The sequence below is a fragment of the Phodopus roborovskii genome, unplaced genomic scaffold, assembly GCF_943737965.1.
Source record: "Phodopus roborovskii unplaced genomic scaffold, PHOROB, whole genome shotgun sequence".
In the NCBI taxonomy this organism is placed as follows: Eukaryota; Metazoa; Chordata; class Mammalia; order Rodentia; family Cricetidae; genus Phodopus; species Phodopus roborovskii.
In genome coordinates this window covers 15,381-87,469 of record NW_026125707.1, presented here as the reverse complement: position 1 = coordinate 87,469, position 72,089 = coordinate 15,381, and the positions used below count along the sequence as shown (strand labels likewise).

General features: G+C 39.9%; 1 protein-coding gene across 1 annotated transcript; it reads left to right on the top strand.

The window, feature by feature from the left end:
- The first annotated feature begins 64,063 nt into the window (after positions 1-64,063).
- Positions 64,064-65,268, top strand: LOC127217492 (probable bifunctional dTTP/UTP pyrophosphatase/methyltransferase protein). Its single transcript, XM_051178489.1, has 3 exons — positions 64,064-64,078; positions 64,121-64,440; positions 64,577-65,268. The coding sequence occupies exons 1-3, from the start codon at positions 64,064-64,066 to the stop codon at positions 64,755-64,757; spliced, it is 516 nt and encodes a 171-aa protein (XP_051034446.1). The 3' UTR covers positions 64,758-65,268.
- Positions 65,269-72,089: the final 6,821 nt, after the last annotated feature.

Here is a 72,089-nt window from a genome sequence, read left to right as displayed (position 1 = left end):
ATCAACTTGATTTGGTGTCGATAAAAAAAAATTGATGGATGCTTCTGACTGTTCCATCCCAACAATACACAGATTATTACCACCATAATTATCATAAATGACAAAACATGGGCAAGTGTGATTACATGTCTAATTCTATCTTGAGACTTTAATGGCATAAAGTACTCAAGCTTCGCATTCATGATTTACTGCATGGGCACACCCCTGACAAGGGGCTTTGGTCCAACATAGAACAAATACTCAAGACAGAGTTCCTAGAAAAGCCAGCTCATTACCATCTACAGATCTCCAGTTTAGGAAGGAGACATGTGCCTGCCTGTAGCCTCCTTTCCATTCTGGGATATGAGAGTTGTATTTCATTCTGCCATGCACAGAGGCTGAGAGTCTGTAAACGATGGCCAAGTAAAGCTGTGCCAAAGCCTGAAGATGCAGTCATGATCCTAGTTGCTGTCAACCTAGCACTCTGAGTGCCATCAGCTGGGAGGAGAGATAAAGGTCTACACATCTTAGATGTCCCACTTGGTTGGGACATTCTTCAGAATGTCCTTGTTTAGGAAGATAGAGACAGGTAGGAGGGTAAAGTCTGGTGCTGTGGCTCCGAGTAAGCCTGTTTGGAGACACTGAAGCATTGTGCTAGCAGAAAGCGTGAAGGTACACAGCTTGCCACAGGGGCAGAACTAGAGAGTGTCTCTGGACAGTCACTGCGGAGCACAATGCCCCAAAGTCAGTCAACCAGAGGGTAAGGCAAGTCTGTGTGAGGGTAGAGGCCATGGAGCAAGAGACATCCTTTAAAATGGGAAGCCACCCTTCTTGCCAAGCAATTGTGGCTGGGTAGAAGGCAACCTCACCTGCTCTTTGTGCTTACTAAGCCAGAAGTCTATTTTCATGTAGAACATTCAATTTTTACAAATCCCTAGACTGCGTGAGTAACTCTACTAACATCATTACATCCAAGCCTGTTTTCACATACAGGAAGTGGGAACTATAACTGCCTCCTACCTCCAGGGATGTTTTGAGAATTACACAAAAGCATAAATTCAGATGCAATAGCAATAACCTAGGAACTGCTCAAGAGATGGAGCTGCCAGCCAAAGCCAGGCTTCTGTTCCATACAGAAACCTGTTCAAATGAAATTTACACATGCACAAGGCTAAAGGGGGAGGGTCCCCAGTTTGCCTTAGAGTATAGTTCTTTGCCTCTAGGACAGTACACTTCATGGAAGGCCTCGGGGATTTTTGTAAGCCAGAGCACATATGTGACCAGCAAAGACAAATGTCTTTTCCATGAAATACTGGAGTGCTAGAGAGAATGCTGGTCACACCAGAAGCACCAACAGGCACAAGGTGACCAAAGTGGACAGATTCTAAGTCACCACAGGTTCTCTATCACGTACATATAACCTTCAAATACCATTTTGGCACATATGAAATCTTTCCTGGAACTGGACATAAATTAATTTTGTTTTCTCTTGGATTCATTGTGCATCCTTTAAATATTCAAAGAATTTATGCTCATGATGACACCCTCAATTACTCCAATGTCACTACCTTAGTGGATGCTCAGGAGCAGAGGCGGGTGAGATGGAAGTGTGTGGGGGGGTTCTCTTTGGAAACAGTCCGGTAAGCAGCCATCTCCTGTTCCCTTCCCCTCCTTGCCCAGGACCTGCAGTTTCAAAATGCCCAAATCCAAGAAGACATATCACTTACTGTCGGAGATGCACATACCAGAGGAAGTGCTGGGGATAAAGGAAATCTGTGAATCAGAGAAAGATGTCGGTATGCAAGATTGAAGATGTACCAGCTGCCCACTGCTTCAGCTGCCTTCCAGGGGTCAGGAAGAAATTTGTCTCACAGTCCAGTTGAAAGAACACCTGGACACTCACCCAGGGGCACAAATTCACTGTCGAACAAGGTTATCTTTGTTTCCATTCAAAAATCACCTAGGAATTCAGCTATTTAAAATTCTGTGATTTGCATTGTCTTGAGTCACTTGCCTTCATAAAAATCAGGAGGCAGAGAATAGTGAAGAGGAATTGGCTGTAAAAATGCTGTTGTCAACAGACTGACATCAACAGCCAGGTTTGTCTTCTTACTACTGCAACTGAGTTGGAGCTTGCTGTGTTGCTTCCCAGTGTGTTTCACTGATGATTTACAAACACATAGGGTGAAGGGCAAGGACCTGTATTAATGCCAAAGAATCAGCACTCTGCCACAACTAAAAAGACAGTAGAGGCTAAATGGGTTGGTTATAGGAATTCAAGGATCTCTAACTTGGGGAAGGGGGCAGTGTTTACCAGGACAGTAAAAATCAGGCTTATGTCCCCACTGGCATGTGGGAAACATCCTTTTATAGCTCAGTTTTTTTCCTAAGACAGTGGGCTGTGTTAAGACAAAAGCAACATGAAAGCTGAGGAGATGATGAGGCCAAAGCAGAGCACAATGCCAGAAGCAGATTTTGAAGGCAGCTGAGAAAGGATTGTGATGAGGAGCCAGCATCTTGTGCTGGCAGATCCTGTTGTCACAAGTTCAGGGAGAGACCTGGGTAAACTCAGGCTGGGAACTAGACCCTTAGGATACATCATCTTAGAAATAGTGCATCTACCTTTTGCAAGCCTCAATCTGTTCATCTTGTTGTTCATATGTTGCCTTTCCTACTACACTCAAATCCTTTTAACCTATCTCTTAGCTTACTTATTAAATATATTGCAAATATATAATACCTAGTTATAATTTATACATATTTAATTGAGATATATTTATACAACCTAAGAGTACAATTTGATGAACTGAAAACAAAAAAAAAAAACATTTTTTTTTTTCAAAATCATTTTAAGTACAGAAAAGTCAGAAAACATTTATACTGCTTCCAGTCAAATTCATCTCCCGTTGACATGTCCTGCAGCATGTTTTTGCTGGGGTCCATCTCCACTTGGTTAAACCACCATAATCGCAACAGTAATAGAAGAAGCCAGGCACAGACTCCTACCCATAGTATAAGGGCCCAGGGCTCAGTGCTATGCAGGGTCTAGGATGGTAGCCTTTTTCTCACAGGGCCTCCAAACTGGTTGGCAAGCTCCAGTGGTTTTGTCGTTATCACACTCTGGATGATAGATATTTGAAAAATAAAATCCAAGCCTTTGGAAATAACTGCATAGTGGGACGAGAAAAAAATGACAACTCCTAGAAGGAACAAAAAGCTGGCAATGTAGCACTTCCTTCAAACAGGTCAAGTGGTACTGGTAACTTTGCGCATCAGAGCATATTAAGTGACAGTGAAAGATGAGGGTTTTCTTTGATCAAAATTTTTTGGGAAACCTTTTTTAGATAGTGCTCATGAACTGTAGTTTTCTACACTCCAGTGTTTCCTTGTGGCCTCTGACAAACTTTGCTGGAGGGTTGTGTGAATTTCCAAATGACACTGGACTAGCTCATAGGACCACTGAACATCTTTTCAAATGATAAAGGAAAGTCATACTATCAAAGAAACAAACCACAAAAGTCCACGAAATAACAGGAAAACATCAGAGCTCAAGTCTATGAGCCCTGGACAGTGATAAAGAGTCAAGAAATCAGTGAGAGAAAAATCAGACTCCTTAGAGTGAAGGACAGCTGAACAGGACATGTCTACACTCCTTCTTAACAGCATCACACCGCGCATGTCTCAGGAAACGAATGGAGCTCTCAAACACTCTCTGCAGCAAGTCTAGACTTAGATTACAGAATGAGCTGAGGGCTTATATTTGTTAGAGTTCTATTCAGGGCCAGACTTCAAGTACCTTGCAACTTGAGTAGAGAAGCAATAGCTAACTCACATCAGAACTCTTCCCAACCATGGTCTTTGCTAAGGCCGTATCCAAGACAATGGGAGTTATGTACAAGGCTCCAGTCCCCTAAGACTACAGTGGCCTCAAGGAATGAGACTGATCCTCTTTCCTCTGTATGTTACCAAGCAGATTCCTCAGTACCTTTTTCATTTATTTGGTTGGGAGCATCTCTGTAAGTCAATACATTTTGCAAGCCTCCTGGTCACTAGGAAGTGAGCTGAAGTCTGGCTTCCTGACAGCAAACCCAATATTGACCAAAGCTTCCTTGGCCAGGGAGCCCCACAGCTGAGGACAGCAAGCTGCCTTCACGTTACTCACAGTGGCAACCATGATGGCTTGCATTACACAAGCTCAAGGCTGGTGACTGGAATACACACGGATTGGGTTTCATCAGTCCCCACTGTGGTTCAGGGTGGGTTCATAGAACAGCTTGCGAGGAGCCCACCCTTTCACTTCAATTAGTTCTCCCCTCGATGGTCTGGATTTACTGACAAAGCACTCACTTTATCTGCTAGTGGCATTTGATTTCTGTCTAGACAGAGTGTGGCTGGTACATCGGGGCCAGTTGGGTCACTTAGCCATTTCCCTGTAGGCCACTGACTAGAGAAAGACATTTGAGTTCCCAATTAGTCCACACCAAATTTATATTATTTCCATTATTTCCTTGTTGTGAATTCTGATTTGTAAAATATCTTAGGGAAAACACATTTTACGTTACTGAGTCTTTGATTTAGTGGGGAAACTAATAAATAATCAACAAAAATATGATTAAAGACTGGCTGCACTACCATCCTGAGAAGGGACTCTCCCCAGCAAAGCCTCTTTCTGATCCAAATCTTTTTATTCCTAGGAACAGAATTCTTACTTAGCCTTTCAAAAGCCCAAATGAAGGCTTCAGCTAAGTTTTGACATAAGATTTTCATATTCAAAATATCTGTTGAAATAAGGGGAGAAAGGATATGGATCTTGGAACCGTATTAGTCTGAAATAAAGCTTAGTGAGCTAGAAATGGAAATTACTTCTCTGTAATTGGAATTCTGTCCTAAAAAATCCCTTTGAAATCCCTTTCAGCTATTTCTCCATTATGTGTCCCAGAGAAGCTCATACTAACCCATTTGAGGATGATCCATTAGAAAAATTATTTGATGTTTATAAACTTCCCTGAGAAGAAATTTCTGAGAAATGGTGTGGTCTATGTCATCAAAGACCCTAATAATTAATGAGTACTCGCAGAGAATGCTAGACTCATCCTTTAAAAGTTCTTCTCTGGGACACCTCTCATAAGTACATTCTTGTTCATATATATATATATATATATATATATATATATATATATATATTGTTTGCCTATAGTCCTAAGCAAACAATTGCCACACCTCCCCAGTCTGGGTGCCTTCACATCTGAAATGTTGTATTTGATCCTTTCTGTATCTTTAATGCCAGTATTCAGTTGATTAACAAACACTACATATCACTACTGCATGCAAGAGAGCTGGCTGGGTAAGCCTGGAACAGGGTTTCACTTCTATTCTCTTTATGTTTCCTCATCGGTAAATGCAGCAATAACATCTCCTCATGAGGGTTAAAGCAAACTATAGGATCATGTGTATATTAGCATGGTATTTGGGACATAGATATATTTCATGGTTATTATTATGTTAATACAGTTAATAATATGAAGTTATATACGGTGTGTATATAGTCTAGGAATGCTCTATCACACTGGAGTTGATGGCCAGCAGCACAACCAAAATGGCTGTCATGTGCATCTGTCAAGTGTCCCACTTTGAAATCAGTCCTCTCCTTGAATGGCTATCAACATATTAAGTGGTGTGTGTTGTCTGATGTTGATCATACTCACTCCATGGTCATGTTCCACTTCCATGACAGCTTAGCCCAGGGTTAGGATGAACAAATACCAAGCCTGATGTGCAAGATAGTTAGGTTCATAGAATAACCCAGCATGGACAAGTCTGGTGCTTTCCATGCTACATTTGGAGGGGGAAGGCTGGGAACAAGGGCTTTGCACATGTGAGGTAGGCACTCCACCAATGAGCTACATCATCAGCCCTTGACTGTAAGACAGGGTCTTACTACGTAGGCCTGGCTGGCCTTTAACATATGACCCTCTTGTTTTTACCTCCCATGTTTTGGGATCACAGCCATTTGTCACTGTGCCCAGCCTACTTTTCATCTTTTAGTAATGTTTCCCCCTAACATTATAGCATTCTAAGTAAAGATAAACAAATATTTTTGCAAGCTTATTTTAAAAAGCTATAATGAACAACAGTGTATTATTCAAAACTAAAAGTAAAATCAGTGTTGGTATGTTTTAGCAAAAACTTTGTAGGGAAAATTTTTGGAAAAAAATGTGATGTATACAAATGTATCAGTTATATATGATCATATTTTATCCCATTATGAATGATCACAGCCAGCAACTATCATTTCTACTCCAGTGTAGCCTCCTTAATGTACAAACATTAAACGTGGCACCCTGAAGGCCACATCTCCCTATGTTTTAAAAGAGGAAAAGAGTATTATATGACAAGATTATTTTTTTTAACAGCAAGATTGTTGCCCATAATTTGAGTGACATAGGATGACAAGTAACATAAATTGCTTCAGCACAGTAACTGATGTCAGTTAAAATCTCTCTCCTTCCCAGAATCCCCACCTAGGAATTCATGAACTGACCCAGTGATCACAGAAACACCTTCTTTTTCACTAATGTTTCATCTCTGGTACCAATGTGTGCTAAGTTGTAGCACCTCAGAGCAGCTGGTTCTGAGACCACAAAAGGGTAACATCTTTTGCTGTTGGTTTTGTTTTTCCCTCAAAATCCAAAAAGCAAACCCTCCTGAAAAGCAGAGGTGTTGATCCCAGCAAAAGGAAAAGCTCTGTTCCAGAGTTTCCCTCCTTCCACCCATGGTTTCCTGTGGGACTACAGTGCCGGTGCCTTTGCACACCAGAGACAAAAGAGACACCCTGCTAAGGTGGGGGAGGTCAGTAGAGCCTGCACTGCTTGTTCTTAGGGCTCTCCACTTCTCGTGTGGGAGGGAGGGTGCTAGGAAGCTGGCATCTAGTATGCTTCCCAGAATTCCTGAGAGTTGTAAGAAGGGTTTTCTCTATCGAGGCTGGCACAGAAGCATCAAACTTCCAGGAAGTGGCTTCTGAAACCCAATTTGACACCTTAGAGGCTATGGGACTTGAATTGAGAACTGACAGGTGTGTGTCTGTTGTATGCTTATGAGAACAAATTCACACACAGGGCTGCCAATGATGCTACAGAACAAAGGAAAAATCAAAGACAACAAAACTAGAGTCTGTAACTTTAAAACTATAAATTAAAAAATTATGTCAGAGACATAACAGATATGAGTAAATCAAAGTGTAGCATATTTTGCAAATTTATAATTAGATTACATTTTCAAAGTTACTTTCCCCTCATGCATCTGGGCCTCCTTTAGGATTAAGGTCAACACATTTCAGTTTCTTCTGTATCACTAGAAACATGAGAAACAGGAAATGAAGGCTCTCAGGCAAAAGCTGTTAGCCTTTCCCAATACTGGAACTCCTGGAACAGAAGTAGACATCCATCCCAAGCTAATAAACATAGCTCACTCATCCTCCCAATACATAGGAAAAGGATACACACATACCCAGAACTGAGGTGGGCCCAGGGCCTGTAAGAGTTGATAAAACAGTTACCTCAGTTGGGAGACACAGGATAAGTAAGTGAGGTAAAAGGCCTTTCAGATAGCGTTGAGTGTGTTGAGTTGAAATGGGCAGAATGATCTGGCTGTGCATGGGATGGGCATGTCCCTTCACTGAGAACAGTCACCTAAGGAGGTGACTTTCCAACAGTAAAACATGAAAGTTATGTAACGTCAACACTGAGGAGGCCGAGGCAGGAGGCTAATGAGTATGTCAACCTAGACTTTACAGTAAAAAACAACAACACACACACACTCAGGGAGGGACAGAGCCCAGTGTGGGAGCTGAAGAAGGGATGATCTACAGGGTGACTCTTCTAGGTATAGCACAGGGTCTTAACTGGGTTCATAGGTTTTAGTTTTAACAGCTCTAATGCAATGTAAATTCATATGCCATATGATTCTCATTTTAAGATTATATACACGTCAGTGGTTTTAAGTGTCCAGTTTTGTTCAGCCTAGCACCAGAAACCACCATATACTTCATTTCTAGACACATTATAGACGATGATGGCAGCTTGTGCCTGGTGCCTTCTGCAGTCCACTGGTATCAGAATCTGTCAGGTTGTGTGCTTGGGGACTTTGTTACTTTACCTGCTAAACTGGATATATTTGCCACAGATTATTCACGGGTTGAAGTGTGGAGTGCTTCCATGTTTTAGACATTACCAACAATGCTGCTCTGAACACTTGCATAAAAGTTCTACATGGAGAGAACCTTTCCTAGGAACAAAGAGTGGTAGTGTTGCTAGGTCACGTGCTTTGTTGTAGCCTTCTTATCTCCTGTATTAGTTGCACATTTTACATTTTTAGCAGCAGTGTATAAAAGTTGCAATTATTCTTTCTTCATCAATATCTGTTAATATCTATTTGATGAAATAAATTTTAGAAGAGCATTTACATACTCCTAACAGTATCACTACTTAAGAAAACTAACAACAAAAGCTGACTGGATATTGAGTACTCTGACCAGCTGAAGTCATTCTAGAATTCTACAGGGTAGCATGGCATCAAGACAACCTAACACCATGATAACCAGAGGAACACGTGGAATATATCTTTGCTCAAAATTTGATTAAAAAAATGCATTCAAGGGACTGGAGGGATGGCCCAGCAGTTAAGAGCCTTGACTGCTCTTCCAAAGCACCCAAATTCCCAGCACCCAAATGGCGGCTATTCCAGTTCCTCAGGGATCTGACACCTTCTCCTGGCCTCCTCAGGCACCAGACATGCATGTGGTACACAAATATGTACACAGGCAAAACACCCATACACATAAAATGAAAATAAAATATAAAAATCTTCAAAACTAATTCTAAGACAGGAAAAACAAAACCAACCAACCAACCAACCAAACAACCAAACAAACAAACAAAAAACCCCAAAACCAAAAACCAACCAACCAACCAAACAAACAAAAACCCCAAGCCGTTGGAATGGTCAAACTCAGAAGTGGAAGACTTCCTAGCTTAAATTCCTCATTTTATAGCTGAGTAAAGTGGGAGCCAAAGAAAATGACTTTTCCAAGGGGGAAAGCTCAGCTCATCTCAGAATGCCTATTGGCTCCTATTTTGTGTTCTTAGAAATTCCGGCAAAGCTGTGTATGATAGTACAAGCCTGTTATTCTAGAAGGCTGAGACAGGAGGATAGTGAGTTTGAGGCTAGACTTTGCTACACTGTGTGATTCTGGCTTAAAATAAAACTCTGATGAATCAAAGAAAATAGCTGTAAGGTTAAAAAAAAGTACAGCCAGTAGCTCCAATTCCTCACACCAGCACACACTACAGCAATTAAAACATAGCACACGGTGACTGTTGCTTCGCTTTAATCATGTGCTGCCCGGGACATGTTGATGGACATGTGCTTTGGAAAGTCAAATAAAACCACAGAGTTGGTTGTCACTGGCTCAACTTCTTTAATTTACATAGTCTCAGCTTGCCTTTGGGGAATTTACAGACCAAAGCAAACCTGTCCCCTAGAGACACTGTGGCAACAGTTCTCAGAGCAGAGTTATTCTCTTTGTTGTTACAGTCACTTATAATCAAAGAATCAGAGTGTTAGCACAAGTCCACAGGATTTCCAGGAGATAGCAGTGGGACCAGAATCTCCCCACAAGTCTCAGGAGCTACCCTTACCTGAGCAAAACACCCACATCTAGCATCTCACTGAGACCCAAATGCCAAGAAATCCCCTCCCTCCCCATGAACATATCTGTTCCCCATTCTCCACCCTAAGTCTGCTCCCCCGCTTTTCTTTGAAATCTGAGTAGGACATCTGTGACCTGTCGGAATACACTTGCTTGTTTGCTTTCTCCTAGGTTTTCCTTAATGCAATAACGTGACATGTCAACATGGGGTGACAAGTAAATCCTCAATCAAAATAAGTTCACAACCAAACACAGGAGGGAAAAGAAAAGCCTTAGAAAAAGTGGCTGCAGAGGTCCTGACTGGAGGCCAAGGGCCAGGAAAGCATTAACGGGACACAGCCAGTTTCTCACAAAAACAAAGCAGGGCTCTTTCTTTTGACTTACACATGTTTACTGGTCTTTCAAGCTACAACATGCCTATTGTGACATAAGCATGACAACAAAAGCATCTTATGACATTCAAGTACAATGATGTGTATTTTAAACCTGTTTTCTATGCTTCAATTTTCTAATTTCTAGAATGGAAACAATACATCTATTCGCCTCTACCATAAACCTATTCTCTTTATTGTAAATAAAATAAGCTCCTCTTCATTCTCTGACCTTTATAGGAGCTTGATGCTATGGTTTTTCAGTGTTGTTTAGATTTCCATTGGGATGATAACTAAGGATTTTAAGCAGTGTCTTCTGTTTCTTTTAGTCATTTTGATTCCTCAATTGACAGTTCTCTATTAAGTCCTGTACACTGCTTTCTATTATTGTTATTTAGAGTTATTTATTGTTGGTGGTATGTCATGTAAGCCCGACAGAGTTCATTAGATGAGATTCCCTGATCAGGAGATTATTCTGTTATTGCATTTTTAAAATCGGTGTTCATTGTGTCCTTCATGGGTCAGTTCTGTTGCAACCTCTCAGAAACTGATGATGCGAAACAGTACAGTTTTTTAAAAATCGTGTAATCATTCGATTGTTAAAAATCTACTATTGCATAATCAGTAGTCACTGTATAAGGCAGTGTCCCCCATTCTCTGGGCACTGCTTCTGGTTCCGATCTCCTGCTGTGTCAGTCCCACAGCAGCCAAATGACGGATGACACCATCATTACTTACGCAAACAAATACGTTAATAAATTGATAGCCCTGCTTACTTAACGTTCATAAGATGGAAACAAACTCCAGTGATTATCAAGGAAGTAGTACTTAGATAATTAAATAATGCTACACGATTAACTCCGTGGAAGAATGGTCAGACCCCAGTCAAGAATAACAACTTCTTCATCGATTTAAATAATTAATGTAAAAATGAAAAATGATTAAATAATGACATGGTGGGGCATACGTAAATCCCACATGGAATAGTCAGACTGATCTCTTCCTGGAATAATGATGTGTTTAAAAAATTAAATTGATAGTTACTTAGTGTGCATTTTATATTGACACTGACAAAGTGACACCAAAGTCCTAAACCTATCGCTGATGTAGAGATCTATTTATATAGCTAAATGATGAAGTAATGAGATGATGTTACATCAACTCCCAAAATCTGACTCCAAAAGGGACTTATGGTCCATAACATCACCTGTATTTTAAATTCGTTAATTAAATGATGAATTATCATTCAATTTCCTAGTTTAACAGCTAAGGAAGTGCAAGGAGGCCCAAACTCCAGGGATCACTGAATACATAATGACAGATGTTCATAATTAAATGAATAAACATTAAACAAGTGGGTGGTGTTTTATCCGTGAAGCCTAAATGATTGCTCCATACTGAAGGGTCATTGAGACCTTAATCATAGAGCAGAACAAAAAAAATGAATGAAGAAAGAGATAATTTCTCATAATTCACCCCTAGAGAGATTACAATTTGATATCAACATTGATTTAAAGAAAGAAATTGAGAAAGAAAGAAAGGAAGAAAGGAAGGAAGGAAGAAAGAAGGCAATCACAAGAGTCAATTTAACACCAACATGGTGGATCCAGACTCCACTCTTCCTGGAGTAGAAAAAGACAGATTTGAATAATGAAATAATCAGATAGTTAGATCATCTGTCACACTTTAGTCAGCTCCTCCACGGAAGCTCAGATTGTTAGTTGGGAGCAGTCTTGTAGTTCTCTAGACCATTCTTTGTGTTCAATTTTATCTTCAAACCAATATTGGCTCCTTCTTTTATGTTCTCTCTCTCTGTCTCTCTCTCCGTCTCTCTCTTTCCTCTTTGATCTTCCTTTGAAAGGCTATTATAATTGCCCTTAACGGAGAGTGAGATCAACAACTAACTTCTCCCTGGAGCCCTCAACTAATGCCTGTTGAAAACAGGATCAAACACCCATACATAAACACTGAGTCAAACTCGAACCCAGATGCAGATGGAGAGAACAAGACCATGCAGCAGAAACACATACAGAGAGCTTACCTGAACAAGGATAAGCTAAAGGAAATTAGACTGACAGCTGGGATGCCAGCATGGGACTGACTCAGGCCCCCCCTGAATATGGGTCTCAGCCAGAAGGACTGAGCAGTCTAAGGAACCTCAGACAGTGGAGCCAGGATGTATCTCTGGTGCACAAAAGGACTTTGCGAACATACCCCCCATGGAGGGATAACTGCCTTAATCTAGAGACAGGAGAGAATCCCTAATCCCTACTTCACATGACCTGTCAGATCTACATGACCCCAACTGTGTGGGATTCCCCTACATATGGAATTGGAGTGGAGGGATAGGAGGAGAGGGTGGTTAGAGTGCATGTGAGAGGGCAGAGAGGGTAAAAGATAGGGGAGGAGGGAGGGAGGGATGGAAGGAGGGAGGGAGAGGGAACTGGGATCGACATGTAAAATAATAAATTAAATTAAAAAAAAAATGCTTTGACTCCAAAATTTAATTTGAAGGACAAGTTACTGGGGAAAAGGATTTCTATTTTTGTTTCCACAGAAAATGAAAAGATGTGGATTTCTTCCAGACTAATGTCGTTTAATCACGCCAGACTGCCTGAATCAGAGTACAAGTTGATCCTACATTCAAAATGGCTGGACAAAGCAGCCTTACAGACTACAGCCAGGATTTCTGAATCTTCTTCTAATCCCCTTGACAGCGCCCCTTACCAGCCAGAAGTAGTTTGGAACGAATGACGCCCAAATTCCCAAATATTGTGTATAAATGTTTGTTTTAATTTAATTGGACTTTGTTATATAAAATAAAATAATAAAATAAAAAAAATTTAGGACTATCCTCTAAAATTAATAAAGCAATGCAAATGTTCTTTTCAATGCTGTTAACAGTTCACTGATCAGAGACAATGACTTTTATCTAAACTCAGTAAACCAAATCTCTGGTGCACTGACCACAGGCAGGTCAAAATAAGTGTTTTTTTTAATCTCATGCTTCAAAAGAATTACTGGCATTTTATAATATGTCTGTAAATTGTGACCAAAATGTGTTCCTTGTAATTTCTGTCTAAAAAACCTAATACTCTAAATGAAAAATCGCAGCAGGTGCAAACCTCCTCCAGTGTGTTTGTGTCTGTCTGTCAGGCCATAGCCACTCCTGACCTGGTCATCGGGTTTTGGTACCCATGGGGACCCATCACCCACTGAGCAGTGTGCAGCATGAGGTGTTATTGGCCTGGTTGTACAGGAACTTCCAACTATCAGGAAATAAAAGCAGGAACCACTTCCAAAAGATGATAATTTGACTTTCTCTCATAAGAAAGCTTGATTATTGCTCTATAACTGTAGGACTTTTATTCATGAACCTCAGAAAAACCGCTTGACAAATGCAAAATTATAAAAAGAGCATTCTTCATGGAAAGTTGAAAATTTAGAGAGGAATGGAGCTAGGAAGATTTTTGTTTATGAACACTACTGTTAGCCAGCACATTTTACTCAGTGAGCAGTTTTAAACAATCTGCATTATTCAAGGATTCAAGCTTCTCTACATATACAGGACTGGTAGGATTAATCTCTCCATGTATGTAGAAAGCAGACATTCTAGAATATCTCAAAAGTTGTTTCTCAAGTAGTCCAGCAATGCCTGCCTACAATGTGAAATCTTAAGAGTACAGTAATTGTCTCAACTTGTCTTCAATATATACTAAATTTTGCAAAGAATCTGGCTATAATGCTAGGATAGGAATGAATTTGTTAGCCAGAATTAGGGGAAGTAGCCAAAGAGAGAGCTTCCTCCTTTACATATGCAGTCTAACACCAGATGATGTGATGCATATTAAAGGTGCATCTGATTCTTTCTTGATTTGTGTAAATTTGCATTGCTGTTTTCAAGAAAGGGTTTATCTGTGTAGCCCGGGGAACTCATTCAGTAGACCTGGCTGTCCTCAAATTATGAAAATCAGACAGCCTCAGCCTCATGAGTTTTGGGCTTAAACGTGTGCACTGCCACCAAGCAGCTAAAGGTGGATCTCATCACCTTTTCCACAACAGGGTTCCTCTCTGCACTTACTCTGCAAGTCAAACTTGAAGCTTATAGAGTTCTGCCTTCCTCTGCAGGTGCTGCAGCTCTTTGGTTGGTCTGCCATGTTGAAATGCTGGATATTTGTCAAGCAGCAATGGCACCAATGTACTACACACCATTATTTCACAACACTGATTCATGTGCTATTAATATGTACATAAGTAATTATTATTTGAAATTCCATGTTCTTCATGTCCCCATGATTTTTCCATGGGCCCCTTCATCTTGAAGTACTTCCTTCAAATGAGGATCACAAACAGATTCTATATAATGTAAGGGTAAAGGAATATAATGATTGAGTCAGTAGAGGAATAGAAGACAGAAAGAGAGGGAGAGAGAGAACATAAAATAGGGAGCCATTATAGTATTGACGAGAAAATTGAACTTAAAGAATTATCCAGAGAACTACAAGACTAACCCCAACTAACAATTTGATCAACAGTTTAAAGGCTACCATAAATGCCCTTGCCTGATAGAGAAATTGATGACTAACTTATCCACCATCATAGCGCCCTCATCTAGTAACTTATGGAAACATAAGCAAACACCCACAACTAAACAATGCAGATGCAAAGAGACAGGACAAGACCAGTTTGCAGAAACAATAGAGACAGCTGACCTTAACAAGGAGGAACTAACAGGCCCCCCAGACTGTTAGCTGGGAATACAGCATGGGACTGACTCAGAACCCCCTGAATATAGGTCCCAGCTAGAAGGCCTGAGCAGTCTAAGGAATTTCAGGCAGTGGATCCAGGATGTATTCCTGGTCACAAAATGACCTTGTGGGCACATGCCCCATGGAGGGATACTCCTTTAACCTAGAAACAGGAGAGAAGACCTTTTCCCCCACTTCAAATGACTTGACAGATTTAGATGACCCCTCATAGATGGCATCACCCTGTAGTGAGATAGTCCTTCTGTGGCACTGACCACGCCCATTGGGGGGTGGAGCCATGGGCAGAAGGGACCTGTGGAAGGAGGTCGGAGGGGGCCAGGAAGGTGCTCTCTTTCTGGCATGACTCAGACAGGAGAGGATCGGGTTGAATTTCCTGGTGTTCATCTGTCTAGGTTGTAAGTTATTTCTCCCTGAATAAACATCTATTCGCCCTATTTGTTTATCCTGATCCTTATTTACCGCAATATCACCCTACATGTGGACTGAGGGGTATGGGAGGGGAGGTTGATTTGGGTGCATGTAAAGGGGGAAAGAGGTAAAGATGGAGGGAGAGAGGGCGGGAGGGAGGGAGGAAGTAAGGGAAAGAAAAGTTGGATTGACATGTAAAATAAAAATTAAAAAAAGAAAAAGCTCATGTGGAGGTTTTTGTTTGTTTGTTTGTTTGTTTTTGTTTTTAATTAGGGGAAAGGGAATGGGAAATGACAGAAGGGATGGGGAGAGACTGGCCTCTCGGACAGGCGCAATAGTACAGAAAGGTGGATGAAGGAGGGTGGACAGAGGGACAGGCAGAGAAACAGAAAGAGAGAGAGGAACAGAGTGAGAAAGAGATAGGTGGGCAGGACCCTTTAAAAATGGAACATAGTGAATGTGCACATGTGGTGCTCTTAGTGGCTGTAGCTGTGCACATAGCCTGTCAGAACCCGAAGGACAAGTCAGTAAAGATGCCCAAACACTAACAGTTACAGCAAAAGTACTTAAAAGCTAAAAATTAAAACTGGAATATGAACCTAGGCAGACAGATCAGTCAGTAAATGTCTTGTTGTAGAAGCATGTGGATCTAAGTACAATCCCTTTTATGCAGTCACAATGAAACGCAGTGACAGTATTGCACATGTGTAATCCTACACTTGGTAGGTAGAGATGTTTGGGGCCTGTTGGCCAGCCAGCCAGTGCTTCTAGGCTGGTTGTTTCTTTTTGAGGCTATGTGTCTAGTGAGTTAGATGATAGACGTTAGATGATTGATTGATAGATAAATAGATACATACATACATGCATGCATAGGTACATAGATAGATAATTGATGATTATAGACAGATAAATGATAGGAGATGATAGATAGATAGATAGATAGATAGATAGATAGATAGATGAAAAATAATTAAGGGGCAGACAAGACATCTCCATGAGTAAAAATGCTTGACATAGATTCCTGACAGCTTGAGTTAGATTTCCAGAACTCCTGTAAAGATGAGAGGAGAGACTAACTCCTCATAGCTCTCCCCTCACTTCCACATGTACCCCCTTCCCTACACACACCTCAATCACAGGGTAGCATGTTTTAGGAAAACAAGATAATAGTCCTAGCCTAAACACACGCACATACACACACACACACACACACACACAGAGAGAGAGAGAGAGAGAGAGAGAGAGAGAGAGAGAGAGAGAGAGATGTCCACTACATATGGATACACAGAGAGGAAGACACAGAATACATTTAGGCCAGCAGAATGGAGGAAGGGGCTGCCTTGGCTTTTAAAATCAGAAAAGGAACATGGATCATCACATATTAAGATTAAAAGTAACCACTCCAAGCAATTAATGTTTAACAGTGGTACTTGTACAAGTAGGGTGAAAGACACAAAAGAGGACACTTGATCAGTCATTACTTGGAGAGGGTGCTATAAATGCTCAGAAAGCTGAGTTGGTATAAACTTTGCCTACTATAAAATTTCAGCTTGCAGGTGTATGTATTTAGACACATCTATGCCTGTGTTTCTCTGTCTCAGGAAAAAGGCTTCAGCCAGTTACCCAGTAAGCTAAAAAGTGTTGGAGTCAGTTACTTAGAGTTGATCCAGAGTTCTAGAATTTTCAGTTCCTCAGTTCACTAAAATCCAGCTGGTGAAAGAAATGAACAACTCCCATTGTTCTAAGGCAGAATTTGCTTCTCTCCAAATAATACAACATGAAGTCACAGTCTCTATAGACAACACCTGCTCTTCCAGTATGGCCAGTATAATTTGTTACTTTTAAAGAAGTAAAATTTTCTTCTATTGTTTAAAGTTTTATTGAGGGGGAGGTAATAAGTTATAAAAAATAGAAACAAGGACATTTGCACTATGAATCACCATTGCTACAGTATATAGCCATAGTTTGTTCATCAACAGACACAGAATAAAAACAAAACATTTAATGAGTTTGATTTTTATTCATTGAAGAAAGATGAACTGCAGGAAAAAAGTTTAGATCATTCCAAACAAAGTATGATTGACAATAACATTCATTGTAAATCAATTTGTTAACTCAAGTTAGAAATGATCATTATTACAAATATATCCAACAATTTCTCTTAAGTTATCTAGTACAGAAAGATTTATTCAATTTTAAGAGGAATTTTGGGGGGTTAATGTATTGTCTTATCCATAGTGTAATGAATTTTTTAATTCAAACTTTAAAGGAATTTTAAATGAAAATAGCATTGTTCAGTGATTTGACTTGGCTCAAACCCTATTAAAAACAATTCAAATTTAATAAAGATGTCTCTTGCACTTTAAACGTGTTTTTTCTAGTGCCTCACACCCTGCATTTATAGAGAACAGAATATGTACTTTACTTATCCTGAATTACCATAGACTGTTAGTTAGCCAGCAGGTGAAGCCATCACATGCCTAAAACAGAAATCATAATGTAAATGTCATTTGTCCTCAGAGCCCAAGTTTATTTTACTTTCTTCACTAAAGTCTATAAATAAAGGAAATAAAAACTTCAAAAAATAAAAAAAGAAAAAGAAATTTACTGAAATCAAAGCAAAAATATCTGTTATATATGTGTGTCTGTAATGTAACTGCAGGTTTTCAGACAATGGCATTTGTCTGTAGACTGGATATCAACTTTATGGGATCTATTTTGGTCTGCAACTTGTGAAACACGGGAAATATGAAATTCTAATTTCCTCAGGAACCTCATTGTGTAAAAGACTCAAGACTCAGGAACTGACAATGTGGGAGGGTTTTAAATATGGGAATATTCACTATTTGGCTTATTTATATTATTTAGTTTTGCATATATTTGCCTTCTTTCAAAGTCTGTTTGGACCTCTTAGGTGCATTATTAAACATATATTTTCTTTATTTTTCCAATTTAGTCAAACAAAATAAATATGATTTAAGATTTTATTATTTTGTCATTTTCCTTTTTGTATTATTTTTCTCTTCTTTTTAAGAATAATGTTACTATGACTCCCTACCTGGCCCAGAACACACCAATATAGATGAAGATTTCCTAGGATATCAGAGAGATCTGTCAATCATGACAACAGAATGCCTGTCACTAGATAAGTTGATTCAATTAATTGGCTTACTGAGGATGAGAGACTGACCCTTGCCAGTTCGGGTATCCAGGACACAGTGCCTGGTGGTCAGCCAAGAAACAGAAGAAATTTCTCATCAAATATATCTTTTTGCATCAAAGTCAACTGATTTTCAAATATGAGAAATATTATCTTCCTCACCATTGAGTCTGTTTTAACTGATCAAAGATCCAGGGAAAAATACTGCCTTATTCTTCACATGGTGAAACCCAGGCTGACAGATATAAATGAATGTATCACTATGGAAAGCTGAATCCACCTTATCCACGCATGGTGGCAGTGGCCTGTGATAATTGTACTTAGAAAGTGTAGGTGTGTGTTTCAGGATTTCAAAGTCATCGAAGATAAAAATTGTCCATGGGGTATGGTGGGAAGACCAAAGAACAAATAGGGGATATTCTTCTGTTCAGAACAGTGTCCATAATCTTCCCCAAACCTCTAGGAATTCAGGGCATTGTCACCAGCAATTGTTAGCTAGGATATTTACCACCCATCTACTTATTCTTGTTAATGTTTCCTGACTAAGGTAGCCCAGATCATTTTTGTATCCAGATGCATAGTGCTCAGAGAGAGGAATTTCCCTGAATTTGGAAGAATTATCCACAGGCAAAACTGAGCTCCCTAATTGCATATGCAAAACCACATGTTCAGTCCTAAAATGATATATACATATCCAAGAGAAGTGGACTGTGTTGGTTTTATTTGTATGTTTGGGCATCCATATTCAGAAGTGCTTAACAAGAAAGGAATTTAAAGGGAAGCATATGGGAAGGGTTGGAGAAAAGTCGGGAAGCTGTAAATTGTTATAATACATTTTAAATAAAAGTTATGAGAATACATTTTAAATAATGAAGATGACTAGAAATATAGCTTAGTACTCAAGAGCACTCATTGTTATTCCAAAGGACACAAGTACCATTTCCAGAATCCATAACATATAGCCATCTTCTGTAACTTGAGTTTCAAGGGAGATGCTGCCCTATCCCAGCCTTTGCAGGTACTGTGCCCAGGTGGCTGGAGGAAAACAGCCATATACATTAAATAAAAAAAAATTAAAAATGGAATTCTCTACAATCGTGTCACAGCCCTGTCATAGACATCAGGTAGACCTAGTAAAGATTAACTCCTGGTCCTGCATGGAAGCAAACGTGACCTTCCTGTGAGGCATCATGTTCAGAGGTTAAACTTAGCCATATTCTGAGGTTGAAATAGCTCACAAGGACTGGTTGTCTAAGAACAGAGTCCAGGGTGCAGATGTGTGAATTGTCCTTGATGTTTTCTGTATTTGTGTCTTCTGTCCTTTGTATGTGTGAGATTCATAGACTCTGATACATCTTTAAAAAATATTGAGAAATTTTATACTGTATGTTATAATTTATGGTCCAAGAGATAGATTTTTCTGTGTAAGTCTTCATCTGTCTTAGTGGCTGCACTTGCATTCTGCTGTCCCTATTTAAATTGCTTGAAGTATGTGCTTGGGCCTGTTCCTAAAAGAGACTTAAGTATAGTATCATGCATGGGATGGAAAATCTGTTCTAGATTGTCTTCTTCTTGTAGATATTTTCAACTTGGTCTTTTGGGCATCTTCCCCACCCTGCTGCCAAATAAATCACACACAGAGGCATATTCTTATTTGTGAATACCTGCCCTTCCTTAACGTGGCTTGTTTCTAGCTAGTTTTTCTTATCTTTAAATTTCCCCATCTACCTTTAGCCTCTGGTATTTTTCCATTCCTTACTTCTGTGTATCTTACTTTCACTCTTGCTCTGTTTTAGACTATGTGGATGTGTCTTGCTTTTCTTACTTCTTCATGTCCCCTGCTGTACTTCTCATATTTATTCCCTCTGCCTTCCAGCCCTGCCTATCCTTTCCTCTTCCTTGCTATTGGTCAGTCAGTACTTTATTAGACCATCAGGTGCTATACACATGCAAATTACCACAGCTTCACAGAGCTAAACTAACTCCACAGTAAAGAATGTAAATCATCTTTCCCATCATCATTTAATATATGTTCCATGGCATAAGAAAATTAATATAACTTAAATAAATTTCCACAACATCACATCTTTGAGATTAGCTCGTTCTTAAAGATACTTGGGTTCATTAATCATTTAAATATGTGGAGTGAATTCTTCCTGGGAAGACATATTAAGGCTATAACAGTTATATCTCTACAATTACAGAAAATGTTTCTGAGACAGTACTCTTTTGTTGATGCAGATGTCTTTGGTTCCTAGCTTTATGTTTTTTAGGTCAATGAAGTTACTTAGTCTTAATTTGCAAATTTAAACTTTAAATTAATTGGCTGTACCACCTCTGAGTTTTCAAATTACAATTTTGAGTCCTGTAGTCAACTAGCAATTGCAGTTACCAGTAAAGGAATTCTTGTGGAGCATGTCTCCTGCATTCAAATCCAAATAGGAGGAATACTTTCTTGTGTACACTATAGCAGGAAATGGTAGGCAATCAGTTGCTGGATTTACCATGCAACTGGAAATTATCCAGAAGGTGGTAGCTTTAGTAATTTCATGAATTTCCAAGATTGGGATTGTGGTTGTCAGTCCTAAATGCCCTGTTGATTTTGTTCACTAAGTTCTTGAGTTACACTGTATTCCTCTTGTGGATTATTTTTCTGATTAGCCTCCTTCATCATTTTTATAATTCCTTTAATTACCAAATCCATTGGTCACATTATCAAGGGACTTGCTCTTGGATGTGGCACAATTCTGCAATCAATCTTGGATAAATCTCTTTTCACATGAAAGACAGGACTTTGAAACATGCTATCTTGTACTTTCTACTCACCATATCCTGTCACTCATGTCTACTTAGCCAATCAGAGACTCAGGAAGATCTGTTTAACTGAAGGGAGGATTCTTCTAGGAGCCAGAGTTCTGCTTTAGTTCCACTTGTGAGAAATTCTAATGTTTTGTGTGCACTTTTCTTTGGGCTCTACTGTGGGTTGAGTGCTTGAAAGCCCACAACCTCCTATGGTAATATAGGACCCACTGTCCCAGAAGGGAAGGAGTGGCTTGGAAAGGTGTGTGTGATTCCAATGTTCCTAGATTGAGAATTGCAGCAGCTGATGCTGAGCCCCGGGGAGCTGTTCCTTCCCCAACTGGGTAGAAACCAGCAGCCAGAAACTGGTTGTGCTTGCTTCTTGCCTAGTGATGTGCCTATATCTGCTTGTCCTTTTTCTTCCTTGCAATTCCATTGGGCAGGGGAACAGACTTTGATCACATCACACTGTGGAATTTGCCTGTTCATAGTGTAATGGCAGAGCATCTTGATCCAGACTGTGAATAGAATATGCCTGATTTTGACATTCCTTTGAATTGCTGATAACTGTTGTGCTGGATTGTCAGCATGGAAGACATATGTGCCCAATTCAGAGAGAGCTCATCTCTCTAGTATGTTCCAGAAGTTCTGAACTTTTAATATTTAACATTTAGGTTCAGGATTTATCTGGAGTTAATTGTATTGAGCTTGTAAATTGTATCTCATATGGACAGCAGTAATCCACTACTAAAGTGTTTTGTAGAGAGTATAACAGATGACATAAAAACATACCATATCTTAGGAGAGAGACATTAAGTCACATAAAGTATAATTTAGATAATTTAGGGCTGCTTCCTGAATAGCCCAGAATTATTTGACCTATATGCTAACCACACCTGTTAGAAATTGATATCTTAAGATGTAAATGTTTTTTCATCAAGATTAAAAGCATTTGAGCTGCATTTCCATAATGAAAGAGAAAATCCTGATTTTACAACCAGTGAAATGCCAACTGAACATCAAAGAACAGTCCTCTAAAGTGCTGTTCAAGGTTCATAACAGGGTTGAACCAAACAATAAATCCTGTTGTAAGTTAAAGTTTAATTTATTCTAGAACAGTATATCTCCAGGTTTTCTGAAAAACGGATGTGAGGAAAGGCCAGGTTTGTTGATTGATGTCACTTGAACCCTGTCTGTAGCATAACAAGTCATTGCCCTCATTATCTTCTTGACTAAACAACCTTAATTCTTGGATTGCTAGTCTGTAGCATCGCAGAGTTCTAAAATTACCAGTCTATACAACATAAGGCTGTGTCCAAGGCCCTGACCAAAAAAAAAAAAAAATCATAAAGGATTTTCATGTGGAGCATGGCTTCTTTTTTCAGAACCTAAGAAGAAAAACAGTGCACTGTATACACTTCAGGGAAAAACACTCTAGGCAATGGTGAGATCACAACTTGCAGCTTAAGGCAGTGAGATTCATGGGTCTCCATTAAAAGAAGGGCATGATGGTGTAGGTTGAGTGGCTTTCTGGGTTATTTTCCCACATGTATTCATTCCTTCCATGTGAATGACAACACAGAATTGCTGTGTGTGCAATGTAGGGAGGGAAGCTTTCCCTACTCGGTGTTCAGTTTCCAATTAGGGTGATCTCCTGTATTGATGTTTAGAGTCAGAAAACACAGATGTTTATGATTCATAATAGTAACAAAATTATAGTAATGAGGTAATAGTGACAGCTATTTTATAGTTGTTAGGTTGCCAGAACAGGAAGAACTAACTGTGTTACAGTGACACAGCATTAGGAAACTTGGGAACCATTTGTTTAGATTAATGAGTCCTAGGGCTCAGGCTTGCCTCACACTATTTAATTGAGGAGTTGTTTGTAATTTTATACAGCTGCTTAATCCTGGGAAGACAGTTTGCATTGCGTCCAGGCAGGACATTGAGTATTGTGTGAAAAGAAAAAATACCACAGTGAACCTGCTACTTCCAATCCCTCCAGCATTTATGGTGGACTTACCCATGAAGATGGACCTGTGTATGAATGGTGTTCACTTACCAACTGTAAGGCAGTGGTGGTAATAAAACAAAAAGGGAGGGGTAAGGAGGAGTTCAGATTCCCTGCTTTTGTGGTAGTTGACATTAGCACTGAGAAATGAGGCAATCATTTTTTTTTTTAATGCCAGAGCTTTTACAGTTGAGTATATATCATATTGTGTAAATGTACCCCATTTCTTTTAAAATCAGTTCTCCAGTTAAGGGAATACTTGGTTCTTTCCAGTTTATCGTTATAATGGATAAAACCTTGGTGTTCATTGTGGTAGAAGGGAACAACTTTTGGGTTTATGACTAAGGGTGGTACAGCTGGACATTGACATAAATATACTCTCAGTTTTCTGAAGAATGATGATACTTATTTCCTTAAAGGCTGTATTAAATTGCACTTTTAAAAGGAGTGGAGGCTTGTTGTCCTTGCTTACCTTCCTTACCAGCATGAGCTGTCACTTACATGTTTAATATTTACCATTCTCAAAGTTGTAAGATGGAATCAAAAAGTAGTTTTCATTTGGAATTCTCTGATAGCTAATTGTGTCAAACATTCCTTTAACTGTTTCTTAGCTACTTGTCATATATCTGCTCAGAAATCTTGGCTTACATACATATGCCATTTTTTATTTGGATTATTTAGATTTTTAAATGTAGGCAGGTGTTTTGTTCTACCTGCAGCTCTCCAATAAAGACACTGAGGCTTATATCAATTATACATGGCTCTAGCTTATTACCAACTAGCTCTTCTAACTTAAATTAACCCATTTCTATTAGTTTATGTGATGCTCAGGGTTCATGACATTAGCCTGTTCATCTTCTCTTGCTACCTTTTTGTCTGGTCCATGACTTCACTGACTCCACCCTTTTTTCATGAATTATCCTAGTTTGGTCCCGCCACCAATCTCTTCATGCCCTGCAATAGTATTTTGAGCTCGGTTTTAACGACTGAGAGTAAAACAAATTCATATTATACAGAAAACATTTTTCACAGCATACAATGTTTAGAATTTTTTAGTTCTTTATTTCACCTCTACTGGATGTGGAGTTGTTAAAAATTTTCCCCCATTTCTTAAGCTGACCTTTTGCTTGATAGAGTGTCCTTGGTCTTACACGATCCTTGCAGTTTCATGGTGTCCCATTTATTAATTGTTTTTCTATTCAGAAAGTTGTCCCCTGTGCCAATGTATTCAAGGCTTTTCCCCACTTGGTCTTGTTTCTGCTTCAGTGTGTCTGATTTTATGTTGGGGACTTTCACACGCTTGACTTGAGTGTTGTGCAGGGGGATCTATATGAATCTGTTTCAATTCTTCATGCAAAAATTCAGTTTCACTGGTACAATTTGTTGAAGGTGCTGTGTTTTTTTCCCATTTTGTATTTCTTAATTTCCTTATCAGAAATCAAGTGTGCACCTGGGTTTTGATTGATGCTAGAGTCTTTAATTCCATTCCATTGTTGAACATGTCTGTTTCCCTGGCAGTGCCATGGTATTCCTTAACTGTTGTTTTACCTATATTTTTTTTTGTTATTCATATGAAGTTTCAAACTCTACTTTATAAGTCTTTGATGAAGTGTGCTGTAATTTTTATGGGTATTGTGGTGAATTGTAAATTGTTGTTAGTGTGATGTCCTTTTGACTGGCTTAATGCTATTGATCATGAGTATTGGAAATCTTTCCATCTGCTCATATCTTCTTCAAACTCTTCCTATACATAAATCTTTTTATCATACATTGTCTCACTTGTTTGTTAAGAATTTCTCTTTTTGTGTGTGTCTTTTGTCTTATTTTTTATTTATTTTATATAACCAAGTCCATTTAAACGAAAACAACCATTTATAGGCAATGTTTGTGAATTTGGGCGTTGTTCTTTCCAAACTACTTCCTGCTGGTAAGGGGCGCTGTCATGGGGGATTCGAAGAAGATTCAGAAATCCTGGCTGCAGACTGTAAGGCTGCTTTATCCAGCTGTTTTGAAAGTAGGGTCACCTAAGTACTCTTTTTAGGTGGTCTGGCTTGATCAAACCACATTACTCTGGAAGGAATCCACATCTTTTCATTTTTTGTGGAAACAAAAATAGAAATCCTTTTCCCCAGTAACTTGTTCTTCAACTTAAATTTTGGAGTCAAAGCATTTTTTTTTTTTTTTTGGTAATTTAATTTATTATTTTACATGTTGATCCCAGTTCCCTCTCCCTCCCTCCCTCCCTCCATTCCTCGCTCCCTACTTTTTTCCCTTTTACACCCTCTGCCCTATCACATGCTCTCTAACCACCCTCCCCTCCCATCCCTCACCCCAATTACATATATAGGGGAATGCCATCCAGTTGGGGTCATGTAGATCTGACAGGTCATTTGAAGTAGGGACTAGGGCTCCTCTCTTGTCTCTAGGTTAAGGCAGTTATCTGTCCATGGGGGATGTGTTCCCTTTTGTGCACCAGGGATACATCCTGGCTCCATTTTCTGAGGTCACTTAGACTGCTCCGTCCTTCTGGTTGAGACCCATATTCAGGGGGGCCTGTGTCAGTCCCATACTGGCTTCCCAGTTTTCAGTCTGGGTGCCCATTAGATCCAGAAAGAGGAGTTTTTAAAGCAAAGCTGGGAGGTATTGGGGAAGGGCAACTGTTCCGAATCTGGGGCTCTGGTAATCATCCCAGGTTATAAATATCAGACCATAAACGTCTGCTTATCTCAGTTCCTGTAGTCTGGTTCATCTCAGTTCCTGGGGTGAGTGGAACAGACTGCTTGTTAAGCAATTTTCTGTTTTACCAAGATAAGGCTCAAATAGAGTTTTAAGGTGTAAGTAATTCTACAAGAGTATGTGACTCAAGGCTGGCTGTGACTCGAGTGCAGCTCCCAACATCTCCCCTATTTTATTATTTTTTCTGGAGGGTCTGTCTTAAGCTATGTGGTGGGCTCCCACAATCGATACCCTGGGGATGTGCTTGTCACTATGTGACGAATGGGTAGGACCTCTGACTTAGGCTACATAGGGTGGATGCACCTTCAGGACTCAAGGACATGGTCAAAAATCAGGCAAGAAACTCAGGCAAGAGGAGTGGGATCCTGAGAGAGGGCCCTTTGCTACTCCCTTCATTGAGGGACCTACAGCCAAATAGGAGGGCCTGCATCTGATTTGTGACACCATGATATTTCTGTCATTGACATCTCCATATTTGAGGGAACCAGGTCCTCTGTTGTTCGAGTCCTGTGAAATCAAGTCCTTGTCTAGGGGGATCAGAAGTGGCATTGTCACCATCCTCAAAAGGTTCCTCAGCGGAGTTCTATTCCTTTACCAAAAGCTGATGGTAGTATAAAGAAATAGGTTTTTCAATCATGGATACAATTTGAGTTTTGATCAATCAAGTTAATTTCTGGAATGCACTAGGCCAAAATGTCAGCAATAATCCTACAAATTGTCCCAGGAAAGAAGGAAGCAAGGGAGAAAGCCAAGGGGAGGTGGAAAACCAATTTTTATACCAGGACTCGGTCTGTCCCCACTGTCCTTTACATTCCTCAAGACTTTTCTGTACTATATCTAAGCTGTCTTCCACTAAGCCACTCTTACCAGCATAAAAGAAACATTCCTCTTTGAGTGCTGCACAAATTCCTCCTTGTTGTAAATACAATAGGTTTAAGCCTTGCCTGTTCTAGAGAATGACCCCTGAAAGAGAGCCAGAAGGGGGGTAGTTATGCTTCCAAGGTCTCAGGGCTGGTTTTCCTCTGTTCCACACATCTCACCAAATAGTCTGGCAGTCACTGGGCCTCATCTTCTTCCTGCCAGAAAACACAAATTTGCCAAGCCCCCTCAACCCCATATTAGGACAGGGTTGGGTTCTTTCCATAATCTCGTGCATGGATCTTTCCATTTGACTTGCGTAAATGTCTCTTGAGTTCCATCATATTAGAATCTGTCTGCCACAGATTGCTCATAGGTATCCATATTCCAAAAATTTAAAATGAAGAGTGCATGATTTAGAATCATGTGGAGACTGGGGACATGAATCCCTTCTCCTAATAAGTTGCATTTTTGAGGAGCTATGAGGATGCTCCACAATTCTTTGCTCTTGAGTATTATAAGAAATGCCTGTTATATGATTTATTTTTTATTGGGCACAAAACATTGAAATGCTTTATTAGTATATCCAGGACCATTGTCTGTCTTTATAATTTTTTGGAACTCCCATGTAAGCAAAACATTTTAAACAGTGACTTATCACATGCTTAATGGCTTCTCAAGTTTTTGCAGTGGCCATTAAGAAGCCTGAATATGTATCAACTGTCAAATGAACATACTTTAATCTGCCAAATTTTGCAATATGAGTAACATCCATTTGGCATAAATGATTAGGAAGCAGGGGTGAGGATTCACTCCTGTATTAGTTACTGGTAAATATTGTGGGCACACATCACTTGCATGTTCCTGAAGCCTTTTCAATCACAAATATAGGGGAATTTCAGGGAGAGGTGGAGGGGATCACATGTCTTGCCTCCAGTAGTTCTTTAACTAGATGGGAAGCCACAAGAAGTTTTTCTGCGGTTCAGAGTCATTGTTCCATCCACATTGGATGTCAGAAATCCATGCAATGGGAACGGGGGCTGGCAATGCAAAAGCAACCCTCCTTAAAATGGCTAAATCATTTTCTATCTCCTTGAGTGTCTAATGGGAGTGTGGCCACAGAGCAAACTTTTCCTTGCTCCAGCTTACCTGTCACTTGTTGTTTGTCCCAGCCCATTTTACATATCTTTTGGAGAGCTTTGTCTCTTGGCAGAGTGCCTTGGGTGAGGGTTTGGGTAATAAGGACAACTCCCATCTCTTGTAAGAGGCCCCATGCCCACAATTTAGGGGAGAGGCCAGCCAGGATATAGGCCTGGAAGTAACCTGAATGGCCTTCAGCATCTTTCTACTTAAACCAAACTGTTTCCTTATACTATTACTATTTTGATGATGAAAGCTATGTGACTGCTGAGCTAATTCTACCTGAGATAAAGGGACTGTCATCTGACTCATTACTTTTACCAGTAGAACGGGAAGGTTTGAATGAGCTCTTATATGACCCACAAAGCAATATGCCTTTATTTGATGAATGACACTATGCTCAAACAGTAATTTAACCTGATTATTACTTTCAATGTATGGAACCATCTCTATAAATTGAAGAGCTCTGAAAATATAATGACTAACAGTATATAAGTTAGATGAATCTTTCATTAGAAGCTGAAAAAAGATTGCAATAGCTTGTAACTCAACTATCTGAGCTTAAGCTGGATCTGTCTGTACTACATATTCTATTCCCATCAATAAATAACATAAGCTGCTTTTCCTTCAGAACAACCATCAGGAGAAACTAACATAGCATTTTTTTTAAACAGGATTACTCTTTGCAATTTTAGGGAATACAAAAGGATGTATTAGTACAAATTGTAATGTCTATGAACTGATTATCAAATTTTTCCAAAAACTGAGCAAACTTGATGGACCAAAAATTATAAATAATAAAAGCTTGAAAACTTAGGCCCTAAATATATATATAGAGACATAAAACTTATAATGATAAAAGAAAATTAAATCCTTAAATCAGGAGTGCCAGGGCTGGCCCCTGAGCCCACTCTCAGAAAAGGGGAGGTAACTACTCACCATCTAAGTAAACATTCTTTGCCTGTTAATTGCTGGTTGTAACGATTTAGAAATAACTATTAACTTAATATTTGGTATAGGGAACATGTATTATGCTTAGTTATCTGGCAAAATATCTCTTAGTCTAAATACAGCATTTTGTACCATACAAGCTACTGCTTTAAAATAAGGATTTAACACTTTAACTGAGGCAACAGGTAAATGCCACCATAACAATAGTCACCTTTGCCATAAGACAGAAAGAATTCTGACTGTGCTGTGCGGGAAGGACATAAGCCTCCCATGGTCTTGCATAGTCAATATAGCATATCTGCTGATGCTGGATCGCATTCTCCAATTGTAAGAGAACTTGTCTACTCTCTTCTGTTAGCTGTCTTGGTGAATTGGGATCACTATCTCCTTTCAGGATATTGCTTTAAGGTTTCAAAACACCAGTAGGTGCTTCTTAAAAAAGGATGCAACCATTACAATATTTCCTAAATAACTTCTGAAAATCATTCAATGATTATAAGCTATCTTTTCTAATTTCTAATCTTTGAGGCCTAATTTCTTTAGGATGTAACATAAGTTCCAAATACTTTTGAAAACTTTCTACTTTGACCTATAAAGCTTTCATTAGCTGACCTGGTCTCATTTGCATTTTCACTGACACCTTTCTAGGTGCACGGGGTGGGGTGGGGTAGGGAGGGGCTACAGGGTCCACAGTTCCCAGAGGCTTTTTCTCAATAGCTGACAAGGTCTCATTTGCATTTTCACTGACACATCTCCAGGTGGGGCCTAACAGAGCCTGCAGTTTCCAGAGGCCTCCTTTTAATAGCTTTTCTCAAATCTTATATCAAACTCCATTCTTTCGATTTCTTTTTTAACCACCAAAATTTAGGAAGATTTCTTTATTCTCTCCTCTGTTAAACTCTTCTGAGACATCCATACAGATTGCTCTGGCTCTCAGGCCATTCTGGCTTTGACCATTTCCTATTGTTTCATTCTGCAAGACAGTGATGGGAGATGCAGATCTCCAACCCTTTCAATTAAGATATGACCTGATATATCTCTCTCTGTGTACTGTTTTTGTTTGTTTGTTTGTTTGTTTTTTGTTTTTGTTTTGATTTTTTTTTGTATATCCCAAGGAATTCAAGTAGTACCTATTGTTGGGATTCACACATTCACATATTCACAATCACACTTCAGACACCCACATGTGTGGCCATACCATACATAGATAGCATACATACATTTTTCAGCTCTCCATTTCTTTAGAACAAGATTATTTTGTTGAAATAAAACATCCTTAATTGAAATCACTTATAATATGGCTGCTATAGATAACCCTTAAATTGTGAGCATTCAAAATCTGAACAAATTTCAATAAATTCAGCAGTTTCTGACAGGCTGTATCAATTTTTCCATACACCTGGCTGGGTGTTAGCCACAGCAGTGGTCCCTAATGTTTAGAGCCTCCTTAAGTAGACTATTAAGATCCTCACCCACATTTTGCCATATCAGGGGGTGAATATCTGGTCCTTCAAGAATAACCTAAGGACAATTTTTAGAAACAAAAGCATAGAAACTTGCTAACTCTTTATATGAAAGTCTAATTCCTGTTTCTCGAAACGAAGCCTTGAAGTCCCTAATGAACTTCACTCCCTTGGACAAATATTGACCTATTATTACTGAACAGAATGAGTGCGAACTCACCAGAAATCAGCGTGATCATGAGCATTGAGGACGGATTCCAAATAGCCTTGTTGCAGCTCGCAGGTCTGCAGGTCCTGCACTCTTCTCTGTGCCCACTACCGACTTTCTTCAGGGTTGGGGGACTCCTTTTGTAAAAGCCCTCCCTCAAGCAGGATGTTGAGCATCAATTGCTCCCACCAGCAGGGCCTAGTTATTTGTGGGTCGAGGTGGGCTAGAACCTGAAAATAATGGGAGAGAAAGAAGGAACAAGACCAAGCAATGCTTGTCAAGGCCTATGTTTATTAGGCAAAAAGAGGATTTTTTAAAGCAAAGTGGGGAGCAATTGGGGAGGGTAACTGTACCGACTCTGGGGCTCTGGTTGTCCCAGGCCATAAACATCAGACAAAGGATATCTGCTTTTCTCAGTTCCTGGTGTATGGTGCATCTCAGTTCCTGGGGTGAGTGGAACAGACTATTTGCTAAGGAGTTTTCTGTTTTAGCAAGATAAGGCTCAATTAACGTTTTAAGGTGTAACTAATTCTGCAAGATTATGTGACTCAAGGCTGGCTCCCAACACACTCATTACTTTAACAACATAGAAAGCCTCATTGAGATGATTGATGTCCTTAATTCCAATCCTACACATTTCCTTTGCATAACATAAAGCAATTCATATTGTAGGAAACTCACAATATTAAATATTCACAGGTGAAAACATGTTTCGTTAAAGCGTCCGTTTAATGTCAATTATGTGATGCCAGTGCATGGATTTTGTGTCTGATCACACTTGTTCCCAAGAATGTTAGACCCTTGAGTTATTCTTGAAGCAGGAAATACAGAATGTTCTCATAATCCTGACATAGGTCCTGGCAATGAACTTTCCATATATTTTCTTGTCCGCATCTCTAACCCTGTACATATCAGACATCCTTTGTCTATCATCTTGATAGGAAGTGATAGGGAAGAACTCATGAAGAGAAAATCAAAATCATGCAAACATTTTGATGGAGATTTAAGCCTTCAAACTTTATTTTCAACAAACAAAATGGATTTTTGTTGAACTGGGTCTTACTAAGTTCACTAGACACAAGATAAGTGACAAATGTTTCACAGATCACAAATGTAATCTGCAACCCGAGAGAGAAAGATCATGAGAGAGAGGGAGATGAAAGAGAGATAATGGGAGTAAAAGAGACATCACCCCAAGCTTCTCCACCTTCTGGTTTTATGCTCTGTACCAAAGGCACTGTATATAAAGCTGGGGGAGAACCCTCCCCTATTACTGGTGGCTATGTTTGAAGCTCTTATTGGCTGAGTAACAGGACTAAATGAGCAGAAAATGCAAAGAACTTGAGGGCAGTGTTTGGATCAGGGCTACCAAATATTTTAAACTCTTTGTATAGATACAGAAGCCAGTAGGGTTTCCATGCAACAATCTAGGCTCCGTGGGTATGCCAGTGTTGTTTTAAGTAAGGCTTCTTCCTTCTTGCCAGGAACGATATGTGTAGGAATGATTCAGGAGTTGGTGGGATTGCTTTTAGGAGGAGGTGTGGTTTACAAGTTCCTCTTAGGTGTCATTCTGTAGAGCATCACTTTGTGTAAAGCCTCAGCATTAACATTGAGCTGCATGTGGAGAGATGCTGGTTCCAGTCCTGCCAGTGTTAGGTAGCACCATTAAAAGCACTGCACTAGGGTGTAAATGGGGACATTCCACTGGATTCACCTCAGTTCAGACTTCACCCAAAAAAAGGCCTATCATTGCCTCCTCAGAGTAGTGGAAAGGAACAAGGTCTGCAGAGAAATTTGGGAGCATGGGCTAAAAGGAGGAAGAGTTAGGAGAAAGAGGAGAAGAAGATGGGAGAGGAGAATAAGAGACATCAAGAAGACTGAGTTTTGGAAAGAAGAGAGAACAACAAATGAGACACCATATTAGATGGAGATATTTTAGGTGTTATTATGGGAGATTATATTCTCCCAAGATAACTATCTCCTAAAATTTGTAATGAGAGCATTTGTTTCCCCTAACCAAGTCATAGCCAAATCTCTGGTAGTTTGCCTACCCAATATAAGATTTTATAGTTTGTGGAGAAACAGTTCAAAGACTTCTGCCTATGAATGCTATCTCTCCTAAGAAGTACAACTATGGATTAAAAGACAATAAGACTCACAATTATTCATCAAAAGGTGAGTTTTCCATTGTTAACTTTCTTCAGGAAGGTGATAATCCATTTGTTAGAGTAGACTGAGGGATATTTGGATTGCAGTTCATCTCTTTTGTGGCAGCAGTCCAACATTAAAAATGAGACACCTAAAACCTTGCATACACAATGTAGTTTCAGCATTTTATTATTCAACTCTGTGAAGAACTAAGGGATGAAGCAGTGAGTTTCACACAATCTTTTGGGACTCAAGTGAGAGACAAGTTGTGTCGACTATGGCAGACCATTTCATCATCTGATTATGGTATTATTTAATTATTAAAATAGGACATTAGATAATCAATGATCAGTGGATTATTGTTCAACAATGTGGGACTCAAGTATTTTAGACCATCTAAATGTTAATTATGTGATTAAATTATTTAAATAAATGATGACAGCATTGTTTACAAGTCTGGTTTGTAGCCACCTTAGGGAAGTGGATTATGTGACATCCATTATTTGACTATTTAGTTATAAAAAACAATGATTATATCATCCATGACACCTGGAATTTCATCCTACCTTGTGGGGTCAAGTGCCACAGATCATCTAATTACATAATAAAAGTATTTTAATTACCAATTCATGTTAATACCCAAGATAATGTAAATATTTGTATAATTAAGCAAACCATTACTCCACTATTCCATAAAGAGTCCTGTAAATCTCCCTCTTGGGCTGTTAATGTGCAATATCATCACATTTTATGATTCATTGTTTCAATTGATGATGATTATGTCCTTCATGACTGGAGACTGGCCATTCTTCCCTGCCAGTAAAATGCTACATCACCTCTTTATTGTGCCAGTTATTTAATTATTTAATTATTTAAATTATTTAAACGATGGACAATGACATCATCAATTATCATTTGGGTGCAAATATCTGTCAGGGACATGGTTAGGAAGATTGTAGACATGGAAATAGCAGGTTCTGAATGATCTATGCATCACCCCGATTACTAAGGATGCTGGATGATTGAGTCCAGAAGGTTGCACGGTGCCCTCTGAGAAGTACAAGGACTTCACCAAGGCCGGCACGGTGGCCTGGGTGTTGACTACCTACTCTTCCTCCACATCTTCACATCGGTTGAGATCTACCATGAGAAGAAGGAGTGGCACTAGGAGGTCGGCACCATCACCAAGACCTGGCAAAAGGATGACGACTCAGAACATGAAAGAACATCTCTCTCTCAGCTCTGCGGGTGATGCCTTTCCTGCAGCCATCTTTATAGCTGATAGCAACATTTTAGCAACTACTGCTATGCCAGGTATAGGCCCATCATCTCAGGTACTGCCACACCCCAACAGAGATTCAGGCACTGGGGATGATGTCAGGCTGACAGTGTTCACCAGGCAAGACAGTATGGTTATCTGATTATTAACTTATGGAATTCTAAAAACCCGTGATGACAGCATAGTTTATCATGTCTCCCATATCTGCCCAGGAATTGATGATACAAAAAGTTCAACTACTTACATATTTAAAATTGTTATTATTAAATTGTTTCATTATATAATCTGTGAACCCTGAAGTTTGGTGCCACCTTGTGTGACTCAATTGTGACACATGATTTAACTATCTGATTATTTCATTATTCAAATCTGTCTTTTACTACTCCAGGAAGAGTGGAGTCTGGAACCACCTTGTTGGTCTTAATTGTCTCTTGTTATTTCATTATTTATTTATTTAATAAATGGGGATATCATTTGTTATCTCTCTAGGACTGAATTACGAGGAATTATCTCATTCATTCATTTTTTTTGTTCAAATCTATGGTTAAAAACTCAATGATCTCTTCAGGTTTGAGCAATCTTGTAGAAGTCACATATAAAACATCCACTTGTTTAATTTTTACATTTAATTATTAAAATCTGTCATTATTTATGCAGGGATCACATGAGATTTGGGGCTCCTTATGGGAGTCAATCATGCCAGACCAACACAACATGTAATACTAAACTTACTTAACTGTGAAATTAGGAAATTAAATCTTAATTCATCATTTAATTAACATATTTAAAATAAAGGTGATGTGTTGGACCGTAAGATAGTTTGGAGTCAGATTTTTGGAGTTGATGATGTGACATCATCTCAGTACTTGACTATTTAGCTATTTAAATAGACCATTGCATCAGAAATAGTTTTACGAGGTTGGTGCCATCTTGTCAGAGTTAATATAAAACTCCAACTAATTAATTAGCAATTTAAGTTTTTATATACATAATTATTCCAGGAAGAGAACAGTCTGACTTCTCCATGTGGGATTTAATTATGCACTACCATGTCATCATTCAAATATTTTTCATTTTATATTAATTATTAAAATCAATGAAAATGATGTCCTTCATTACTGGAGTCTGTCCATTCCTCCCTGGGTGTTAAATGTGTGGCATATTTAATTATCTAAGTATTACTCCTGGACAATCACTGGAGTTTGGTTCCATCCTATGAAAGTTGAGTAAGCATGACTTTCAAATTATTTACTTATTTGATTACCTATATAATGCAGGTACCATCCATTATGGGTTTGGCTGCTGTGTGATTGACACATATAGGAGATTGGTATCAAAAGCAGTGCACAGAGAATGACAGACACTGGGATATTAATTGATTATTGATCACATAATAATAGATCTTTAACGATCCCTAAGCCTACACTTACAAATGGATTTTCGCCTTCTTGAAGGAAGTTAACAATGGAAAACTCAACTTTTGAAGAATAATTGTGAGTCTCATTATCTTTTAAACCATAGTTACTTCTTAGGAGAGAGAACATTCATATACAGAAGTTTTTGACCAGTTTTTCCACAGATTATATTCTCCGATATCAGGTAATCTTGAATTGGGTAACCAGTAATAGCTGTAGGCAAGCTTCCAGAGATTTGGCTATGACTTGGTTAGGGTAATGAGTTGCTGACATTAAACGTTTTAGGAGATAGTTATCTTGGAAGCTTTTCATGTCCAATGATAACACTTTATCGAAGCTGCTCTCTGGTATTTGGCCCATGATACCAGGATACAGAATGCAAGCATTGTTGCCAGGCAATCTTTATGATCCAACATTCTGTCACTTTCTAGTTCACCTCCCACATGCTAAAATTAGCATACCCAATGATGGACTAAATTTATAGCCTCACTGATTTTCTCGCAAAAACGATGCAGGGCTCTTTTTTGAGTTATACATATTTACCAGTCTCTCAAGCTACAACAAACCTATAGTTATATAAGCATGAAAAGGAAATAGTCATAGATTTAAATAATTAAGATATAATGAAGAATAATTGAATAATGACATGGTGGTGCATACTTAAAGCCCACATGGAGAAGTCAGACTGATTTCTTGCTGGAATCATGATTTATTTAAAAATTAAATTGATAATTAATTAGTAGACGTTTTATATTGACTCTGACATGATGGCACCAAATTCGTAAAACTATGGCTGATGAAAGGATCTATTGAAATAGCTAAATAATCAAGAAATGAAATGGTGTTACATCATCAACTCCCGAATCTGACTCCAGAAGGGACTTATGGTCCATAACATCTTCTATACCTTAAACACATTAACTAAATGATGAATTATTATTTATTTTCCCTATTTTACAGTTAAATAAGTAAGTGTAGTATTTGATGATGTGATGGTCTGGAATGACTGACTCCCACAAAGCGATTCAAAACTCGAGTGATCACTGAATAAAAAATGACAGATCTTCATAATTAAATGAATAAAAATTAAACAAGTGGATGGTGTTTTGTACGTGACTCCTACAATATTGATCAAAACTGAAGAGATCCAAAGTCCAAGAGGGACTTACGGTCTAGAACATAACCTGTATTTAAATACGTTAATTAAATGATGAATTAATATTTAATTTCCTACTTCCTCAGATAAATGAGTAATTATAGTATTAGATAATGTGATGGTCTGGCAAGATGGACTCCATGAGGGAGCCTCAAAACTCCAGTGATCACTGAATACATGCTGACAGATTTTCATAATCAAATGAGTAAATACTAAACAAGTGGATAGTGTTTTATTCATAAAGCCTAAAAGATTGCTCAATACTGAAAAGACATTGAGTTCTTAATCATAGATTTGAATAAAAAATGAATGAATAAATACATAATTTCTCATAATTCACCCCTGGAGAGATAACAAATGATATCAACATTGATTTAAATAAATCAATAAATAATGAAATCACAAGAGACAATTTAACACCAACATGATGGATCCAGACTCCACTCTTCCTGGAGAAGAAAAAGACAGATTTGAATAGTGAAATAATCATATAGTTTGATCATCTGTCACGCTTGAGTCACACAAGGTGGCCCCAAACTTCAGAGTTCACAGATTATATAATGAAACAATTTAATAATTACATCTTTAAAGTAGTAAGTCGTTGACCTTTTTGTATCATCAATTCATGGGAAGACTGGCCAGATATGAAAAAGTATGGTGTAGTCAGGGAATTTTAAAATTCCATAAGTTAATCTTCAGATAATCATACTGTCTTGCCTGGTGAATTCTGTTTGCCTGGTATACTCACCAGTGCCTGAATCTCTATTGTGTTGCTGTAGGAACTGAGGTAATTGGCCCATTCCGGGTTCTGGGTCGTCATCCTTTCGCGAGGTCTCGGTGATGGTGCCAATCTCCTTGTGCCACTAATTCTTATCATCATAGATCACAACTGATGTGAATGAAGATGTGTAGGAAGAGCAGGTAGTCAACACCCAGTCCACCATGCCGACCTTGGTGAAGACCTGGTTTTTCTCAGAGGGCACCATGCAATCTTCTGAACTCAATCATTTAGTATCCCTAGTCCCCTAGGAGATGCATAGATCATTCAGAAAATGCTCTGCCCATGTCTACAACTTTCCTAACTTTGTCCCTGACAGATATTTGCATCCTAATGGTAATCAGTGATGGCAATGACTGTCATTTAAATAATTGAAAGAATTAATAAGTCAGTAATAGCTAACTGTCTCAATAAAGTGGTGATGTAGCACTTAACTGGCAGGGAAGCATGGCCAGACTGTAGTCATGAAGAATGCCAACATCATCAACTGTAACAATGAATCCTAAAATGTGATGATATTGCACATTAACTCCACAAGAGGGAGCTTTTGTGAAGTTAATGGAGGATTTTTGGTTTACATAACTATAGAGATATTTACATTATCTGGGGTATTAACACAAATTGTCAATTTTTATACTTTAATTCTGTAATTAGATGATCTCTGGCTCCAAAATTCCAGGTGTTATGGATGATATAAACATTGTTTTATATATTTAAATAATCAAATAATGAGTTCATGTAGCATCATCCAGTACCCTAAGGTGGCTCCGTACCAGACTCGAGAACGATGCTGTTGTGATTAATTTAAATATTTTAGCTATGTAATTCATAATTAGATGGTCTATAATAATTGCCTGCCATATCATGGAATCACAATGCACTGATCATGGATTATCTAATGTCCTATTTTAATAATCAAATAGCAACATAATTAGAGGATGAAATGGTCTGCCATACTCGACACAATTGGCTCTCAGTTGAATCCCATATCATTGTGTGAAACTCCCAGGTTCATCCGTTATTTAATCTCAGAGTTGAGTAATAAAATGTTTAAATGCTGAAATGTCATTTTGTATGCAGGGTTTTTAGAAGATAGCACATATTTAATGTTGGACAGCTGCCTCAAAAGAGATCAACTGAAATCCAATAATCACTAAGTCTAATCGAACAAATGGATTATCACCTTCTTGAAGGAAGTAAACAATGGAAAACTCACCTTTTGATAAATAATTGTGAGTCTTATTATCTTTTGTTCCATAGTTGTACTTCTTAGGAGAGAGATCATCCATAAACAGAAGCCTTGGAACTGTTTATCCACAGACTATGTTCTCTGATAATTAGGTAATCTTGAATTTGGTAACCAGTAAAAGTTGTAGGCAAACTTCCACAGATTTGGCTATGACTTGTTTAGGCAAATCACATGCTGTCATAAATAGTTTTAGGAGATCTTTATCTTGGGACACTGTAATGTCCCATGATAACACTTTCTTGATGATGCTCTCTGGCCCTTGGACCATGATATCAGGATACAGAATGCAAGCAGGGTTGCCAGGCAACATTTATGAACCAACATTCTGTCACATTCTAGTGCCCCTCCCACATGCTAAAAAGAGCATACCCACCGATGAACTAACCTTACAGCCTCACTGATTTTCTCACAAAAACAAAGCAGGGATCTTTCTTTTGAGTTCTACATATTTACCAGTCTCTCAAGCTACCACATGACTATAGTGACAAAAGCATGAAAACAAAAGCATCATTATGCCATTCAAGTACATTTATGAGTATTTTAGACCTGTTTTCTATGCTTCAATTTTCTCATTTCTAGATGGAAACAATAAAATTAATCACATCTAACATGATACTTTTCTCTTTATTGGAAATAAACTCCTCTTCAGTCTCTTAACTTTAGAGGAGCTTGATCCCATATTTTCCCAGAGTTGTTTGCATTTGCATTTGGCTGATGACTAAGGATTTGGAGCCCTGTATTATGTTTATTTCAGTCATTTTGGATTCCTCAATTGACTGTTCTCTATTAAGTCCTGTATCCCGCTTTCTAATATGGTTATTTAGAGTTATTTATTGTTGGTGGTGTGTCATGTTGTCAGCCCGACAGAGTTCGTGAGATGAGATTCCCTGATCAGGAGATTATACAGTTATTCCGTTTTTAAAATTGGTTGTTACTGTGTCCTTCATGGGTCAGTTCCGTTGCAACCTCGCAGTAACTGATGATGTGAAACAGTACAGTTTTTATTTAAAATCGTGTAATCATTCGATTGTTAAAAATGTACTACTACGTAATCAGTAATCACTGTATGAGGCAGTGTCCCCCATTCTCTGGGCACTGCTTCTGGTACCGATCTGCTGCTGTGTCAATCCCACAGCAGCCACATGACAGATGACACCATCATTACTTACGCAATCAACTAAGTTAATAATGGGATGGTCCTCCATACTTAACTTTCATAAGATGGAACCAAACTCCAGTGATTGTCAAGGAAGGAGTACTTAGATGATTAAATACTGCCACGTCATTAACTCCCATGGAGGATTGGCCCTAGTCCAGTCAAGAAGAACAACATCTTCATCGACTCAAATAATGAATATATAATGAAAAATGATTGTGTCCATAATATTAATTGTTAGGAGAGAGAATTCATAAACATAAGACCTTGAACTGTTTGTCCACAGACGATGTTCTCTCATGATTAGGTAATCTTGAATTTGGTAGCCGGTAAAACCTGTAGGCAAACTTCCAGAGATTTGGCTGTGACTTGGTTAGGCGAATCAAATGCTGTCATTGAAAGATTTTGGAGATAGTTATCTTGGGAGACTCTAATGTCCCATGATAACTCTTTCTCGAAGCTGCTCTCTCGTCCTTGGCCCATGCTACCAGGATACAGAATGCAAGCAGGGTTGCCAGGCAACATTGATGAACCAACATTCTGTCACATTCTAGTGCCCCTCCCACATGCTAAAAAGAGCATACCCACTGATGAACTAACCTTACAGCCTCACTGATTTTCTCACAAAAACAAAGCAGGGCTCTTTCTTTTCAGTTCTACGTATTTACCAGTCTCTCAAGCTACCACATGACTATAGTGACAAAAGCATGAAAACAAAAGCATCATTATGCCATTCAAGTACATTTATGAGTATTTTAGACCTGTTTTCTATGCTTCAATTTTCTCATTTCTAGATGGAAACAATAAAATTAATCACATCTAACATGATACTTTTCTCTTTATTGGAAATAAACTCCTCTTCAGTCTCTTAACTTTAGAGGAGCTTGATCCCATATTTTCCCAGAGTTGTTTGCATTTGCATTTGGCTGATGACTAAGGATTTGGAGCCCTGTATTATGTTTATTTCAGTCATTTTGGATTCCTCAATTGACTGTTCTCTATTAAGTCCTGTATCCCGCTTTCTAATATGGTTATTTAGAGTTATTTATTGTTGGTGGTGTGTCATGTTGTCAGCCCGACAGAGTTCGTGAGATGAGATTCCCTGATCAGGAGATTATACAGTTATTCCGTTTTTAAAATTGGTTGTTACTGTGTCCTTCATGGGTCAGTTCCGTTGCAACCTCGCAGTAACTGATGATGTGAAACAGTACAGTTTTTATTTAAAATCGTGTAATCATTCGATTGTTAAAAATGTACTACTACGTAATCAGTAATCACTGTATGAGGCAGTGTCCCCCATTCTCTGGGCACTGCTTCTGGTACCGATCTGCTGCTGTGTCAATCCCACAGCAGCCACATGACAGATGACACCATCATTACTTACGCAATCAACTAAGTTAATAATGGGATGGTCCTCCATACTTAACTTTCATAAGATGGAACCAAACTCCAGTGATTGTCAAGGAAGGAGTACTTAGATGATTAAATACTGCCACGTCATTAACTCCCATGGAGGATTGGCCCTAGTCCAGTCAAGAAGAACAACATCTTCATCGACTCAAATAATGAATATATAATGAAAAATGATTGTGTCCATAATATTAATTGTTAGGAGAGAGAATTCATAAACATAAGACCTTGAACTGTTTGTCCACAGACGATGTTCTCTCATGATTAGGTAATCTTGAATTTGGTAGCCGGTAAAACCTGTAGGCAAACTTCCAGAGATTTGGCTGTGACTTGGTTAGGCGAATCAAATGCTGTCATTGAAAGATTTTGGAGATAGTTATCTTGGGAGACTCTAATGTCCCATGATAACTCTTTCTCGAAGCTGCTCTCTCGTCCTTGGCCCATGCTACCAGGATACAGAATGCAAGCAGGGTTGCCAGGCAACATTGATGAACCAACATTCTGTCACATTCTAGTGCCCCTCCCACATGCTAAAAAGAGCATACCCACTGATGAACTAACCTTACAGCCTCACTGATTTTCTCACAAAAACAAAGCAGGGCTCTTTCTTTTCAGTTCTACGTATTTACCAGTCTCTCAAGCTACCACATGACTATAGTGACAAAAGCATGAAAACAAAAGCATCATTATGCCATTCAAGTACATTTATGAGTATTTTAGACCTGTTTTCTATGCTTCAATTTTCTCATTTCTAGATGGAAACAATAAAATTAATCACATCTAACATGATACTTTTCTCTTTATTGGAAATAAACTCCTCTTCAGTCTCTTAACTTTAGAGGAGCTTGATCCCATATTTTCCCAGAGTTGTTTGCATTTGCATTTGGCTGATGACTAAGGATTTGGAGCCCTGTATTATGTTTATTTCAGTCATTTTGGATTCCTCAATTGATAGTTCTCTATTAAGTCCTGTACCATGCTTTCTAATATGGTTATTTAGAGTTATTTATTATTGATGGTGTGTCATGTTATCAGCCAGACAGAGTTCATTTGATGAGATTCCCTAATCAGGAGATTATTCAATTATTCCATTTCTAAAATCGGTGGTGACTGTGTCCTTCATGGGTCAGTTCTGTAGCAAGCTCTCAGAAACGGATGATGCGAACCAGCACAGTTATTTTAAATCGTGTAATCATTCCATAGTTAAAATTCTATGATTACATAATCAGTTATCACTGGATAATGCAGTGTCCTTCATTCTCTGGGCACTGCTTCTGGTACCGGTCTCCTGCTGTGTCAATCACCACACAGCACTCAAATGACGGATGACACCATCATTACTTATGCAATCAAATAAGTTAATAATTGGATAGACTTGCATACTTAACTTTCATACGATGGAATGAAACTCCAGTGATTTTCAAGGAAGTAGTACTTAGAAAAGTAAATAATGCCACGCGATTAACTCCCAGGGAGGGAGGGCTAGACTCCAGTCATAAAGAACAACATCTTCATCGATTTAAATAATTAATATATAATGAAAAATTATTGAAAAATGACATGGTGGTGCATACTTAAATCCCACATGGTGTAATCAGACCGATCTCTTCCTGGAATAATGATGTATTTAAAAATTTAAAAAGACAATCATTTAGTTGGCATTTTATATTAACACTTACGAGGTGGCACCAAAGTCTTAAACCTATCGAAGATGAAATGATTTATTTACATAGCTAAATGATGAAGTAATGAGATGATGTTGCAACATCAACTCCCAAAATCTGACTCCAAAAGGCACTTATGGTCCATAACATTACCTTTATTTTAAATATATTAATTAAATTATCACCACCAAGGTGAAGATGTGGAGGAAGTGCAGGGAGCAAACACCCAGAAAACCGTGCCTGCTTCGGTGAAGTCCTTGTATTTCTCGGAGGGCACCATGGAATCTTCTGGACTCAATCATCCAGCAACACGTGTATCTGGGTGATTCACTGATCATTCAGAAACTGCCGTTTCCATTTCTACAACCTTCCCAACCTGGTCCCTAACAGGCATTTTCTCCCTAATCATAAGTCAGTAACAGCTAACCATCACAATAGAGAGGTGAGGTAGCATTTAACTGGCAGGGAAGCATGTCCAGACTCCAATCATGAAGGATGTCATCATCATCAATTGAAAAAATGCATCGTAAAATGTGATGACATTGCATATTAACTCCCAAGAGGGAGCTTCACAGGACTCTTCATGGAATAGAGGGTTATTGGTTTACATAATTATACAACTAATTACAAATAATCAAATAAAGAGTTGATGTAACATCATCCACTTTCATAAGGTGGCTCCAAACCAGACTCGTGAACAATGCTTGTCATCATTAATTTAATTACTTAATTAACTTAATTATATAATTAATATTTAGATGGTCTAAAATACGTGATTCCCACATCGTGGAACAATAATCCACTGATCATGGATTATCTAATGTCCTATTTTAATAACTAAATAATAACATGATCAGAAAAGGATATGGTCTGCCATACTCGACACAAGTTGTCTTTTACCTGCCTCCCACAAGACTGTGTGAAACTCCCCGGTTCATCCCTTATTTAATCGCAGACTTGAGAAGTAAAACGTGTAAATGCTGAAATGTCATTGTGCATGCAGGGTTTTAGAAGATACCCCATATTTGATGTGGGACAGCTGCCTCAGGGGAGATGAACTGCATTCCAATAATCACTAAGTCTACTCTAACAAATGGATTATCACCTTCCTGAAAGAATTTAACAACGGAAAACTCAACTTTTGATGAATAATTGTGAGTCTTATTATCTTATAATCCATAGTTTTACTTCTTAGGAGAGAGAGCTTTCATAAACATGGGGCTTTGAACTGTTTCTCCACCAACTATGTTCTCTGATATTAGGTAATCTTGAATTGGGTAACCAGTAATAGCTGTAGGCCAATTTCCAGACATTATTCTATGACTTGCTTAGGGGAATCAAATGCTGTAATCAAAAGTTTTAGGAGATAGTTACCTTGGGAGATTGTAATGTCCCACAGTTTATCGAAGCTGCTGTCTGGTTCTTGGCCCATGATACCAGGAGGCAAGCAGGGTTGTCAGGCAACATTTATGATCCAATATTCTGTCCCATTCTAGTGCCCCTCCCACGTGCTAAAGTTACATACCCACCAATGGACTAACCTCACAGCCTCGCTGATTTCCTCACAAAAACAAAGCAGGGCTCTTCTTTTGAGTTATACATATTTACCAGTCTCTCAAGCTCACAACATGCCTATAGTGATATGAGCATGAAAATGAAAGCATCATTCTGCCATTCAAGTACATTGATGAGTATTTAAACCTATGTTCTATGCTTCAATTTTCTCATTTCCAGGGTGGAAACAGTACCATTAATCGCCTCTACCATAATCCTTTTCTATTTACTGAAAAGAAAATGAAATTCTCTTCATTCTCCTTCCTTTAGAACAGCTTGTTCACATGGTTTTTCAGAGTTGTTTTGATTTACATTTGGCTGATGACTAAGGATTTTGAGCACTGTCTTACGTTTCTTTCAGTCATTTTTGATTCCTCAATTGATAATTCTCTCTTAAGGTCTGTACCCCACTTTATGATATGGATATTTAGAGTTAGTTAGTGTTGGTGGTGTGTCATGTTTTCAGCCGAACAGAGTACATTAGATAAGATTCTCTGATCATGAGATTATTAAGTTACTCAATTTTTTTAAACTGGAGTTGAGTGTGTCCTTCTTGGGTCAGTTTTGTTGCAACCTCTCAGAAACTGTTGATGCGAAACAATAAAGTTTTTTAAATCTTTTAATCACTCGAACATTAAAAATCTATTATGTAATCAGTAATCACTGGATATCCCAGTGTCCCTCATTCTCTGGGCACTGCTTCTGGGACCAATCTCCTACTGTGTCAATTGCACAGCAGCCCAACCTATAATTGTTGGCGCCATCTATATATATATATATATATATATATATATATATATATATATATATAAATCAAATCAGTAAATCATTGGATACTTCTGCACACTTAACTTGCTTAAGATGGAACCAAACTCCAGTGACTGTCATGGCAGTAATACTTAGATAAGTAAATAATGCCACACGATTAACTCGCAGGGAGGAATGACCAGACCTCAGTCGTGAAGGACCACATCTTCATCGATTTAAACAATTATTATATATTGAAAAATTATTGAATAATGACATGGTGGTGCATACTTAAATTTCACATGGAGGAGTCCGACTGACCTCTTCCTGGAATAAATTGACAATTAGAATCAGTGGGTGTTTATAATAACAGTGGCAAGATGGCACCAAAGTAGTAAATCTATGGCTGATGTAATGATCTATTTAAATAGCTACATAATCAAGTAATGAGATGATGTTTCATCATCAAGCCCCCCAACATCTGACTCCAAAAGGGACGTATGGTCCATAACATCATCTTTATTTCAAATACGTTAAATAAATGATGAATTTGTATTTCTTTTCTTATTTTACAGTTCAGTAAGTAAGTGTATTAGATGATGTGATGGTCTGGCATGATTGACTTCCATAAGGAGGCTCAAATCTACAGTGATCCCTGAATACATAATGATAGATTTTCATAATTAAATGAATAAAAATTCAACAAGGGGATGGTGTTTTATACGTGACTCCTACAAGATTGCTCAGAACTGAAGAGGTCATTGAGTTTTTAATCATAGACTTGAAAAAATAAGTGAATGAATAATGAGATAATTTCTCATAAGTCACCCCTAGAGAGTTAACAAAATGATATCAACATTGATTTAAATAAATAAATAATGAAATCCCAAGAGACAATTAACACCACCAAGGTGGGTCCAGACTCCACTCTTCCTGGACTAGAAAAAGACAGATTTGAAGAATGAAATAACCGGATAGTTAGATCGTCTGTCACACTTGATTCACACAAGGTGGCACCAAACTTCAGGGTTCATAGATTATATAATGAAACAATTTAATAATTACATCTTTACATATGTAAGTAGTGGAACTTTTTGTATCATAAATCCCTGGATAGACATGGCAGACATGATAAAGTATGCTGTCATCACAGAATTTGATTTTTAATAATTCCATAAGTTAATGATCAGATATTCATACTGTCTTGAGTAGAAGAAGACAGACTTGAATAATGAAACAATCAGATAGTTAGATCGTCTGTCTCACTTGAGTCACACAAGGTGTCCCCAAACTTCATGGTTAACATTTTCTATCAAGAAACAATTCAAAAATTACATGTTTAAATATGTAAGTAGTTGAACATTTTTGTATCATCAATTCCTGGGCAGACATGATAAAGTATGCTGTCAGCACAGATTTTTAAAATTCCATAAGTTAATGATCAGATACTTATACTTTCTTGCCTGATGTATTATGTTGGTCTGACATCATCACCAGTGCCTGAATCTCTGTTGTGCTGAGGCAGGACCTGAGATGATGGGCCCATACCTGGCATAGCAGTAGTAGCTAAAATTTTCATATCAGCTGAAAATATGTTTGCAGCAGAAGTCTTTGAACTGTTTCTCCACAGACTGTATATATTCTCTGATAATAGGTAATCTTTAATTGGGTAACCAGTAATAGCTGTAGGCAAACTTCCAGAGATTTGGCTATGACTTGGTTAGCGGAATCAAATGCTGTCATCAAAAGTTTTTGGAATATGTCATCTTCAGAGATTGTAACGTCCCATGATAATACAACAGCGAAGCTGCTCTCTGGTTCTTGACCCATGATACCAGGATATTGAATGTAAGTAGGGTTGCCAGGCAACATTTATGATCCAACATTCTGTCACATTCTAGTGCACCTCCCATATGATAAATATCTCAAGAATTTGACATGAATTTCAGGAATGAAACCACAATCCAATGGTCCTATCACCCAGACATCTCTCAGGAAAAAGATGTATCATCTTGTTTGTGAGATGGCACCTGCATTTCTATCATGGTTGTTTTGGGGGACTCTGACATCCAGGTAAAAAGCACCCTCAGGTATCTTGACCTCAGCAGGATGACACAGTAAAAACATCATCTTTTGTGACCTAAAATGTTTCTCTTGATTTTTAATATTCTGGGAAGCCTTCAATATGTGAAAGAAGAGAATCATTTCAGTCTGCATTTAGTAATGGTCTGTGCTAGCTCTGCACATTGTGGGGAGGAAGAAAGAGAGATTAAACCTTTATAGTGTAAGAAGAAACCTGTGTCATCTATTGGTGACATGGATAAGCGACAATAAATTTTGTGTCTAACTGTCGCCTTTCAGTCCAGCACTCAGGAAATAGACACAAGTGGACATCTGTGAGTTTGAGGACATCCTGCTCTACAGAGTAAGTTCAAGGACAGCAAGGCCACAAACAGAAATTCTGTGTCAAACTCCAAAATAAATAAATATATGAATAAATAAATAAATATTAAACAATTAATTGGAAAAATCTACTAGAAAACATCAACAAGACTAATATTAATAATTAGGAAGGAATTGGCCAATGCAGTTTACTGATCAAGTCCCAGGACAGCAGGAAACACAGGGAAACTTTGCGGCGCCTTCACAGCTGTAGAAGCCCGAGAAACTGTGGAGGATGTTGAGGTTAATAACACAGCACTCTTCATATTAAGAAGGCTTTATATTATATATCTTACTTTACTAGGCTAGCTTATATATCCTGGCACCAGATGGAGGTAGGGGAAGCAAAAAAAGGGTGTTTAGTCATCTCAGGTTCCAAGGACCTGTTAGGGTGCTTTCAAGGCTGAAGGAGCCAATAGAGCATTAGCATTTTGCATTAGAAAGCATGTCTCCTGTTATCTAGCTGTTACAGCTGGAGGTTAATGTAAGATTTGAGAAAAGCTATGGAAGGGAGGGCTCAGGAAACTTTTAGGCCCCACCTGGAGAGGTGTCAATGAAAATGCAAATGAGACCTTGTCAACAATTAAGAATAAGCCTCAGGGAACTGCAGACCCTGTTAGCCCCACCTAGAAAGGTGTCAGTGAAAATGTAAATGAGACCTGGTCACCTGTAAGGTGTACAGGTTTTCTGCCTGCCTCCGCTGGTCTTGTCCCACCACCGAGATAGCCCCAAATAATTCACACCGAGACTCTGTATTTGACATAATCTGTTGGCCCATTACTAGTTTCTTATTGGCTAGCTCTGTCTTAATTATTAACCCATTTCTATGTATTTCCACGTGATCTTACCGAGAGCGGAGGAATGGCAGTTCTGTTCTCTCCAGGCTCTCCATCCTGACCCCCCTTCCTACTTCCTATTTCCTCCTTGTCTCCTTGTCCCTCCTATCTTCCTTTCCTATTGGCCAACAGTGTTTTATTCATTAACCAGTATGAGAAACATACACAGAATGACATCTCCCATCATCTCTTTTCTGTCTAAATAAAAAGAAGGGTTTTAGCCTTAACATAGCAAAATATGTCACACAACAGTTATCAAGTAAGAATCACAGTTAACAATATTTAGTCCATTAACATTTAGTAAGATTTGAATAAAATATTCTATCATCTATTTTATCTTGTGAGTCTAAAGTCCTATATCATTGAATACTAACTAAGGAAAAAAATAACCATAACTATCTGTCTTCAACTCCTTCAAAGACCACAGAAGGATAGTATATAGACTCTAGAAATGACATAGACATCTCACTGTCTGGCCAGTCACCTGAAGTTCTTCTGTAATCTTCCATCTTCAGCCCATATGCCTTAGTGTGTCTGGCAGACTCTTCAGCAAAGTAGAAAACTTTAAACTGTCTTCTTGTACTGGCAGTTTGTCAGTCATTTTTCTCTGTGTCCTGTAGACTGTCTGGCAGACTCTTCCATGAAGCAGGAACTCTATACCAATATCCATCTTGAATCAGCAGTCACTTTTCTGTGGGTCCTGCACGTCGAATTTATACAGCATAAAGTCAAACAGTCCAGACAAGAGCAGTATCTTGTCCAAATGACTAGTCTTGCTATATTAGAAGTAAACTCCCTAACGAGTTTCTTCAATGTTTATCTTCATCTTCCTTTTTGACTCGGGTGGTGTTGCCAGGAGCATTTATGTCTCAATGTCAAGAAAAACCCTAAATCATTTTAATTGCCATATTCTGTAGGTCTTTGAAAGGTTTGAAGAATTCCTATCCATCTCAAATACATCTGTATATCTAGAAATCTTAACTAATTTAACTATAATATCTGACTATCATAGGTAATATCTATGATCTGTTCTCAAATACATCTCTATATATCTAGAAAACCTAACTCACCTAGCTATAACTTTTTAGCTAGGTAACTATCTAAAATCGGTACTAAATTACAAATTACATATCTAAATGAGTTATATAAACACAATATCTAAACAAGAGGAGACATATACTTAATTACAAAATTGACCTTAAGTTTATATCAATAAATGAAAATCCATTTGAAAATAAAGTATTCATAGCTATACCATAATTCCCTTTTTACCTTTAAAAAGAGATGGGTTGTGATCATTAACCATTTATAACCACGTCCATTTAAATGAAAACAAACACTTATAGACAATATTTGGGAATTTGGGCATCGTTCTTTCCAAAGTACTTCCTGCTGATAGGGGGCGCTGTCACGGGGATCCTAAGAAGATGTAGAAATCCTGGCTGTAGCCTGCAAGGATTCTGTGTCCACCTGTTTTGAATGTAGGATCACCTGGTACTCTTTTTCAGGGGGTCTGGCTTGCTCAAACCACATTAGTCTGGAAGAAATCCACAGCTTTTTATTTTCTGTGGAAATAAAAATAGAAATCCTTTTCCCCAGTAACTTGTCCTTGAACTTAAATTTTGGAGTCAAAGCATTTTTAAAATATATAAATTGAATTAATTCAGCAGCATTTTGTTTTAACAGTTGTTTCCTCAGCAGTCAAACAATACAAAGACAATATAATGTCATACAGTATACAGATTCTCTCTGAGCTTTTCATCTTTACGTAGCTTTATTATTACTCCGTTTCTTTTACTTTTTATTTTTTATTTCTTGAGACAGGGTTTCTCTGTGTAACTCTTATCTGTCCTGGAATTCACTCTGCATACAAGGTTTACTTTGAAATCACAGAGATCTGCTTGCCTCTGTCTCCTGAGTGCTGGGATTAAAGGCGTGTGCCACCACACCCAGCTCCCCACTCTCTTTTTAAAATCATTTTATTTCTTTTCTCTCCCAAGCCTACATATCTTTTATAATATACACTGTAAACCTTTAGAGATTTTTCTTAATATGAATCTGTCTTTACTGTAAATCTTTAACTTTTTCTGGCCACGAGTCTTTTATCAGGTAAACAACAACACTGCTAAAATGAAAGTCTTTGTTGTTTCTGCCAGGGTTTATAAAAGATGGCAACGGCTATTTTACCGCCAGCACTAAAAGCTGTGCTCACTGCCTTGGTCTGCATGCTGCCAGCTTGGAGATGTGATCACTGCCATTGCCAGCTCTGATACACACCAATGAATTTTTAGCAGTGCTTTTTTAAACCCGTGCAGTTTTTTGCCGAGTCTGGAATCTTCCCTTTAGAGGAGCCGCACAATCTGCTTGTCTCTCACAAGAGAAAAATGCTGCTACCAAGAAACCTTGCTTGTCTCTGTTCTTTTGTTTTAAAACCCTTTTTTAAGCTTCTGTTAAATTTTAAGTGGAAGTTCTTATTAGCCATGTGGGCACCATTTGTAACGAGTATGGGATTTTCCGCCCAACGCCTGGTCTTGTCCTGCCGCGGTGCCAGCCCCAAATACAATTCTCTGAATCATAGCAGGAGATTACCCCATACGTATAGAAAGCTCTAGATTGCGGGGTGTCTCTATTAGTAACAAGTATCAATAGCTGGAATGTCAGAAACCGAACAGTGTAAATATCCTTTTGAGTTTTGTATGAGTCTATGTATTTAAGTTCTGAACACATAGAATCATGGGTAGCTGAGTAACATTGCTCAAGATCTAAGTTCATCTGGATGAGTTTCCCTTGTATTTTTTAGAGTAAAGTTGACAGTATTTACCTCTTATTTTTCTTTTACTTTTCACTTCCTCTCCTTTGTTCTTTCCCAAATATTGTACACCTCTCAATCACTGCATGTTTGTATTAGATATAGAAGCCATGCTGTGTCAATATATGTACTATGTTTTTCGTAATCCTCCAGATATTCTAACTGTTTCCCATTTTCCTGAATCTTTCGAATCAGATATACTCTTATAAAGTGTCAGGAATATAATTTGCACTGTATTCAATTTATGTTGCAAATTTATCTCATACAGAATATAAATATTAACTCACCAAGTTCTCATTGATCATTTACTTTTCTATTCATGTACTCTCTTTTATTCTTATTGTTTTCAATCTGGAAATGACATTTACTGTTTTTCCTAAAAAGTTCAATGGGTCTTGGATGGTGGCACAGCACATATTCTACTTGGGGATGACCTGAGTTCATACCCCCAAACCCAAAATTCTAGGCTCAATACAACCTCACCTCCAGATGCAGTGTTTCTGACAACCTCTACTATGGTATGTAATAAGTACACATGGGAAACATCTCTCACACACAATCTGAATATAAAAAAACTAGGAATGAATTTGTTTTCAAAATCTTTGTTACTTAAAAAACAATGAGTGCAAAACCAGTCACATTTAGTACATGATTCTAATAATATATTGTTTCATTTTTTAAATTTCATTTAAACTTTTATTTTTCATTTTACATACCATACACTCCCTTCTTCCCCATCTTCTCCAATTTCCCTCCCTTCCCTTCCTCCCTTTACTAGTCAGAGAGGGTAATGCCCTCATTCAGGACTCACCAAAGTCTGGCATACAAAGCAGAGGAAGGACCAAATCACTCTATTTTTTATCAAGACTGAGTAAAGTATCTCACTATAGGGTGCGGATTCCAAAAACACAGTTCAAGCAACTGGAATGGATGATGGTTTCACTTTCAGGGGCCCCCTAACAGATCAACTCACCTAAGTGTTTACTACTTTCAGAGGGTCCAGTTTGTTGACATGAAGGTCCTCCAGCTGTAAGTCAATATTCTATGAGTTCCCACTAGTGAAAGAAGATGTGTTGTGGCTTTGTTGGAGTGGCCTTCTCCCTGTTAGAAGAATCACATCATTGTAGGATCAGACATGAGGTTTCTTATTCGCAGAATACTGCCCAGTGTGTCAGACAACTCCCTGTTGCCTCTGAGTCATGCTGTAAGGACTATAACATCAAGGACTGCAGCAGCATATATGCTGACATGCCTGCTGCCATGATGATTAACTGAAGCTTGGAAATTTTAAGCGTGACACCTCTTTTCTTTGTAAGAGTTGCTCTGGTCCATGGTATCTCTTAACAGCAATGAAAACCTAACAAAGACAGATGTTGTTTCAAGGGCCTTCAGTATTTCTGTGATAGGCTGTTCCTATTGTACAATTTATTTCTGATGTGTTCTCAGTAGTGTTGTTCTTGTAGCTTGACACTTCCTTTATGTCTGTTTATAGGGATTTCTTTCTCAGGGCTATATGCTAATTAAAGGGCCAAGAAATGTTGCATGTGAACCTCCTATTCAGTTTCCTTCTAAATGGTTCATGTGAATGCATTATAATGTCCATGTCATGAAATAAGTGTGCAAGGCTCCAGACTTACATGAGTATGTTGTCAAAGTTGTTTATATTTACATTGTGAGTATCATATTTCTTTGTCAAACATGTTTGCGTTATTGTAGGATGCAGTGACCTATGACGATGTGTACATCCATTTCACTCAGGAAGAGTGGGCTTTGTTAAATCCTTCTCAGAAATGTCTCTACAGAGATGTGATGCTGGACACGTACAGGAACCTCACTGATACAGGTAAGATTGAAATTTCCTTCATGTTTTAAAATAAGGGACCAAATATTTCTTGGTTATTGATACTATTCTGTAATTTTGATTGAGAAAAAGGAAACTTGGTTGAATGAGGCATGGTTCTAAGGTTCATTAAAGTTATTAATTTAAGTTTTGTACAATTTACAATAATACATTGTATATTTTCTGTTATTTCAGGCTACATTTGGGATGACCATAACATGGAAGATCATTGTCCAAATTCTAGAAGACATAGAAGGTAAATTTTCACATGTAAATTTATGCAAATTTGGCTCTGAAGATATTTTAATGTATTCTGGAAATTTTATTGAAGAGACACACAAAAAGAATTACAAAAAATTAAGAAGATCAAAGTTGAAAAAAGTGCAGCTTAAAGTATAGTGATGGTTCTCATTTTCTAACAAAACCATGTACCTCAGTGAACGGTAGCTCTTCTGTGTTTGCAAGGTATTTATGTAAAAAGAGAAGGAAACAATGCCTTCACAGATACCACCATTTGAATTATAGCACCTGGAGATCTATGATATAGATATGTCAGTTTGTTGAGTTTAATAATATTCAGATATTTTAAACAATATATTTCTTGTATAGGTGATAATTATATGTCCAAGACTTTCTAAGAAAAATGTGAATAGTTAATCAGGCATTACTTATATATTTGTGACTTTGCTATGTATATAGAAAGGGTCAGTTCATGAGTACCAAGAAGGTTTTTGTGGAGAAACATTAATCCCTGACACACATGTCTGTGAGCAAAAGAAAATCAAATTGCATGAGTGCAAAGTGGAAACCTTTTCTTTGTTATTCTTACTCTAATAAGTATATCATATGTTGAGTTAGGTAGTTGTGACCCATGCCCTTAATTCCAGCATTAATGACGAAGAACAAGGTGGATCTCTTAAGTTTCTGATCAGCCTGACCTACAAAGTGAGTTCGAGGCTAGCCGGGTCTACACAGAGATATTCTGTATCAGAAAACCTAGGGAAAAATAAAAACTATATGATACTCTAAATGCAAGCCATGTGAATTTAGAATGTGGACAGAAGCAACATACGTCTCTCTCTTAGGACATTGAGAAGAAAGGAAAGATGATTACTAGCCCCCACTTTGAGGATATTTGTTGAGTGTGAAAGAAGTTTAAAATTTATCAGTATTCCAACATCATCTGAAAGATATGAACAAACTCACACTGAAGTAAATCCTAATGAACATTGGAATGGGTGAATGCTTCCATTTTTACTGGTATATTTGGCCAATGAAGTATAATTTATACTGTGGAAAAACTGATAAATGCAATAAGTATGGAAAAGCTCTGAGTTGTTTTCAGTCTTTTTCAATTATGTGAGAATTCTCATGTAAATAAATGCCATAAATGAGGCCCGTGAAATAAAAGCTCTTACTCTGAATCACAAGTATCTTCAAAGAAAACAAAACAACACCTCATGAGGGAAGCATTATAAATGTAAAACTTAAGATCGGATTCTTGTTCACAATTGGCCAAGTTATAAATTTATTTTATAAATATACTGTTTCTTTAGTATCATGCATGTGGTAAAGTTTTACATGTGCTAATTATCTTTGCTGGAATGCAAGAAGCCATAAGGTTTTGAATCCTGTGAATATACGCAATGAATGTGTAAAAAACTTTTTATGTTACAGGCATCTTCAAAGGCTTGAAAAATTTCATACTGGAGAGGTACCATATAGATGTCTTCAGTATGGTGAAGTCTCTGAATGCCACAGTTTCCTCCAACTCTGTGAAAGAACTCAAATGGTAGAGAAAACCTATGAATGTAGTCAATGTGGTAAATTATTTGCAAGACATACTATGCTTAAAAGACATATTAGAACACATACTGGACAGAAAACACAAGACTGTAATCAATGTGGTAAAGTCTTTTCCCTATGCAATAATCTCAAAAAACATAAAAGAACACATACTGGAGAGAAGCTGTATGAATGTAATCAATGTGGTAAAGCATTTGCAAGTAATGGTCAGCTTAAAATACATATAAGAACACATACTGGAGAGAAACCCTATGCATGCAATCAATGTGGTAAAGCTTTTTCACAAAACAGCACTCTGGTGTGTCATAAAAGAATCCATACTGGAGAGAAACCCTATGAATGTAATCTATGTAATAAAGCTTTCACAACACATGGGTGGCTTAAAAGTCATATATTAACACATACTGGAGAGAAACCCTATGAGTGTAATCAATGTGGTAAAGCATTTGCAAGTAATTGTCAGCTTAAAAGACATATAAGAACACATACTGGACAGAAACCCTATGAAAGTAATGAATGTGGTAAAGCATTTGGAAGAAATAGTCAGCTTAAAACACATAAGAACACATACTGGAGAGAAACCCTATGTATGTAATCAATGATGTAAAGCATTTGGAAGGAATGCTCAGCTTAAAATACATATAAGAACACATACTGGAGAAAAACACTATGTATGTAATCGATGTGGTAAAGCTTTTTCACATCACAGCACTCTAGTATGTCATAAATGAACACATACTGGAGAGAAACCCTATTATGTAATCAATGTGGTAGATCATATTCCCGTGTCAGTACTCTCTAGTTTCATCATAGAACACATCGTGGGCAGAAACCCTATGGATGTAAGCAATGTGGTAAATCTTTTACATGACACAGCCATCTGGTACATCATAAAAGAACACATACTGTAGAGAGACCCTATGATTATAATCAAAGTAGTAAAATTTTTGCAACACATGTTTTTAAAAGTCCTACAAGAACACATACTGGAGAGAAGCCTTATGAATGCCATCAGTATGGTAAAGCATTTGCACATCCCAGCCATCTCTTAAGTCATAAGAAATGCATACTTGAAAGACACTGAATGTATCCCATGTGGTGTATCCTTTCTATGTATCATTAGTCTTTATAATCACACACAAAAAAATCATAGTGTATGGAAACCCTGTACATGTAATCATTGTGGTAAAGTTGTGCACTTTACTTATTGCAATAATCTTTGTGGTCCAAAGAAAACTCTTATAGAAAGGAATCTTACTAGAAAGGATGTTGTATGATCATCAGCCAACACACATTGAGTTACATAGGATTCTGGAAAGAACAATATTGGAAAAGTTTGAACAGTCAGTTCAAACATTGCAATATCTCTGTTTTGCTCTTAAAAGCAAAGTCACGTGGACAAAAGCCCTAGGAATTCACTGATAAGGGAACCCTGTTTCATTGTAATACTTGTCTTTATTTAAACAAAAACCTCATTCAGATTGATTGACTTCCATAAGCCCAATCCTTCATGCTTGCTTTCTTTTACATGAAGCAAATCATGTTGTAGGAAAACTTTGAAGACTTTAAGACCATAAACATGTGGGTTACAAAAATGAGTCCTCTTAAGAGAAAATATTCGCACTTTGAAATCTGTTCAGAGATTCCATTTAATTTTAATTATGTGATGTCAGTGTGTGAGTTTCTGACTGTTCATGGTTTTTTAAAAGCAGGTTATACCCTTGAGTATTCCTGTAGGAGGAACTACAGTATGTTCTCAGAAAACTGATATAGGTCAAGCAATGAACTTTTCATAATTTTGTTCATCTGTATTTCTTACCCTGTATATATTTAAATCCTTTTTTATCATCTTGATATAAGGTAATAGGGAAGCAATCTTGGAAGAGAAAACCCACATCATGCGTATAATTTTGTGAACATGTGAGACGTCACACTTGACTTTATTCTTAATAAATAAAATTGATTCATGTAGAGATGGTGTGTTACTGAGTTCAATAGAATGAAGACAAATGATAAATGAGTTTATTATTTGGGAACAACATAAACAGATGATAATAAAGAACTGTGGAGTTGATCCTGCTCAGGAGGATGCAGTCCCTGCCTTTCTGATTTGATCTGCAACATGGGAGAGAGAAGTGAGAGACAGAGAGATGGAAAGGGAGTGAAAATTGAGGGAGGGGGATTAAGAGTTACAGACAGATTGGGAATGAGTGAGGGTCCACCCCAGTGTTCTCCATCTTCTCTTCATGTACACACAACCAAAGGCACTGCATAAGAAATAACTTTTAACTGTATGAGATGATCTTGAAAGACAAAAAAAGTAATGTTAAACCTGGAAACCAATATCTGTTCCTTGGAATTTGCTAACTTCCTCTCACAAGGCACTGAGATAACAAGAATTCACACTGCTCCTGCTTTCCTGTGAGTCAGCAGTTGGTGAATAGTGTCCTTAGGAAACAAAGAGATAGCTTTAACTCTGGTTTGCCCAGACAAAATTAATTAGCACACCCTGAGGCCCTAAGGTCTGTTGACCCTAATAGCAGACCGTCCGGCCTCCAAGGGTTGCATACTCAATGGACAAAGGGTCCCACCCCCTCCCTAAGATTGTGAGTTTGCCTTTAAAAAACACCTGGGCCCAGGGGAGGGGGCTTCTCTCTAGCCTGCATGTCAGAGGAGCCAATTTGCACAAATGTTTCCTGTAAATTAAAGCCTCTTGTGTGTTGCAGTAACTGGACTGGACATTGAGTTCTTGGGGTACCGACCGAAACTGGAAGACTCCTTATTCTGAGGGTCTTACATTTTGGAAGTTCCACCAAGATCTGGTCAACCCCCAGACTCAATTCCATTGCCAGTTGGAGGTAAGAAAGAGCTCGCAACCTATATGTTTGATGTATGCCTGATGCATCTGATGTTACATGTTTTTGACTCGAGTACTTGACTCTGTGCCTAGCCTTCACAAGACTTGTATGTTATGTGTTTTTGACTCCAGTATTTGAATCTTTCCCTGGCCTGCACAGGACTTGTATAGGACTACAGGGGGAAGCAGACGTGTCCTGAGACCCTTGGTCCCTCCCTGAACGAAGTCCCGGGTTGTTTGGAGGAGGGAAGGAGACGAAGTTTCTCTTCTCCAGGGGACAGCAGGCCTCTGGACTTTCTTCCCTCCTGCTTTGTAACTTTGGTTTGGGCGCCATTTGTCTGCCGTGTGGATTTGTCCTCTTTGTTGGATTGTTCTGGTTTTGTGTGTGTGTGTGTGTGTGTGTGTGTGTGTGTGTGTGTGTGTCCTTCTGTTCATAGTGTTTGTGTCCATTTCTATTCTCCCCATGGGTCAAAAACTAACTAACCTACTTAAGTTTGACTTTAGATCCACAGGAGAGCAGGGCTGGAGACCCAGCTAGACAATGAGCATGCTCATCCCCTGCCCTCAGGAATGTGGCAGGGCAGCCAGAGCCACTGGGGCTGAGCTTCAGCAGAATGGCTGAACAGCCATGGGCCGCACATGGCCTGGGCAGATCCATGCTGGAATGGAGGGACAGGGATATGACTTATGACCCTGCCACCACACATGTTTCATTCCCAACATCAGCCTCCAGGGCTGACCCTTCTCCACAGATCTTTGTAATTGGAAAAACTAATCACCCCCTTTTTGGAGTTCCTTATGTTCTCTCTCTAGGCTATTTGAGATGATTATCAACAGTTTCTGCTTGAGGCTAGAAAAATATCCCTGGGGCCGATGGGCGGCCAGCACAGCTGAAAAAAAAAAAAAAAAAACAAGATTGACTTGGGATTCCTTTTGATGTGCCCCAGTTGGGACTTCAACACTGCTGAAGGTAGGGAGACCTTAAAAATCTATCGCCAGGCTCTGGTGGCAGGTCTCTGAGTTGCCGCGACATGGCCCACCAATTTGGCTAAGTTAAAGAAAACACATTTGACCCTAGTTCAGAAGCCCAGAGAGCTTCGGTGGCTCTGGTCTTCATGGGGAAATTGGGCCCCAGATATTAGGAAGGAACTCCATAGAATGGAAGAGTTAAGAGACAGAGAAAGTGTATTGAAGGGACAGAGAAGGGAAGGAGAGAAACAAAAGACAGTAGAGGACAGAGAGCAGAGAAAAAGCATGACAGAAGACAGGAAAAGAATTTCACTAAAATACCTTGGCTGCAGTGGTTAAAGGAAAGTTAGGAAATTTAAAACAGGCTAGGAAACCTGGGCAACAGGACCCCACTTGACAAGGAGGAACAGTGTGCATATTGTAAAGAAAAAGGACACTTGGCAAATGACTGTCCCAAGAAGACAAGGTATCGAAGGTCCTAGCCCTAAGAACGGATAAAATTAAAGGGAAACGGGGTTTGGCACCCCTCCCAAAGCCCAAGGTAATTCATGGACTACCCGAAGAACAGTGGACCTCGGCGTGGGCCGGGTACCCCACTCGTTCGAGGTTACATCCCACCAGCCAACTGCTTTTTGCCATTGAATGGAAGGACCCTGACACGTGCAGAACTAGGCAGCTCATCTGGAGCTGACTGTCCCAAGGGTTTAAAATTCCCCAACGATGGCCAGACAAGTAGGAGAATTTCTGGGGACATCTGGGTTTTGCAGGCTGACTAAGGAAAAAATTCTCCTGGACCCCAGAGCACCAGGAGGCATTTGATGCCATTAAAAAGGCCCAGCTGAAAGCATTGGCTCTAAGCCTTTTGATATAACTAACCTTTTACCCTTTATGTGGATGAGCATAAGGGGGTCGCCTGGGGAGTTTTAACCAAATCCCTAGGGCCGTGGGACAGACCAGTTGCTTATCTGTCAAAGAAGCTTGATCCTGTAGCAAGGGGAGGGCCTGTCTATCAAAAAGATATCACTGCTGACAAGTTGACTTTGGGGCATAAAGCAACAATAATAGCCCCCATGCATTGGAGAGCATTGTCTGGCAGCCACCAACTGATGATGACCAACGCCCGAGGGACCCACCACCAAAACCTGCTTCTCACTGAGAGACTGAGCTGATTGTGTTCGCTCCACCAGCCAGCCTCATCCCACCACTCTTCTGCCTGTGGAGACTGGTGAACCAGTGACTCATGACTGCCATCAACTGTTGGTTAAAGAGACTGGAGTTTGCAAAGATCTTAACGACATCCTGCTGGCTGGGGAGATGATGACCAGTTCACTGCCAGGATCAGTTACATTATAAAAGGTAAAGAAAGGACTGGGGCGGTGGTACTGCTAGACGAAGAGAAGTCCATAAACATTAACAGGCAACAGGTATGCTTTTTCAACTGTTCATGTGCATGGGACTGTCTCAACCATGTGGCTAAAAAAAATTACTGAAGAAAATTTTCTGAAGATTCAAAATACCTAAGGTAGTAAAATCAGACAATGGTCCAGGTTTTGTGACCCAGGTAAGTAAATCACTGGCCAAGATACTGGGGATTGATTAAAATTACATTGTGCATACAAAACCAACAATTCATGTAGAAAGTATAAATAAAACCATTGAGGAGACCTTCACTAAATTGACTGTGGAGACTGGCGTTAATGATCAGATAGCTCTCCTACCCTTTGTGCTTTTCAGGTTTAAAAACACCCCTGGACCGTTTGGGCTGAGCCCCTGTAAATGGCTCTTTGGTGGGCTCCCTCCACTGGTGGAAATTACCTCTGTACATAGTGCTGATGTGCTGTTTTCTTAAGCCTCTGTTTGCTAGGCTTAAGGTGCTCCAGTGGGTGAGACAGTGAGCAAGAAAGCAGCCCTGAGAGACCTACGTGGTGGGAGACGTGGAAGTTTCACATTACTTCCAAGTTGGAGATCGAGATTTCATTAGATGTCACTGCACAGAAACCTTAAGATTCGGAGGGAGGGAGGGAAGGAGGAAGGAAGGGAGAGGGAACTGGGATCGACATGTATAATAATAAACTACAAAAAAAAATATGCTTTGACTCAAAACATTAAGTTCAAGGACAAGTTACTGGGGAAAAGGATATCTATTCTATTTTTTTTCCACAGAAAACGAAAAGCTGTGGATTTCTTCCATACTAATGTGGTTTGATCAAGCCAGACCGCCTGAAACAGAGTACCAAGTGAGCCTACATTCAAAACAGCTGGAAAAAGCAGCCTTGCAGAATACAGCCAGGATTTCAGCATCTTCTTAGAATCCCCCATGAGAGCGCCCCTTACCAGCAGGAAGTGGTTTGGAAAGAACGACGCCCAAATTCCCAAATATTGTCTATAGATGTTTGTTTTCATTTACATGGACTTGGTTATAAAAAATAAATAATAAAAAAGACAGAAAAATACTGTTAAAAGTTTATGACTATCCTCTAAACTTAGTAAATGCAAGAGTTCTTATCAATGCTTTTAACAGTTTACTGCTAAGAGACAATGACTTTTCTCTAACTCAGTAAACCAAATCTCTGGTACACTGACCACAGGCAGGTGAAAATAAGTGTTTTTTTTTTTTTTTTTTTTTTTTTTTTTATCTCATGCTTCAAAGGAATTACTGGCATTTTATAATATGTCTGTAAATTGTGACCAAAGATATGTTCCTTGTAATTTCTGTATAAAAACCCAATACTCTAAAGTAAAAATGGCAGCAGTTGCAAAACACCTCCAGTGTGTTTGTTTCTGTCAAGACGAAGACACTCCTGACATGGTCATCGAGTTTTGGTACCCATGGGGGCACATCACCCACTCTGTAGCATGAGGTGTTATTGGCCTGGTTGTACAGGAACTTCCAACTGTAAGGAAATAAAAGCAGGAAGCAGATCAAAAAGTTGATAATTTGTCTTTCTCTCATCAGAAAGCTTGATCATTGCTCTATAACTGTAGGAGTTTTATTCCTGAACCTCAGAAAAACCACTTAACAAACACAAAATTATAAAAAGAGTATTCTTCATGGAAAGTTGAAAATTTAGAGAGGAATGGAGCTAGGAAGATTTTTGTGTATGACCACTACTGTTAGCCAGCACATCTTACTCAGTGAGCAGTTTTAAACAATCTGCATTATTCAAGAATTCAAGCTTTGTAAGACCCTCAGAATGAGGAGTCTCCCAGTTTCCATCGGTATCCCCAAGAACTCAATGTCCAGTCCAGTTGCTGCAACATGCAAGAGGCTTTAATGAACAGGAAACATTTGTGCAAAGGGGCCCCTCCAGCATACAGACTAGTGAGAAGAAGCCATCTCCTCCCTCCACCCCTCCCCCCGGCACAGGTGTTTTTAAAGGCAAATACCCCATGCTTAGGGAGGGTTGGGACCCTCTGTCCATTGAGTACATGACCCTTTTAGCTGGTCTCCCTATTAGGGTCAACAGACCTTAGGGCCTCAGGGTGTGCTAATTAATCTTGTCTGAGCAAACCGGAGGTGCAGTTATCTATTTGTTTCTTAAAGACCCTATTCAACACCTGCTGACTCACAAGAACGGAGGGACAGACTGAATTCTGGGTATCTTGTTTTCTCAGGGCCTTGCGAGGGTAAGTTAGCAGATTCCAAGGAACAGATATTGCTAGGGGTTAACTTTCCAGTTTAGTCTGTCCTTCATTTAAAATGGGGCATTTCTCTAACTTTACTTTTTTGTCTTTCACGCCCTATATCTTATCTCTAGAGAGTAAAGTTCTATTACTCTGATCTACAAAGCACCCCACCCAGAACCCGCACTTTCCCCACCCTGTGTCCTACTGTGCCCACTGCTCCACTGGTCTGGTTGAGCACTGGGACAGAGAGCGGGTCAAAAAAACACCTCCACCTCCTGAAAATTTCTTGGACCTGCTTTGAAAATACTGGACCCATCTATCCCGCTGGAGCAACCAGAGTGCCCGCCTGCCTGATGTTTATCCGTCATTACTGAGGCTCTGCCGGGGGAGAGACCTCCTAGAGTGACTGGAACAGAGGTTACAGACATTGAGCACCTCTCACAACTCTGTCCCCAGGAACTCCTTTGGAACACACGGTTCCGGGACGGTCCCCTGCACCGCTGACAAGCGGCTGCGATCTCAGGACTTCCGCCTTCCGGTCACGAACTAAAGCTTCCGGTTCGTGGCTGTCAGTGTCCCCCGGAAGACACACATGGAAAACATGCTTCTAGTTCCACCCGGCCAAACTGACACACGATTTCCGCTTGTGAACCAAGGACGTCAGGCTTCCAGTCACTGACTTGAGCTTCCGGCCTGTCACACAAAATGGTCCCCAGGAAAGGTTGCAACGAAGAGATGCACAACTTGAGTTCCACCCATGAAGTAAACACGACGGAGTGCGCTGCAGCCTGAGTTCTGCTTCCGGCACATTACTTCCGCTTACGGATGGTGCAGCATGCGATTCCCTGCCCACCGGGCAGCGATTAAATCGGATCCGCTTTCGGCCCAGGAAGGGAATTGATCGCATCGGACATTGCGGGCCCGATAGGAAACGCCTTAAGGGACTGGACTTCCAGGTCCAAGTGAACAGGTCAGAAACGGCACAAGAGGCAGCAGAGAGCATATTCCCTGTCACTCATCAAGGCGGTAGGTGGGACTTCCGGGTGCGGCGAACAGGGCAGAAACAGAGATCGCAACCCTAGGTCCGTGCACCCCTCTGGTTTTCGCTGTTTCCCTGTTTATGCCACGGTTGGCAGCAGGGTTCCTGTTGCCGGGGAAACTGGGGTGGGACTTCCGGCAACATGGTACAGCAGGGCGGGACTTCTGAGTGGGAGCATTGACCAGGAATTAATCACTTAGAGAGGTTCCCAGGGGATGGGCGGGGTCACGGGAGCGGTGATGTCAGAGGAGTTACAGGCGTGAACTATAGGGGACACAGCTGTCAATCAAATACCCGTCATTCATTCATTCAGTCATTCATTCAGTCATTCACTCAACCACTCAGTTCGAGGTCCTACCCTCCCACTTCCAGGAGTCCCTGGAGAAGGCGGGGTTTCCGGCTCCGCCCGAATATGCCCAGGAGACAGCGAAGCTGAAGGTGCTGGAGGTGGCATCGTGGCTGCACAGGGTGAGGACGACCCCATCCCTTCTGGTCAGGTGGTAGGCCACACGCCTTCCTTTCGAGGCCCCGCCCATAAGCCTGCCCCGCCCTCTGCCCTTTAGGACCTGCACCCGCCTGATGTCATTATTGGAGCCTATACCGTCCTGGTGAGTGAGGCCCTGCCCCTCACTGACCCGGCCCCTTGGCGTCTGGCCCCACCCACTGTAGGCCATGGATGGCGTCATCCTGGAGAAGCCAAAGGACAAGGACGATGCCTACAGGATGCTGCACAGGTGGGCGGGGCCTTAAGGGGCGGGGTAGACCCCCCCCAGGGCATAGTGGGCGGGGCCTCTTCATGGAGCTCCAGCCTCTGCCCACCCCAGCCCTGCCCCTTGCCAACCACGCCCTGTCCCGCCTTCCCTGGCCCCGCCCAGGCTGAGTGGCCAGCAGCACAGTGTCATCACCGGTGTGGCCATCTTGAGGCCACTGTGGCAGAGGCAGCTTCAGGAGCCGAGTTCCACATGCCCAGAGGCCCCAGAGGCGGAAGGGGACGCAGAAGCAGAAGTGGAATTGTCACTGTTCCACGAAGAGACCCATGTGACATTCTCGCGGCTATCAGAGCCACTGCTCTGCCAATACGTGGAGAGCAGGGAGCCTCTGTGAGTGGGTGCGGGGTGGGGTGGGTGGGGCCAGGAAACCTGGAAGTGAGGCCTGAAAAGGAAGAGTTGTCCCCGGCGGGCGTGGGTGTGGCTGAGCATGGCACCTGGTGTGACTTCGTCCCTGCCTTGCACCCAGGGACAAGGCTGGCGCCTATGGGCTTCAGGCGCGAGGCGGTGCCCTAGCAGAGCGCGTGGAAGGGGATTTCTTCAATACCGTGGGGTTTCCACTCAACCGCTGCATGCGTGAGCTGGCTGCCATCTTCCCGGATGTGGGACCACATGTCCCTGTCAGCCAGCATCCGGCCACACCCCAATAATGAGGATTGTAGATGGAGAATGAGTATGTGAGTGACTGTCCGGGCGGGTATTCTGGTGAGAGAGTTACTGAAGGGGCGGGACTTCTGGTGAGTTTGTGAAGCAGTGACCCATTTCCCATGATGCCCTTGGTGCATTGTGTTTGATTGACAGAGCAAGCTTCCCTCAGGTGCATCACTTCCCAGTGCTAGGACACAGGACATGGGGTGAGGTGTGTGGAGGCAGGGTTAGGGGACAGGCCCACCTAGGGGAGTACACCTAAACCCGCCCCTGTGGCCCTGCCCCTCCTGATGCCCCGCCCTCACCATCTCATGGGCCCTGCCCTTGCCCCCACTGGGTCCTGCATGAGCAGCTTCACCATCAGATGCCTGTGATGGACATTTGACATCAGGAGCAGGGTCAGGGGAGGCCCCACCCCCTGCCCGCACTCTGATTTGCATATTCAAGAGCTGCCTGGAGACTCAGAAGACATCAAGTACAGAAACTGCTGGGGTTAATTTGCATGGCCACACCTCCAAATGACCTAACCTGCATGTATTTGCAGGTCAAAGTCCCAAACAGATGGGAATACTTGCATTCATTTGCATAGCAAAAGCATGCAAAGCAGCACAAATTTGCATATTAAAGTGTATTTCCGAAACTGGGGTTTGCTCATTTACATACTCAAATGTGAAGCCCCAATCAGACTTCCAGATTTTCAGGCACTGTGCTTATTTGCATAATCAAAATTACTAGTGCATCCTTTACATAACAGTTTAGTAGCCTCATTTGCATATATAAATGAGTGGCAGGTTTTTGCTGCTCAGCATCAGGCCCCACCCCTTCAGCACTACCCTAGCTCACCTGTCCCCTACCCCGAGGTCACAGTGTCCAAGGTCACAATCAGTGACCCTCTCCAGGCCCTGCCCTCAACCACACCAGGCCCTTCCCCACTTTCTCTCCTAGGGTCCCCGAGGGCAGGGCCGGGGTCTGGGTATTACCTATGGTGCAGACAGGACTTGGTCCAGGCAGTGACATCACAGGAAATTGTGACTGTGAGCAGGAAGTGCCCTCCTTCCCTACCCTCACCATCTCCACGCCCAGCTGGGCATGGCAGGAGTCTCCTACCAAACTCTTTGGTTACTAAGCAGCAATGCTGGGACCAGAGGGCGGTGGCCATGGTGAGCAGGTTATGAGAGTAAAAACCCTGAGGACTGAGGATGATGAGTGTGGCCCCTGTGACATCACAGAGCTCACCCCTCCAGGCCCTTGTAATGTCAGTCACCACATACCCTGCCCCTCTAGCTGTCAATCACTACAGACCCCACTTCCTGCCTCTGGGCGATGAGGTCTGCTGAGGGTGTGATCTACAGGCTGACTGGGCGGGGACCTGTCAGCTATCTTTATAAAGGTAGAGGGGCAGGCTGTAAGCCGAGGGCTGGATTTCCTGGCAAGGGAAACCTGGCAGTAGAGACTCAGGTCAATCATCAAGGGTGGGGCATGACTTCTGCTCGCAGATCGCAGCCAAGGCTGACTTGAGCCAAGGCCATCAGGAACTTTTGTAACTGCTGTGGCTGGGACTGCATTTCCCAGCATCCTATGCGGCCGCTTACTGCTTCGCTGCACAGAGACTTCTGGGTTTGGATGTTCATGTCCAGGACTGCATTTCCTAGCATCCTGTGCGGTCGATTCCTGTCTTTATGCCCAGGGATTTCCGGTTTTCATCTGTACCGGCCAGGGACTGTAGTTCCCAACATGCTCTGCGGTGGCTTTCTGTTTTTCAGCAATGAAACTTCCAGTTTGTAGTTTTTGGAGGCCCAGGACTCCATTTCCCAGCATTCTCTGTGGCCACTTCCTGCTTCCCTGCCCAGGGACTTCTTATTTTCATCTTTGGAAGCCAAGGACTATATTTCCCAGCATGATTTGTGTCCGCTTTTCAATGAATGGACTTCCGGTTAAAAACTTTGGGGTCCAGAACTGCACTTCCCAGCATGCTGTGTGGCTGCTTCTTTCTTTTCTCCCCTTGACATTCTCTTCTGGACTTCAAGGCCCCTAACTACAGTTCCCAGCATGTGCTGGGCTTGTTTCGATCTTTTTAGTTCCTAAACTTCTTCTGGTCTCTGAGGCTCCAGGACTCCATTTCCCAGCTTCCTGTGGTGCCGCATCCTGTTTTTCAGTCCTGAAATTCCACCATTTAAAGGCACATAGTAATTTAGAAATATTTGAGAATTAGAACAGTGAATTTAAGTTGTATGAAGTTAGCTTACATTTACATAAAGTTAAGTTGAAATCGAATGTACAGATATATTATTCAGGACTGGGTAAATTGAGAAGGACAAGAGTGTGAAGCTATGTATAACATAGTCAGAGAAAAAAGATATTACAAAGAATAAAAGGCAAACGGTAAATGACTTACAGGTTCTGTTGGTGGCAGAAGCTGGCTAGACTCTTTCTGCCTAGATGGCTGATGTAGCAGAAAGAAGAACCATGGTGGGTAAAGCTAGGCCACATGGTCAAGATGGTGGCTGCCATAAACATATTCCCAACAGCTGAAAGAAATCGTAAAGTTTTGAGATGTAATTTTGTCTTGAGCAGATGCTGCCTCAGCCCAGCCCACCATGCTGAGACAGGTTGCAGCTGGGGCAGGCAGGAGAATTTGAGCGTGCCGGGAAGAGAACCGAAACAAGTTTAGGGAAAGAAATTGTTTAGCAGAGATATAAAAAAAAAAACACCTTCCACCTATTTGTTCCCTGGCAGTAATTTGAAAGATCCCATAAAATATCGGGATCTAGAGAGCCGTTACATGGCCAATTTGAATTATTTTCTAGGGGATATCTAGGCTGCTTTTCAGTACAAAGGTAAATAAGTCTGGGTGACTTTACAAGTGGCATTAAGTGAAAGGGTTTTAAATTTTCTATCAGGCATCCCAGTGGAGTGGTGGGGGATATTTCCTTGGTCGGTTTATTCCCCATGGGTGGAGTGAAAGTGACCATGCAGTCTTGGAACTCATCAGCCCAAGAGTGTGGCCACACGATTCACAAGAATGGTAGAGCTTTATTCGAAGCTCGTTAGCCTGAAAACGTTGCCAGGACCAACAGAGGCCGGAAATACTCAGCAGTCTGAGAGCAGAGCCAATATACCACACTGGGCTGTATGTCTTCTACCCATGGAATGTACCTGACCTTAAGGAATTGGGTTAAAATGTAAAAGGGTACCTTACCTAATTGAAGCCTGTGTGGGGTGGTATTTCCAGTGAACGGGGGGGGGGGATGGTGGTGGAACGCTGGTATCTGAAACAAGATCCTGAGTGTTTCTGGCTGGCCGCCCACCAGCAGACAGCTGTCAGTGACCCTCACGTAGAGTCTTCCTGGGTTTCGGCACCAATGTTGTTCTTTTGCTGTGCAGCTAATGCCTAAGAAACACAAACGCGAGACTCAGCGCCCACATGGAGATTGTTGAGGGAAGGGAGAGAAAGAGGGGGTAGCTGGTGGCCAACTGAAAGCAGGAGAGAAAGAGGGGGGTGTGGGGCACTTGCTTTAAAAGGGGAGGCTTGCACATGTGTAACTGAGTCCTCTGGCAGCCAGGTAAACCTTGAGCCTTCAGGTAAAGCTGATGTAGCAATGACATGGCCATGAGGGTCCTGCCCATCATCAGGGTGGGGGGGGTCAAATGGCTGCTAGTTCCTAACAATCAGATTACTAAGCAGAGTCACTATTTAGCTACACATGTAGTTAAGTGTAAGCCACTAGTTAGCCACAAACTAACCCACTAGTTAGCAACACATACTAGCTCACTAGTACCCACACACACCATGCCACTTGTTAGCCACATACTTAACTCACTTTTTACCCACACATATGAGGTCACTAGTTAGACAAACACCTAAATCAATAGTCATCCCCACACCTTTGTCACTAGTTAGCCACAAAAACTAAGCCACAAGTCCATCACACAAATAAAGCAGTACTTAGCCACACACACTAAGACAGTAGTTAATCATACACCTAAGTTACTATTTAGCTACATGCCTAAGCAGTAATTAACCACATTGCCTAAGTCACTAGTTAGCCACAAAGCTAGGTTACTAGTTAGCCACAGTCTCTATGTCTCTAGTTAGTTACACACAATATATCACTACTTACCCACCCATACTAAGTCACTAGTCAGCCACAAATCTAATTTACTAGCTAGTCACAAACATCAAGAAAATAGTCAGCGACACACACACTGAGATAGTAGTTAGCCATTCACCTATGTATTTCTATGTATTTAGTCAAATACACACCTAAGTCACTAGTTAGCTACCAACACTAGGTCACTAGTTATCCACACACATTAAATCAGTAGTTACACACACACATCCTAAATCTGTCTAAAAGAAAAACAGCTCACACTAAGGTGGTCCCAGGACATGGGAATCAGGCCTTTAATCCCAGCAGCAGGGATTTGGAGATAGGAGTGACATGGGTGGACAGAGAGAGGAAGATAAGGTAGAGACAGAAGAGCATGCAGTGAGATGATTTTGATTGAGAAGTTAGTCTGAGGGATCAAAGCGATAGCAGTCAATCTGAGGAGGCAGTGTGAGGACAGGAACACATCGCTTGTCTGAGAATAGGTAGAGATACCAACTCTAGTAGCCAGATGCTCTGATCTCTGATCCTTCAGTTTTCACCTTCCTCTCCCTGTTAGATTACTGTGAGTTTTTATTATTAAGACCTATTATAACTTGTGCTGGAAGTGATGTTCTCTCTGTGGAGGTGTGATATTTCAAAGTCAATAGAGGTAAAAATTATAAATTATTAAAGTATGTTAACTTTGTTTTTTGAAAATTACATTGGTATCTTTTTAATGTTTTTAATTTGTAAAATTTTTTATTATACTTATCAAACCAGTTCCCTCCAACTTACTCCAACCCTCCTTCTTCCCCTCCCAACTTCCCGGGCCCCCAGCCACTCTCTCCTCCCATCCAACCAACACTATACACGTAGGGGACGCCTTCCAGGAGGGGTCATCTAAATCCTTCAAGTCATTTTAAGTAGACACTAAAATGTCTCTCCTGTCTCAAGGTTAATGGAGTATCCCTCCATGGGGATTTTCCCCCAATGTCCTTTTTGCAACAGGGATACTTCCTAGTCCCACTCACTGAAAACCGTTAGACTCCACAGGCCTTTTAGCTGAGACCCATGTTCAGGGGTCTGTGTCAGTCCCATGTTGGATTCCCAACTATAAGTCTGGAGCCCATTAGCTCCTTCTTGTTAAGGTCAGTTGTATATATGTGTTTGTGCAGTGTGATCTTGTCCTCCCTCTCTGCATCTGGATTCCAGTGTTTAGTTGTGCATGTATGCTTCTGTTTCCATCAGCTACTAGATGAGGGCTCCATGATGGTGGATAAGTTAGTCATTGATCTCATTGCCAGTGAAGGGAATTTATGGTAGCCTTACACTGTTGCTCAAATTGTTAGTTGGGCTCATTCTTGTAGGGCTCTGTACATTTCTCTAGGTTATATTTCCTCTTCTAACCTATAATAGCTCCCTCTTTTATAGTCTCTTTCTTTCTTTTCTCTCCTCTTTTCTCCTCTCTTCTCCTCTCTTCTCTTCCCTTCTATTCTCAAGTCTATTCCTCCCCTGACCAAATGTTCCTAGACCCACAATCTTTCCTCTCCTCCCATTTTCCTTGTGCTAGTTCCCTCTCCACTCACTACCTGCCAACACCCACCCATATGCTCTGAGGACCTTGTCCCTTCTTGCTTCTGTGAGTATCCTTATGTAAAACTGTTAGAATCCTCCTTCTATCCTAGTTTCTCTGGCAGTTTGATTTGTAGGCTGGTGAGCCTTTGCAATATGTCTAAAATCCACATATGAGTGAATACATACCATGTTTCTCTTTCTGTGATTGCGATACCTCTTTCAGAATGGTTTCTTCAAGTTCCATCCACTTGTTTGTGAGTTTCAAGATTCCATTGTTTCTGCCCACCCCCACAGAGTAGTATTCCATTTTGTAAATGTGGCAAATATTCTTTATTTATACTTCAGTTGAGGGGCATGTAAGTTGTTTCCAGGTTCTTGCTATTATAAATAATATTTCTATGAACATATGTGAGCACAAGTCTTGGTTGCATGGATTGGGATAATTTGGGTATGTACTTAAGCGGGAGATGACTGGGTCTCGTGGTAGACTGATTCCCATTATCCTGAGAAACTGCCATGCTAGTCTCCAAAATGGCTGTACAAGTTTTCAGTTCCACCTGAAGTGGAGGAGTGTACCCATTTCTGCACATCCTCTCAAGCATAAGTTGGCATTGCTGTTTCTAATTTTAGCAATTCTGACAGGAGTAAGATGGTATCTCAAAGTTGTTTTAGTTGGCATTTCCTTGACAGATAAAGATGTTGAATGCTTTCTTAAGTGTCTTAAATCATTTTTTATTTCCTCTATGGAGATTTATCTATTCCGTAGCTCATTTTAATAGAGTTATTTGGTATTTGTTGACTAGTTTCTTGAGTTCTTTGTATATTTTGGAGATCATCCCCTTGTTGGATATAGGATTGGTGAAAATCCCAGTTTGTGGGCTGCAGTTTGGTTCATCATCCAGTTGTACCAGCACCATTTTGATGGGAGATGTCATTCTGAAAATATGTTTCTCATACTGGTTAATGAATAAAGCACTGTTGGACAATAGGAAAGCTAGATAGGTGGGCCTAGGAGATAAGGAGGAAAGAGGAAGGAGGAAGGAGGAAGCAAGATGTAGGTACTGGGGTGATGAGATATCCACCCTCTTCCCCGGTAATAAGAGACCACGTGAAAATACATAGATCAACAGAAATGGGCTAATACTTAAGACAGAGCTAGTTGATAAGAAACTAATACCTGGCCAACAGCATTAAATCAAATACAGAGTCTCTGTATATTAATTGGTGCTGGCGCAGCTGCAGGACAAGACCAGCGGCAGGCAGAAAACCTTACTCAGCATCTTTTGAAGATGCTTTCCTCATCCCATTGTATACTTTTAGCTGTTTTGTTAGTATGTGTGTGGGTTAATATCAGGATTTTCTATTTGATTTCATTGAGGTACTTGTCTATTTTCGTGCTAATACCAGGCTGTTTTCAGGACTATAGCTCTGTAGTAGATCTTAAAGTCAGGGATAATGATCTCTAATGAAATTCCTTTATTATACAGGTTGTTTTGGCTATTCTGGTTCTTTTGGTTTTCAATATAAAGTAGATTATTATCCTTTCAAGGTCAGTGAAAGATTGAGCTGGGATTTTAATAGAGATTGCATTGAATATGTAGATTGCTGTTGGTAAGATTGCCATTTTTCTATGTTTTTTCTACCTATCCATGAGATTGGGACATCTTT

What these genes read in the sequence shown, in the direction of transcription:
- LOC127217492 (XM_051178489.1), top strand. An exon ending in GTGGAGAGCAGGGAGCCTCT is followed by an intron (nt 64,441 to 64,576) that starts GTGAGTGGGTGC and finishes CCTTGCACCCAG; the next exon opens with GGACAAGGCTGGCGCCTATG.